Source organism: Ailuropoda melanoleuca, chromosome 9 (genome assembly GCF_002007445.2).
Source record: "Ailuropoda melanoleuca isolate Jingjing chromosome 9, ASM200744v2, whole genome shotgun sequence".
NCBI classification, from domain to species: domain Eukaryota; kingdom Metazoa; phylum Chordata; class Mammalia; order Carnivora; family Ursidae; genus Ailuropoda; species Ailuropoda melanoleuca.
Genome location: NC_048226.1, coordinates 38095558 through 38166244, shown reverse-complemented (window position 1 = coordinate 38166244; position 70687 = coordinate 38095558). Strand labels below are relative to the sequence as shown.

The 70687-nt window shown below is 42.1% G+C and overlaps 2 long non-coding RNA genes across 2 annotated transcripts; both read left to right on the top strand.

Annotated features, from left to right (window-relative positions):
* Nucleotides 1-19980: 19980 nt before the first annotated feature.
* LOC109491286 lies at nt 19981-30379 on the top strand. The gene is made up of 3 exons (XR_002144632.1): nt 19981-20120; nt 29419-29537; nt 30306-30379. It is a non-coding gene; the product is annotated as an uncharacterized LOC109491286 (long non-coding RNA).
* A 20946-nt stretch (nt 30380-51325) lies between these two features.
* On the top strand, nt 51326-53277 carry LOC109491285. The gene is made up of 2 exons (XR_002144631.1): nt 51326-51500; nt 53083-53277. It is a non-coding gene; the product is annotated as an uncharacterized LOC109491285 (long non-coding RNA).
* The last annotated feature ends 17410 nt before the right edge of the window (nt 53278-70687 follow it).

The following is a 70687-nucleotide window of genomic DNA, read 5'->3' as shown; positions in this document are numbered from 1 at the left end:
GTTATCTGCCTTTGTGTGTGCAGATGTGACTATTACGGTATTTTGTGAATAAGATGCCTCCTTTCATGACTCTACGAAACTGCAAATACGCATAGGTGTAAATGGAAATTTTATTAGTAATATATATTAAATGAGGTCCCAAGGAAAACAGGATTCCAGAACTGGCAGAAGTTTGCTCAGATGGATGAATAAAAAGAATATGCATTGAACTGGGGGATGTGGGGGGTTGTTTTGTGGAGGACTTGATCAGCCCTACATGGCAAGCTGATCTGAATGCTTAGACTGATGATGCCATATACTCAGTGAAAAGGCAGAAAATATTTACCACTCCCATAATGGGACTTTCTTTGGAGAGCAGGGCAAGTGCCCAAGCTGGTCCAGGATGACACGAGCAAGAAATAGACTAAAGGCTTTAGTTTTTATCGTGACTGGGGGAGGAGCCAAGGTGAGTGTTCCCATGGGCTGGAGTTTGCATGCTTTAACCTTCCCTCTGGTGCCAGAGGAAGGGGTGCCCAGGCTTTTTTATTGGCTTGACCAGATATGGGCAAAAGGGAGAGGGGGGAAGGGAGGTTGAAAGCTGTCAAAACATCAGACTTCATGGTAGAACATCAAAATGTTGTCAGACACTTTATCACATATGTTTTCATTTCTTTGGGGTAAATACTTAGGAATGGAAATGTTGGGTCATAAGGGTCCTATATCTAACCCCATAGAAAACTGCTAGTTTTCCAAAATCACTGCATCATTTTACAGTCCTGTAAGCCATACGTGAGAGATCTAATTGCTTTGCATCTTGTCCAAACTGACTGTTCCTAGTCTTTTTAACTGTAGCTATTCTAGTAGAAGTGAATGAGATTGTATCTCATTGTGATTTCTATTTTTACTTTCTGATGACTAGTAAAGTTAAGAATTTTCAAGGGCTTATTGGTCATTTTTAAACCTCTTTTGTGAAGTGTCTGTTTGAATCCTCTCACTCTTTAAAAACTGGATTCTTGGGGTGCCTGGGTGGCTCAGTAGGTTAAGTATCTGCCTTTGGCTCAGGTCATGATCCCGGGGTCCTGGATTGAGCCCCACATTGGACTCCCTGCTCAGTGGGGAGTCTGCTTCTCCCTCTCTCTCTTCTCTCTCCCCCGATCACGCTCCCTTTCTCACTCTCAATCTCTCTCTCAAAAAAATAAGAATCTTTAATAAAAAGATTAGAAATAAAAACTGAATTCTTATTATTAACGAGTTGTAAGAGTTCTTTATATATTCTGTGTCATATGCATTTCTTTCTTTCTTTATTTTTTTAAAGATTTTTTTAAGTAATCCCTGCACCCAACATGGGACTCGAACTTACAACCCCGAGATCAAGAGTCTCATGTTCTACTGACTGAGCCAGCCAGGTGCCCCTGTGTCATATATGTTTCTAATGGTTTCCTCCATCTGTAGATTGTTTTTAAAAAAATTTTTTTTACAATGTCCTTTAAAGAACAAAGGATTTTGGTTTTGATACAGCCCAATTCATCAATTTTTCCTGTAAGGTTGTGGTTTTTTTGCACAGTAAGAAAGATTTGCCCCAAGGTCTCAAATATTTTCTCCTATGTTTTCTTACGGATGTTTTATAACTTTAGGTTTTATATTTAAGTCTCTGATTCACTTTGAATTAGTTTTTTTTTTATGATGTGAGATAAAGTTGGTAAAGTTTGAAGTTCTTTCTTTTTAAAAATACAGATTATGCAGTTTTTCTAATGCCACTGGTTTAAAAAAGAAAACAATTCTTTTGCCATTTAATCACTTCAGCACTTTTGTCAACAACTAATTGACCATGTATATGTGAGTCTATTTCTGGTATGTTTATTCTATTCTAATAATGTATATGTCAGTCATTACATCAACACCATACTGTCTTGATTGATGCAGCTGGAAAGCAAGATTTGAAATCAGGGCCTAGACGTTCTCAAACTTTGTGCTTTTTAGACTCTGTTTAATTATTTTATCATTTACATTTCCACATACATTTTAAGTTCAGCTTGTCATATTCTACAAGAAATGCTGCTGTGGTGTGGTTAGAGTTGACGTTAAGCTGGTAGGTTGATTTGCTTATCATGTGCGTTGCCATAGTTCTTTTCATGTTTGTCGTGTCTTTTGTGCTTGGAGTTTGTTGAGTTTCTTGGATCTGTGGGTTTACAGTTTTCTTCAAATTTGGAAAAATTTTGGCTGTGTTTTCCTCCAGCATTTTTTTAGTCTTTCTCTTTCTCACGTCTCCTTCAGGAGTTCCAGTTGCAGGTATATTTGACTAATTGAAGTTATCCTACAGTAAGCTGATGCTCATTTTTATTTATTCTTTCTTCTCCTTTACTTTTATTTTGAAAAGAACTTGTGGGGCACTTGGGTGGCTCAGCGGGTTAAGCGTCTGCCTTCTGCTCAGGTCATGATCCCGAGTTCCCAGAATCGAATGCTGAGCAGGGAGTCTGACCCAGGGAGTCTGCCTCTTCCTCTCCCTCTGCCACTCTCACTGCTACTGCTCTCTCACTTGCTGTCTTTCTCTCTCTCTCTAATAAATAAATAATTTAGAAAGAAAAGAAAAGAACTTGCTATGTCTTCAAGCTCACTAACTCTTTCTTCCATAATATTTTATCTTCAATAAATCCCATCCAGTATATTTTTCATCCCAGACATTTTAGTTTTCATCTAGGAGTTCAATTTGAGTTTTTGCTGTATCTTTCACATCTTTTCTTAAGATATCAATATTTCCTCTAGTTTTTTGAACACATGGAATGCAGCTATGTCTACTGTTTTAGTGTCCTTGTTTACTATTTCTAACATTTGTGTCATTTCTGAGTCAGTTTTAATTAGTTAATTTTCTCATTATATGTTGTATTTTGTTTCTTCTCATGATCAAAAAATTTTGATCGGATGACAGACATTGTGAATTTTACCTTGTTAAGTATTAGATATTTTTGTATTCTTGCAGTTATTATCGAACTTCGTTTGGGGGTGTGATTAGATTCACAACTTGCAGGTCTTGCTTTTAAGCTTTGTTGGGTGGGACTAGAACTGTTTTTAATCCAAGGTTAATTTTCCCCTCTACTGATCCAAAACAGTCCTTAGTGCTCTGACAAATAACCTCCAAAATATTAGGTTTCCATTCTAGCTGTTGGAAATAAGCCCATTTCCAGATTTGACTTTGGTCTGTACACTTTTCCTTCTCTTCCCTTGGCATGACTCTTTCCCTGGGCTTTCCTCTCAGGTAGGCACTGACTTGTGCTCAGCTCAAGACTTGAAGGGCTCATATGCAGATCTCCAGAGCTTTCTTTTTATGTAGCTCTTGCTTCTTTGGTACTCTGCCTCACGAACCCTGGCTTCTTTGGCTTCAAAGACATCAAGTTCCTTCTCTTCAACTCAGGGAGACTTCTGAGCTCTGCTTGGACTCCTCCTCCTTGTGCTCCAGACACTTCCTCAAGACAGTGAGCTGGGCAACATAGTTCTCATCTCATTTGTTTCCCATCTCTCAAGGAGCACTGTTCTTTGCTGCCTGATGTTCCATGTCCTGAATGTTATTGTTTCATTTATTTTGTCTGGTATTTTAGTTGTTTTTGGTCAGAATGTATATTCAGTCTTTTGTCACTCCATCTTGACTGGAAGTGGAGAGACTTTTTAATGATGTATTCAAAGTTGATAAGGATGTAGTAAGACACATGTTCATGTAACGTGTGGGCTTATATGTTGTTACAATTTTATTAAAATGCAGTTTGGCAGGGCACCTGGGTGGCTCAGTCTGTTAAGTGTCTGCCTTCGGCTCAGGTCATGATCCCAGGGTCCTGGGATTGAGCCCCGTGTCAGGCTCCTTGCTCAGCAGAGAGCCTGCTTCTCCCTCTCCTCCCCTCTCATGCCCTCTCTCACTATGTCTGTCTCTCTCCCCCTCTCAAATAAATAAATGAAATCTTTTTAAAAATGCAGTTTGGCAACATATCTATATCAACATATTTTATGTTTTCAAATTCCACTTTACAGAATACGTTATAAGGAAATAATTCAAAATACTAGTAAAGATTTAGGCACAAATCCATACATTACAACATTTTCTATAGTAGCTAGAAACAAAATAATCTAAATATTTAAAAATAAGGTAATGCTTAAATAAACTATAATTTATCCATTGATGGTATATCATGGAGCCATTAAAAAAGAGCATTTGAGAAACATTTGAATCATAATTAGATTCTTAACATGTACTTGAGGTAAGAAAAGCAGATTGTGGAATTAGAAAACATAAGATCTTACTTATACAAAAGAGTTTGTAGAGAAGGATTAAAATGTCCCAAAATGTGAATAGTGTGTAACTGTAGATTGGTATTGTAGTCTCTTCAATTTCCTTCAACATCCAAGGTTCTGATTATGAGCATACATCATTTTTATGCTAAAATGTTCATATCAAGACTATGGTATTGAGACAAATTCTTTTTGTAACCTATTAGTATATTTTATTAATTTAAAACATTATTTTCAATTGGGATATAAATGACACATTAATTAGTTTCAGTGTACGACATAATGACTTAATATTTGTATATATTGTAAAACTATCACCACAATAAATTTAGTTAACATCCATCATCATACATAGTTATAAAAATTTTTTTCTTACGATGAGAACTTTTAAGATCTACTCTCTTAGCAACTTTCAAATACACAGCACGGTATTATTAACTATAGTCATCATGCAGTATATTACACCCCCAGGACTTATTTCATATCTATATATTTACATGTTAAATATATTTATATATTTTATATTTAATTTTAATTGCATAAGGATATGAAGTTTAAATTCTAAACTACTAGGGCAGCAACAGAAATTGCTCTAGAGATCATATGTGTAGCCATAATGTTGCTTATTTTATTTAATATTTTCTTTCAGATAGTTATGATTTTAGCAATAGTCTTAAAGTGTCTCTGAAAAAAAGGCCCAGTTATATGTAAACAGCATCCATGAAGCAAGATGTGGTAGGTCCTACAGCTTGTATCTCAGAATTGAACTTCTATTTCTAGGCTGCTCCGTAGAGACTTTGGAGAGAGATAGGATATGGAGCTTGGCAATTATGCTTGAGTGCTTCTGAAACTTGTCCTCCATAATTTTAACATATAAATGGGGACAGTAGAAGATTAAAAACAAAGTCAGCAATTTCAAACAAGAATTTTTTATTCTGTGTTGCAGGATGTGGGACTTAGGGCAATCTGTTCCTTTGTTTTGGGAAAGCCTTGTAAAGGGAACCATTTTTTTTTTTTTTAAGATTTTATTTATTTGACACAGAGAGAGAGAGAGACAGCACATAAGCAGGGAGAATGGCAGAGGGAAAGGAAGAAGCAGGGTCCCCACTGAGCAGGGAGCCCGATGAGGGACCCTGGGATCGAGACTCAAGCTGAAGGCGGACGCTTAACCGACTAAGCCACCCAGGCGCTGAAAGGGAATCATTTCTCTTCAACTGTAGAGCGGAACTGCCACCAGTAAAGCTGTGTGAGTTGGGGTTACAATAAATGACTAAACTGCTTCTATAGATAATCTAAGTATTTTCTTGTGTGGTAAGCAGAATTGTATTTCTTCTGTGTTTGAGTCCCGTGAGAGACATTGTTTTGTTTCTCCCTGAGAGATTCAGGGGGAATGTTTTTCTTTTCCCCTGGTGAGATTTCTGTTTTGTTGGAGGGGCTGCTGGGAGCCAAATGCTGGAGGAACTGACTTCTTGAGACACTTGGTGAGACAGTAGGTGTGGCAGCGTTCCTCAAGGACTCAAGGGTGATACTCTGAGGAGAGGTCAACACTTCAAACCAAGGCACGGGACCCTGGGAGAATCTGGGGCTTCTGGTAGCAAAAGCTGAGGAAACTAGGGAGAGAGCCCAAGTTAGGTGTGCATGGAGGAACTGTGTGCCTACAGAAAGTGCTTGCAGCAGCAGTGGACACAAATGAGCTTGAGACAACACACCTGGGTACCCTCAAAAGTAACCCAAGACCCCCAAAGGTGGTTAGGTGCCTGTCGGGAAAGGTAGAGCTCCAAGTCTTGATAATTTCTGTGCTAACATAATGGCAATCTTAATTGGATCCACAAGCTGGTGAAATCCACCCCATCCATGGTTCTCCATGGCATTGCCCTGTGTGAAGTTGGCAGGAAAAACACTGATCTGACCGTAAGTTCTAGAAAACAGGAAACAACAAGACACCAAAGATAATCAGAAAGCTTAATAAGTACGGCAGGAAAAGCATCTCATGGGATTGACCTATGCCATTTTGTCCCACATTATGCAGTGTGATGACCAAATGTATCTCTTCGTGAAGGTGTCACACGAGCACAGACTCATTGTCCTGATTTTGTGGGACTGACTTTCTTCAAAAGGAAAGCATTAAATGAGCTAGCTAGTCATCCATTACTTCATGGCAAGAACCGCATTTGGAAGCAGCAAGCCCTCCTGGAGTTAGCTGGGTTGAATTTTTGGCTTCTACAGTTTTTTCAAGGTCTATATTTTAAAATAAAAAGATTTGTTATCATGAAGTTTAGTACACACAGAGCAGTGTTGCATTAAGATTAGTCTCTGTACTTCTATTATCTAATTGGAAAGATGACAAGTGAAAGATAATGCAGTCTCTGTTATGGTGACAGTTATGCTTTCAATAGTTTATAGTTCTCGAAATGAAGGGTGAGTCAGATCAGTAAATTAAGTGTATGAAAATATAAAGCAATATGAATAAAACATTTTAGAAATGAAAAGCTTTTAAACTATTCTTCCCTCATTTTTATACATGCTGAATTTCCTTATTAATAAGAATTATGTTTTTACTAACAAAGGAACCAAAAAGCTATTATCCACCAGTAAACTATGTTATTACTGCAATGCATAAACTTTCAAGTGTATATACAAGAAGTTCCTCTGAATACAGGAAAACCAAAGCCAGGAATTGGATTTTTGTAGACGGTATTTCAATAGTAAGTTTAGGCAAACTGGGGAAGGGGCTTCTTGAGGTATGGCTGTGTTGATCCTTCATGGAAGGTCTGAGGTATGTGAGGGGAGTGAAAGGCCAGTGATGTCATGTGGTGATTACAACTCTATGGGATGGGATATGAAGACCCTGAGGAGGCACTGTATGTTCACTTGGTTTGTGGGCTGACCAAACTTTTTTTGGTCCCCCAAATCTTTGCATTAAATAGGTCATCATGTTACAGATGTGTTAGAGATGCTTAATTCCTATGGCAGAAATTTTTACTACAATTCTTAGTATTATGAGCAAGGTTTTGTTTGAAATTCTTGCATACTGGGAAAGATCTAGTAGCATCTGGGACATAGAAGTTAAGAAGCTTTTCTTAAAAACAACTGGAAGATAAATTCATGCTGTTATTTTCCACGTGTGTGTGTGAATTATTACTTTTTTCTTTTTTTAAAAGATTTTATTTGTTTATTTGACAGAGCACAAGCAGAGGGAGCAGCAGGCAGAGGGAGAGGGAGAAGCAGGTTTCCCGCTGAGCAAGGAGCCTGACGTGGGGCTCGCTCCCAGGACTGCAGGATCATGACCTGAGCCGAAGGCAGATGTTTAACAACTGAGCCACCCAGGCGTCCCGTTACTCTTTTTTCTCTAGTCACTTTCAGAGATCTTGGGAGTGAGAGAATCGAGAGAGTAGGGATCTTTCCGTTTGGAGTCCTGCCAAAAGCAGATCCTGAAATGAGTATCTGGCTACGTGGATCATTTGGGAGGAGTTCACAGGAAGTGCAAAGGGAAGGATGGGAAAAGTGACACGGGGAAAGGAGGAAAGAACTAATGTGTCAATGAGCAGGTTGTTGCTGGACAGCTGGGTCTAGCTGGGTCTCAAGAATCTCTGAAAAGCCATGAGGGAATCCTCCTCAGTTCTCCAGTGAAGGATGAGGAGACTGGATGTATATCCTCCTGTTTCCAGTCCTCTTGGATTGAGAGCTGCCCCCAGCACATCATTTCCTCTGCCTCTCTGGGTTGCCCAGAGGGAGACGCAGCAAGCACCCATGATACCAGAGAAAGCCCTCAGGCAGGGAACACTAGAGACGTGGCTTCTGAGGCTCCAAGCCACTCATGTGCTAGGAATTGTCTGAGGCAGGTCAACTCATGTGGACCAAGGGCCACTGACAGTAGAGGCCAGAAGGAGAGTTCGGATGCACCACTTTTGTATTTGGGATAAGGTTGTGGAATAATTTGTACCCTGGCATATTCCTACCCCTGGCATGTTGATCAATGCAAATGCAGTGGCATAGTGTTGGCCCTCTTGAGAAGAAGAGAGATGATGTCTTAAAATATGTTTGGCTTCTGTGAGAAAGGCTGAAAATAGGAGTAGCTTATAAAGAGAGATTTTTTCTCTCTTATAAAGAGAGTTTTTTCTTGACTCACGTATGTAATTTCGAGCTCAGAAGCTGAATCATCAGAGGTCCGAGTGCCTTCTAGCTTGTTCTGCTATCCCTAGGGGATTCTTCTTTTCAGGTAGACTAAGACGGCCTACACCACCTCCTCTATGTTCTGGCTGCCAGGAGGTGAGAAAGGGAGGTGGATGGCATGTGCTTTCCCTTCAAGGGCCCAGCTCCGAAACTGCACACAGAATTTTCCCTCTCAATTGGCCGAACTTAATCGGGCTTGGAACGGGCTTGGAAACATTGTCTTTATTGTAGACAGCCATTTGCCCAGCCAGTAATTATCTTACCAGGAAGAAGGGGAAACAGATACTGGAGGACATATAGCAAGTTCTGTCAGAGATCCCACCTTGATTACGGTGCCTCTTTCAGGCGAGATATGCCTGGATTTTCCTAGTTTCTAAACAGAATCTTTGAATTAAATACAATCATCATTTAAAATTCTTTAATGCCACTGTGAAAGTTTTAAAACACTGTGACTATGTGTGCTTTGATTGTGTTGGTTTTCATAAAGTACAGATCGTTTTTACCCCGTGAAGATATTTTATAGGTGTGGGAGTGATTGTATGTTCCTGTGGGAATGTATATCTGCGTATTTTATCTGCTAACTGCTTCTATCCTGTGGCTCCCGTCTCCCTCTCTCTCTCTCTGTCTTACACACACACTCTNGAATGTATATCTGCGTATTTTATCTGCTAACTGCTTCTATCCTGTGGCTCCCGTCTCCCTCTCTCTCTCTCCCGTCTCCCTCTCTCTCTCTCTGTCTTACACACACACTCTCTTAGATGCCTTCATGTTCATTGGTATTTGACTAATAATTAGCCAGCAGGATAATAAAATTAATCTTGATGGCACTTTGTTTCCTTTCTTAGAAGTGTTACGATCAGTCTTTCTCTTTTTAACTTTTTTCTTTCTCCTCAGTTGACACTTCATTGGCCAGATTTCTCTTTTGCCAGCTTTCCATTTCTCCTGCTTTGCCCATACTTCCAAAAAGGGAACATTCCCATCTTCATTCCTTAGGACTGGAATAATCTTCCATAATTGATTGAAAGGCTATGGATGCCTACTTCAAAAGCTGAAACAAATTTCCTCGTTTGTGAGTTAAAACTCCACACTCAGTGAAACGGGACATTAGGATGCTGCGATTGTTGAGAAGAGTACAGTGGAGTCAAGGACAAGAGCTGTGCGTCTCAGAGTGTGAAATGTATCTATGTCTGTATCTACATGTGCAAAACGTATCTATATCTGTATCTATGTCTGTATCTACCTCTGTGCCTGACACGTCTGGATGCTATGAATGGACTATAATCCTTGATATTGTGACGGTGAATTTCTCTGAAATTCTTTGTAGACCTGGAAAACTACTGGCTTTCAGTAAGTGGCAGAGCTGGGGTCTGAGTGCACGGCCCACCTTCCAAGCATATGCTGCTGGTGTTAGGTTGATGACCATCAAGGAAAACAGAGTGTGACTTAGGGTGGGTCACAGGCAAAGCTTCTGGGCCAGGCTTCTGGAGACCCTGGCTTAGGTTCCTACACTGGGAGTGTTTCAAGTCCATATAGAGCCTGTCATCACTCAGATTCCTGGAGCGCTGCCACACTTGATGGGGAATATCACCTTCCCTTTGGGGAGATAAAGCTCCTGGTTTTTGCATGGGAGCTGTTCACGCAATGCAATGCAGAGGGCCTGCAACACTAGAGCAGTTGCAAAAGCAAGGAACCCCCTTAAGATAGAGGGGAAGGCAGCAGCTCCTCCTCCCTCCTCTCTCCCCCCACGAGGGGGCTGGGAATGCTCTGGGCAGTGCAGAACTACAAATGTTCTAATGCATCTCAGCTGACCTTGGTGCAGTTGCAGGGTGAGCTTTCTGAGGATTATTTTTATTATAAGCTGGGAGATCTGACCTCATAATAACACTGTGTGGGTGCCAGAAAATGGCAATTTAAAAAAATGGCATTTCTATAGAGCGTCAAGCTGGCCAAGTACTACCTTCCCGTGTGAGTTGCTCTTTTGATCTTCCCTACATCTCATTTTCTTATTTTAATGATGACATTCCCATTTTATGGATGAGAAGCTGAGGTCTACAGAGTTCAAATGACTTATGGATCCCCAGCCAAAAGTTCTGAAACTTTTGGAAGAATTGGGCTCTTTTTTCCTGAGCACAGTCTATCTTGGGCTGTGCCCAAGTGTAGCACAGGTTATAACAAATAGGAAAATTAGAAGGACTCAATTGTCCTTTCCCAGGTCCTTTCATTTTCTCTCTGATTTATCTTCCTTATTCTTAATTGCAAAGCCTAATCCTGCCGCTCAACATCCTTTTCTTTTTTTTGAAGATTTTATTTATTTATTTGACAGAGAGAGAGAGAGAGAGCCAGTGAGAGAGGGAACACAAGCAGGGGAGAGGGAAGCAGGCTTCCCAGTGGAGCAGGGAGCCCGATGCGGGCACAATCCCAGGACTCTGGCATCGCACCCTGAGCCGTAGGCAGATGCTTAATGACTGAGCCACTCAGGCGCCCCTGCCACTCAACATTCTTGATACTGCAGACAAATAAACACTTTCCGTTGAGTTCAGAAAGCACCCCTCATTGACTCAGGCTCCCCTGCAATGCCTGGTATCCTTACTATCCCAGGGAATAGTTTTTCTGAGGACCTCTGACCTCCAGGGTCAGCTTCGTCCTCTGTCCTCTCAAGATGATGACAGCAGCCCGCATGAACCCACACAAAGCGCCAAGCTCCTGGTTAAGATTTTTCTATGTTGTATTGTGTTTAACCTCATATACACTTTAGGATATGGTGATATCATTGTTCCATTTCATAGCCGAGAGACTTGGAGCTTAGGATTCCAGCTCAGCTGCCCAAGGTCATGGGGTTGATGCAGCAGAGCCAGGGTGCAGACCCCGATCAGTCTGTCCCCAGAGCCCCACTCTTGGGCACCTGGACAGGTTCTGTCTCCCTCACTGAGGACCTTGGGTCGCTGCCTTCCACTCCAACTGTATGACTGACCTAAACTTTGTATAAGAGAATACCGTCAGTGTACCAAGCAGATGATACCCTCATTCCTTGTTTGCCACCTCTGCTGCCATCAGCCAAGAAGGGTGATTTCTCCTACTAGAACTGAGTCCTTTTTCTCAATCAACACTCTTTCCCTACATAGGCGTTTACACGATCATAATTTGCCTGCCTTTGCTCCACATGTTCCTAGTCATAATTCATTCTGTCCTTATATTTCTCCTTGCCTCTGCCACATGCCTACTTTTCCTCTGAAATTCACAAATGTCACCTCTCTCAGAGTGGAATTCCAAGCTGATCGCAGCTATTGTTGTATATTTCATGAATCAATCTTTATAATATCCTTACATTAATATAGGACCCTGTGGAACTAACACAAGTAATGCAACTGAAGGCAGAATTATTCCACAAACAATTAAATAATGTTTAGTGATTTTTAAGCTAGTCATTCATCAAAATTCCTGATCTCCATGACAAAATACATTTTTTCTTTTTTTAAAAAAGATTTTATTTATTTATTTGGCAGAGAGAGAGCACAAGCAGGGGGAGCAGCAGGCAGGTGGACAGCATTCCCACAGAGCAGGGAGCCTGACGTGGGGCTCGATCCCAGGACCCTGGGATCACAAAATACATTTTTGAGCTTTGTTCTCTATTCTGGCTACATGTCTGCATTTCTTTTTGTCTGCCACCTATCACATTTTATGTACTCAAAAATTGCTAAATGATGAAATCATAAATGGGTAGCTAGAATTTTTTATGAAAATATTTTCCCCATAAAAGCCAAACTTGTTGATTGACTGGTAGGACTAGTGTATGTATATATATGTATATATATATACACACACACACACATATATATATACACACACACACATATATACACATATATATGCATATATATGTACACACATATATATTACACATATTTATATATATGAGTTTACATATGAATGATATGAAATTATATAAAATGTATGAAATAAAATAAATGTTAACATATAAACATATACGTAAAAACCATATATATGAGATAAATGCATCCTATATAAAATAATATACATATAAAATATATGTATAAAATAATAAACATGACATGGATTTTATATGTGCATGATTATGTGTTTATCTCATGTATACGATTCTATATGTACATATGATTTTAACATTTTATTTTTTTAAGATTTTATTTATTTATTTGTCAGAAAGGCAAGCAGAGGGAGAAGCAGACTCCCCACTGAGCAAGGAGACCCATGCAGGTCTTGATCCCAGGACCCTAGGATCATGACCTGAGCCAAAGGCAGACAACCGACTGAGCCACCCAGGTGTCCCTGATTTTAACATTAACATTTAAACAAAGCCTAGGGTTCCCTTGTAGCCTGGAAGTGTCATCTCTGAAGGAACAATCAGAGTATTCTGCCATCTTCTCTCCTAACACTGCCTGTGAATTCTCCAGCTGCTAAGCCAAGAGTGAGACCAGGAGAGGTTCAGTGTGGATTCTGGGTGGTGAGGTCTGGGCACAGCCATGTACCTATTTAATGAGTGTTTAATGAGTCTTCCCATTGGCATGCCTCCAAGTCTAAGTGATTTGTGATAGTGCTTACTCCTTGAGGGCGGTGGTAGCGTTCCTCGTTTGAGTGTGGCCCTGAGCTGCAGTGTGCTCTCCCAGCCTGACCTCATTTGCTCCTTAAAGGGTCCTGCTCAGGCAACAGCAGAGGCATAATTGGCTTTAGTTTCAAGAAGGGGATACCAACGTCTCCTTATGTAAATTGTGAACTGACTTGTCACGATGTGGCTAATAAATGCCAGAAACAGGATTAGAGCTCAGTTGTTCTGTTTCTTGATTTATAGCTTCTCCTCCGACACCTTGCTCCATCTTGCTTCCCCTCCAGCTGTTAAATATGCCTCCTACCACTCCCCGGCAGGGTGGGCAAGCTTGCTGGCGCTGCGCTGTTTAGACAACGTGTGTGTTACGCTATTTTGAATAGTGTTTAACTATGGACCACAAATAAATTCTTTCTCCTTTAGATGTCATGGTTTAAAAGTCCTATCCTGGTTGGCAACCTGCTTTCAGCCTCATGTCATTTTACAGAGTTGACATATGAGCCCATTTTTCCTTCTTGTCCTCTCCCCCAACCCCTCCAGTAAATTGGGTTTATAATAGAAACACTAACTCAATGTTAACTAAAGTGATACTGTCAAGTGATATGATAAGACTGCTGGGTGATATTTTATGGTAATAGATTCTCTTTGGACTTCATTTCCAAGATCACGAGATGGTGCTTCATCCTTAAAGGGCAAATAGAAAGTGTGGAAGCCACTGCAGGAGGCAATCTACGGCAAGTTTGTCTCCATTGTGTTTTCATTCCCAGCTCAGTAAAACAACAGTAACAACCAAAAAACCAACAAACGAAAAACCTTGAACACAAAACTCATGTGTTGCAAAAACAAAACTCAGACTAGATTTTTCTAGAAAAAGAATGTCTGTGTAAAGAGATGAGGCCTATAAAATGAATCATCACGTTGTCCAGCTGTCCAGTCTTAACTTCCCATGAAGCTGGTTAGCATAGTTCATGTGGTCACATTCTTACGAACATCTTTATTTTAACTCCTTAGTGCTGGAAGTATTAATCTCTTCCTTGGTTTCTCTTACCTGGTTTAAGACAGACTTCTCAAAGGTGAAAGAAAGAAAGAAGGAAAGAAAGAAAGAAGGAAAGAAAGAAAGAAAGAAATGCACAAAGAATGTGAAGAAATGTGAAGAGTGTTAGAATAGTGAGCTTTGAAAAGATTTCTGTTCCTGTCTTAGTAACTTCTAGTGCCAGGACTGATAGAATTCTGTAGCTACCTGGCTAGGCTATGGTCTCTCTAAATCTGTCCCTTATGCCAGGCATCAACTTAAACCTTGGCCTTCACACTTATGATCTGTGTGATATGCTGCAAGTTATCAAACCTCAGGTATTTAGTTTGACTAGTGGGAAGAATAAGAGCATCTACTCCATTGGATTGTCAGGAAGATTGAATAGTTTTAAGTACTTAGCACAGACCTGGCATAGGATTAATGCTCATTAAATATTACCTATAATTATCATCATATATCTTGGTGGATAAAACCAGGTGCCTGAGAATTTAGTCATCTTCTGTGATAATGCCAAAAAAGAGGATTCCAGATTCTCAACCCCTCAAGACCAACCCATTTGGCTTTTGCTTCTGGTCAGGGGGATGTATTCTTTTCTTAGTATCCTAGTGATGCAATGAATGATTCCACCTGTTAGCCGAAGTCTCTCCCTTCTAGATACAGGGGCATGGAAGCTTGGCTTATACCCTGCATAGTTCCCTGTATAATGCCCTAAGAAGCCCAAGGCCACAGAAGCCATGCAGAAAAGAATTGCACAAATTCAACAAATCAGACTTGCTCAAGCCTCTACAAGCCAGCAGGGCTGGTTGTAAACACAAAAAGCAAACTTTATTTTTAAAACTATATATTTGTGTTATCATACATGGTATAGAGAAACATTTAAACTTTGGAGGAAGATTTTAAGAATCAGGTAGGAAGCGTCCTGGGTTATTAACTGATGAAGGATTTGGAGAAAGAAGATTGCTATCACCAGGTTCAGTCCTCAAGTTATATTATTACATTGTTGGACATTAGGTCAAACAGACTTGCTCATTCGTAGAGGCCCATATGTTGAAGTCCCAAGAGACCCTGGGAGAAAATAAAACCGAGTCTTCACAAACTTGTAGAATTTTAGAAAACCAGAAGTCGGTGTCCCACATCACTGCTAGATAGATACTCCAGCTATTGACTCACTGAGTGTGCTTTCCATGTGTACTTACCGCATGGGGGTTCTTGAGAATTATTTTTCTTGTGTGAGGATTTGGGGACACATACCATTTCTGGGCAAGAAGCAGAAAAAGATTTCAAATCCCTTTGTTTTTTTTTTGTTTTTGTGGTGAGCACAGATTAGAGGCAGCTGTAGGAGACAGCAGAGTGGCCTGAAAATTGTGTTTGGAGAGTGCAATAAGTAATAATGGTTATATATCCTTCTTGGGCCAAGAATCATTCTGTTTGCACATGTTAAGTCTGGGAAATAAGGGTCAATGGGTTGTGTTAGAAAGAGGGCAGATGGCTGGATTTTTCCCGGGGAGCAGATTGCTCGCCCTGCAAAGGCGTGCACCTGGTTGCCCTGCTGCGGGGCTGTCGGGAAGTCTCTCGGATGACTTGGTCACTCCCACTCCACAAAGATGGCGACGCATGTGTGCACTGTATCTGCGGTCTGGAAAAGAACGTGGATACTCTCAGCGGATTTGCATCTACTCTGCGGAGAAACCTGATTCTTAGAACAAAATGCTACCGAGCAGGTGTGTGTGCTTCTTTACACAATCCAAACGGCCAAGATTCTTCTCCAAATTTTCAAAAGAAAATGTGACTGCTAACCAGACCCACCTTTAAATTAATTGTATAGAGATCTGTTTCCTTCTTTTCTCTGCAGAGATTCCTTACAAAGTACAATACCCTAAAGGTACCGCCCGCCCAAGGCAATAGAAAACTCAATTTAGACAAAGCCACTGTGATCAAATTCACCTTCACAAACTGCTCTGGTTGCAACTATGTTACCAGGGCTTGAGCCTGGAACATTCTCTCTTTGCTCAGCTGCTCATGACAGCCTCTCAAAGGAGCAGGTAGTCCTACAAGAATTACTGAAGGGGAAAAGATGATGGATTTAAGAACCAAAATTGTGTAGCTTTGGTGTTTTCTGCCTTTCACAGAAGCAGAACAAGGAGGTGTAAGGATGGAGTCGCAAGTGTGAGGTCTGAGATAGAAAGACTTGCCCCAACATAAGATAAGACTGGGCATTGCTATGATCTGTCTGGGACAGCAGCTGAATTAGAATAGCACAGTGGGATGGCACCTGGGAAGTGCCAGGACGCAATTCTGAAGGAGCCACACTGATCCTTGATACCACGGTCCTGGAGAAGGGAGTTGGGAGTGAAGGTGGGCGGGGGCCAAGCACAGAGAGTCTCCTGTCTGTGCCTGCCTTGATGCCACAGACAAGAAATCTCGTTCTGGCTAAGGTTGCCTGGCAAGTAATTGCCAGGATGGAGTGCTAAGCAAGCAGCCGCAGTGTCAGAGAATCTGACCTTGGGAAGATAATGAGACAAGGAGAATTCAGAACAGATGAAAGCCAAGAGCACCTACTTTATCTACTGACAGCCAGAGAACACCTTCATGCTCAATCAGTTCCCGCTAATGAGACAAGATGGGGCAAGATGGTAAAACAGCAGTAACAGGCAAACTTTTTTTTTTCAGCTTAATGATCTATAACTTAGTTAGATAAAATTGTCTTTTAGGTCAGACAGCAACATAAGTCTGAGCACGAAAAATACAAAAGCAACACCTGACTCATTTGGGTTTTGTTTACTTTGTAAGGGGAGTGCTGAGGTTGCAGGCGATAATGAAATCCCTGTACACACTGACCATGCCATTTCCCCATCGACTCCACTGGAAGGACAGCGTTTTAATACGGTGTTGCCGAGGCCGGTGAATTCCTTAAATCATCCTCTTTTACAAATCCTGTCACTAGCTGTTTTAACGTTCAACAGGAATTTTAACATGCACCTGACACTTTTCATTAATCACTGCTTTCGTCTTCCTGGCAGGGCGGTAAGTTATTACATGCCTCCTGGAGGCGACAGTGCAACTCCCATAAAGATTTGAATACCAGCAGGGGAGTTTTGGAGACCTCCTGCTTTCGTTGCACTTGCAGAAATGGTGCCCAGGGCACTGGAGAAGGGACCGTGTGCGGGGTAACTTTCATTTGCTAGGTGCTATAGACATAGTATCATTTGACCTGCCCGCCAGCCCTGAATTCTTACTTAGCTTTGTTTATTGAAGAGCAGCTGAGAGCTCACAGAAGTTGTGAAATTTCTCCAGAACCTGGTGGTTAGTATGTTATCTTTTGTCTTCTTATTGCCAAAGTTCCTGTCCTTTTTATGGCATCTTCATGCTAAGAGGCAATTTTTCAAGATAGATGGATACGTGGGAAGGGATGAAAGGTATCACCCAGAAAAAGAGAATCAGTGTCTTCAGCACATGAGAAAAATGTTTCTGTTTCTGAACTGACTTTTTTGGAGAAATATACGTAGTGCCTTGGGCACCATGTTCAAGCCACTACTTATTTTTTCTCATTTGCTTACAAAATCTGCCCAAGCAGCCCATGCAGGGGTGGGGGAGATGGTGTATTTGACCATAATTCTAGTGATAATCATTATTACAGCTGTTAGAGTGTGTTGTATAGTCCTCTATTCCAATTTCTATTCACATATACTTTTCTCCACACATATATGTAAACAAAGTGAAACAGTCACACAAAATTCTTTTTGGTAAACTGTCTCACCACTTCATAGATGTGAACCTTTTCCATATCAAGAAATGCATTTCCACATAAAAAATTTCAAATGACATTCACAGTATGGAAATATCATACTCCATTTAATCAATTATTGAATTACCCAATTTATTGAAATTTGGGGCTGTTAGAAAGTTTCTGATCCTTTTCAATAAGGTAGAGTTTACATTTGGATATAGCTATCATTTACTACTTGTTCAATCGGTTCCTCAGAATAGATATCTTGAAATGGAATTTCTGGGCCAAAGGGTATGCACCTTAAAAAGCAATTTCCCTGTTTCTTTTTTTTTTTTTTTTTAAAGATTTTATTTTTATTTATTCGACAGAGAGAGAGACAGCCAGCGAGAGAGGGAACACAAGCAGGGGGAGTGGGAGAGGAAGAAGCAGGCTCACAGCAGAAGAGCCTGATGTGGGGCTCGATCCCATAACGCCGGGATCACGCCCTGAGCCGAAGGCAGAGGCTTAACCGCTGTGCCACCCAGGCGCCCCGCAATTTCCCTGTTTCTTGAAAAATTACAGAAAACTGGGTTTCCCGTTATTTTGCTTTGTAAATCCTGGGAAGTGTTACCACACGGGCATTTGGCTCTTGCAGTGGCAGGTGCCCACTTCTCTTCCTTTGAAGCAACAGCCTTGGTCCAAATCAATATTCTGCACACTAGAAATCCCACAGGGAGTTGTTCTCTGAAGGAGACAGGGGTCTTCACGACACACAGCCCCTGCAGATACAGACACACACACGTGGGGCAGGGAGGTGCAGGGACGGTACGGACGAGAAGTGCTAAATCCTATAAGGGGCCACACAAAACAAAATAAACGAATAAATAAAAACTTCAGTTACGGTCCAACTTCAAGCAATTTATATTCCAAGTAACCGAGAAAGCTTGAAAAGACAGTCATCAAAAAATTAATAACCTTACCATTCAAATGATTAAAAATTGCTAGGAAGTCGATGATGGGAAAATGATTTTTTCTTAATTTTAAAGAATTGTTCGTTTTCTGGTTGTTTTGTGATCCATTTTCCCCTGTTTCTTATCCTGCTGTCTTTTTTTGTGTTTTGGTGTCTTCTGGTATCAGTATGCTTGCATTTGCAGTATTGCGTTCTTTTGTGTCATGACTACAAGATTTCCCCTTGGGGTTACCGTTAGGTTTACATAAGTTATGTTAAACTGATAACACTCTATTTTAAACTGCTAACAATTTGACCTCAATAGAATTTACATATTTTGCACTTCTGCTGCTTCTCCCCCTCACATTTTAGATTGGTTAGGACTGCAGGCTTGGTTCCCTACCAAGCGAAGCTGAAGGACCGGCTCTGCAGTCAGACCCACTAGATGGTTGGGACTGGGTCCTGTATTCAGTAGTACATGGGGCCATGGATTGGCTTCCCTGCCCTAGCAGGGTCTGTACGGCCTGTTGTTTGGGGGCCCACATCAGGCCTGAGTTGCACCGAATTCCCTGATGAGGTGAGGCCACCAATTGGGCTCTAGAGATGGGTGAAGCCTTGGGCTGTGTTCCGGTGTCACTGCACAAGAGCCGTTGCCTGGGCTACCGAGGTTCCTGTGGGTGCTGGGCAGGTGCCTGGCTGGACAGGCTGAAGGCTGTATTCAGTGATGAGTGGGGCCCCAGAGTAGGTTCCCTGCCCCGGTGCAGGGGGAGAAGCAGCTCTCAACTTAGTCAAATCCCATGTTTGCTGCCTTACCTCAAGCTGACTCGCACCCCAAGTTCCCTGACTGAAGAGGGCCCCTGACTTTGCTCTGAAAACTGCTGGCTCTGTCTGCCCTTCTCTCGGTTCAAGCGCACGGTGTGTTTCCAGCAGCCCTTCTAGTCAGCTGGGGCCGCAAGACTCTCCGCACGGAGGGCGGGGCTATTCTTAGCCCCCTGGCCTGGGCCTGGGGGGAGGGGGCTCTCCAGCGGGGAGGGGCCAGGAGCTTCCCTCAGCCTGGGCTAGGAGTTCAGGTCCCTGCCTGTGCTTAGCATGGGAAGCTTCCGTGACGGATCCTCGCTTTGTTCGGGGGTGATCAGCTCTGCCTGCTCACCTCGTGGCTCGAGCTCTGCTGGGCTGCACGCTCCCAGGAGCTGTAAGCAGCCCCGCCGGCAGATGGCGCCAGGAGGCCCGCTCCACAGCGGGTGGGCTGTGACTCAGCACCTTACCCAGACACGGGCAAACCAGACTCTAGAGCTGGCAAAACTCCGTTTGAGCTTCTGAATCAGGCCCATCTGCACCCTGCCCAGTTCCCTGGTCAGAGTGCACCTCCAACCTCGCTCTGCAGATGAGCGAAGCTGCTGTTGGGATTACTGCCTGGATGCCGCAGGTATGAACTCTGCCAAGATCTCTGTGCCGATTTTCCAATTCCCTCTCCGCTTCTCCTTTACACATTCTCAGTGCCTGAGCGCCCCAGACTCCCATGCGGTCCGTGTGATGCAGCGTTACAGTAGGGTCTCCCGCAGCGTGACCCACGATGCTGGCGGGTGCTGGTTGTCCGTCCTGGGTTCTCTTTTCCGACGCGAGGACAACCAGAGGCCCAGGGAAGACCTTTCCACCGGGTGCTGTGCTGTCCTGGGGGAGGGGCGACGCGGTCAATGCTTGGGCGCTTCTCTTACACTCCTACCGAGGTCGGTCTTGACCTGAGGTGCGGGGGGTGCATTAGCCTCCCCCCATGTTCTAGGATTCTTCAATGGTGCTGTCTCGTTCTTGAGTAGTTTTTGTTCTTGTCTTGATGGAAGTGATGTCAGAAATGCCGTATGTCGCCGCATTTCCTCCTAAAGGCAATAACCCTTTAAACATCTGTAGCGTTCTGAAACTGGCATCCACTGACTATGGGGTAAGGAGTTAGTTGCCGTTCTGTTTATTGAAATTTTATTCTCCGAGAGATTATGGAGGATGTTTCTGCGTTTGGCGAGGGATTGTTATAGATTGCCACTAAAGTTCTGTCCAAATTAAGGTTCTGTGGCTCACTGGTGATGTTTTATGAATGCCATGTATCCATTTCTCTCCATCATAGAATGGATATGAAAGGGCTCTATGCTTATTTTTATTTCCTCAAATAAAAGTTTTACATTTTCTCCTTATATCTATATAAATGTTCTTTAGTGTCGATAAGATGCTGTCTTTCTGAGTCCTTTATCCATTTATTATAGTATTTTTTCCCCAAATTTTTAGAATATTTGCTGACAAAACAAAAACAGGAGCAAAATCCACATGAGTTGAACAAAGTTGAAGTCAGCAATGCATCGGATCAGCATCACCTGAAAGGAATGACCCATAATCAGTGAACTATGGGGCAGAGTTAAGACCAGAAGGAGGGCCAGCAAATTGTATTCAAGATTTTACAAAGTGGAATCAAAATCTTTCTGTGGAGTTTCCAAAACTCTGCTACAGAATGGAGACAAGTACAGGAATGAAGGACTACAACCAAATACCCGGTTAAGCAGCAGGGCAATGGAGAAAGGTTTAATTCTGTTGTACATCTTCCCAATGCCCTTAAGATATTGTTATTTATATTGTATTGTGTTGTATTGTATTATATTAAAAAGTATAGTGGGTTTTGTCCTGGTGGCAGTTGGACTGCTTCACTCAGTCTAATAATTTCATATTTCCACCATTTCCCTCTAAACACGTTATCTTATTATGTTTACCTGCCTTGAAGCATGCCTGCTCCTTATATAGGCACTTACTTAGCTGTGTGAGGCCTTTTGTAGTTGGGTTGAGGAAACTTAGATATTTTTACAATTGTAATGAAATCTGCTTCTTCCAGTTGTTCTTGCGAGGGTTATTTCTTGTAAACTCTAACCACTTACCTTTACTACTGCAGCATTCTCTCTGGCACCAAGGGGATCCAATTTTTATAATAGCTTTTGATGTGGTCCTTTGTCAATACTTTTCTAAGAGCCTTTGTTAATTACTCTGTTGGTCTTCTCCCTGCACGTATACTCATTTCTTCTCTGTCCTTTCCTCTCCTTAGAAAGATGATGCTTTCTGAACTAGTCTTCTTAAGAAACTACAATGGAAGGACTGATGGTCTTAGTGTCTGTCCTAGTTTCCTCTGGGATGTCGGAAATGGAAAAGCCTCTTGGAGTGTTTACTTCCTAGAACTCAGACTCTCAGCTTAGCTCCCCTTGGCCTTTACCATGGAGGAAATGTACAGAACAAGAGCTGAGTGGTAGAATATTCTTTGTGTGAGTCACACATGTGCATTCCCCTCCCCCACACCCCTGATCCTACCTGTCTAATGGTACCACCTTTACTTTCTATGCTTCCTCCCTTACTCCATCCCTCCAAAGTCTACAAGTCTCATAATCAGAATGTAGAGGGGAAAATGCTAAATGTGTTTCTTGCTTCAATTACTGAACAACATTTTTGCATTTGAAAAATGATATGTGGATAATCAATTCTTTCAATCATGAATGACATCAGTTTGAGATCACACATTTCCACATACCAGCCGTGCAATGTGTCTTAATTTTGCTCCCTGCCCTATTTGCAATTAGTGGTAAATTTGAAGGTGTCTCCGTCCAGGGTGGAGCACTGGTGAGGAATTGAGAGGATATGGGGGAGTCTAGGCTTTGTATAAACTAGGCCAAGTCCCTTTTCTTTTATGTCTTTTAAGAGACATTTCTCTTAGGGTGCCTGGGTAGCTCAGTCAGTTGAGTGTCTGTCTTCTGCCCAGGTCATGATCCTGGGGTCCTGGGATTGAGTCCTGCATCGGGCTCCCTGCTCAGTGGGGAATCTGCTTCTCCCTCTGCCTCTGCCTTTCTGTCTATCCCTGCCAAATAAATAAATAAATTTAAAAAAAAGAGATATTTCTCTTAATTTTTAAATAATTAGAAATAGACTATATCTCTTAAGTCAATCAAAAGCTGATTTTATACCCTCACTCTATTATCTATGGAAGCACTTTAAAGTTTATTATAGTTCTTAAGCAAATCATATATTGCTGTTGTTCCTTTAGACTATCGATGTTTTGAAGGTAAGGGCTGTGTTTTGCCAAACTCTTGGCATCATAGCCCCCCCCCTTTAAGATTTTGTTTATTTGAGAGAGAAAGAGAGAGTGGGGTAAGGGGCAGAGAGAGAGGGAGAAAGAGATCCCAAGCCGACTCCACGATGAGCATGGAGCCCAAAGTGGGGCTCAATCCCAGGACCCTGAGATCAGGACCTGAGCGGAAATCAAGACCCACTGAGCCACCCAGGTGCCCGGCATCACAGGCTCTTAATATGAGTTTATTAAACAAAGAAATGAATATTGTTAATCCAGATGTGCTCTGGATATGTGGCAGGATAGACCTGAGGCTGGGAGGCAGTGAATCTGTGCTATCGCTTGGACGCTGCCAGTAACTAGCTGTAGAGTCCTTACCTTTTCTCATCCGTTTCCTCACTGGTGTAATAAAGGAATTGGAGTAGCTATTCTCTTCCAGAGCTCTTCTATGGCCTATTTTTCTTAGTGACATTTAAAGTCATTCTCCATCACCTATGATAAATGACCCTTTAACAGAGAAAAAGGACAGGTAGGAGGAGGTAGGGCTGAGAAGTGGCTCCGATAAATCTGGGACAGTGGACTGTCCCCAAATCCTGTTCCTTGCTTTTATAATTCAGCAGATGACTTTGCCCCCCTCCCCAAGTTTTCCTTTCCTAATTGCTTATAAAAATGTTGAAAAGATAGTATTTTTCATTCTTTGAGTACCTGTCACTAATGTCAGGGGAAGGTGACTCAAGAGTCATGCTGGGTGGTCAGCAGAAAGAAGTGAGGTGAGGATTAAAATGTGGCCACTACTCAGACATTGATTTGTAAGCCTTTGTTTCAGTAAAGTGATTTTAGCCACCTGGATAAGAGCTATTTTTTAAAACCTCTCTTTGTAATTGCACCTTCTTAGAGGCGTGATGGATGGTCGGGGTGACAGGCAACATCTGCCCCTGACGGCATGTTATGTTGTCCTGCAGAGACGCAGTGTGGCCCAGTGGACCTCTCAGGGTGGGGGCGAGTCGGAGAGTACAAGTTCTAACCCCAGCTCTGTCCTTCAAACTTGTGGGATGACCATATGGAAGACACTTAACTCGTCTGTAGCTCTTTTTAATTATTTATTTATTTTATTTTATCATCCATAAACATGGAGGAAATAACAACTTTTCAGCCTTTAGTGGAGGACTGGCTAATAAATCATTAGAACGTGCTTGGCAATAAAATGCTGTGCTGAAAAGCAGAAGACTAACAGCATGCAAATGGAGTAGAAATGGCATTTGTCCGGGAAAAGTAAACTTTGCTCAAATCTGCATGAGGGGAAATGAACATATTCTCAGCAGAACACCTGTGAAATGATGAATCAAAGTTTTTCGTGATCTGCCCAGCTCCCTGGAGAGAATGGGCTGGCTGGGGGTGGGTTTTAGCATAGCTTGAGTTGAAGAATGTGGTCCCTTCTGTACTGTATGTGCTTGTTGGTGTTCTAATTCTGCTACAAAGAAGAGTCTAAACTCAGATGCCAGTTCTCAAAAAGTCAGTGTAGAGCCCCGGAGCAGATCGTCAGGGAAGGAGGAGGAGGCAGGAGGCCTTTGCAGGAGAGAACATACAGTTAAGTGGGTCTTTGTTCTTTTTTTTTTTCCTTTTAAAGGTTTCATTTATTTATTTGAGAGAGAGAGAGAGCATGAGCAGGGGGAAGGACAGAGGGAGAAGTAGACTCCCTTTTGAGCAGGGAGCCCCACATGGGGCTCGATCCCAGGACGCTGGGATCATGACCTGAGCCGAAGGCTGACACTTAACTGACTGAGCCACCCGGGCGCCCCTATATGGATCTTTTTTTATGTGTTCATCCTTGTGCTAGTATGTCTGTGTCTTGAAGGCTAAAGCCTAGACTTGCTACCTCAGTAATTTTTTTTAATCCAATTAATGTCCCTACCTCGAACTCTGATGCCTAAATTTCTTTCTGTCCCTGTATAAAATTGCTTCCTCTGCTGCCCACTTCTCCAACACGAATCCCACTCATCCTCAAATCCCCTTCCTTTAGTTGTTTCTCCCAACTATGCCAACTTTGTTCTTTATTTTGATGACTTTGGACCCCAAAAGGCTTCCGTATTTGGCCTCAGCTCATCTTGTTAGTCTTGACTGCCACTAGCTATGTAGTACCTTTGTGCAAATTACAGAAAGGCTCCCCACCCAGCAGATGAATAAACTACAAGACACTCCAGCCCCCTTTCTTCCCTGACCTCCCACTTCCTCTCCTTGTCTTTTTTGGTCGCCGCTTTCAGTGCACAAACTGCTAGGTGCTATGCGGGGCTCTGGGTGCATGATTCTTATCATCTCTGGTCCTGTCAATGTGTGGCTTTCTGGTGTTCTTGGGGAGCAGATGCCAAAGATCATTTCTCGGCAAGCCCAGCTTCCTGAGGTGTCCGGGCCAGCAAAGCTGGTGGGCTCGCTGAGGAGCTTATAGCTGCAGGGCTGATCTGGCAGTAAGCCCACGTTCTTGCCATCATCCCTGTCAGCCCATGTCTCAAATCCTCATTGGTCTTCTAGTCCTCGTGGTTAAAATATGGTCTTTTTATTCCGCCTAAACAGTTTTGCTCTTGTTATAGGAACAATGCATGCTCTTGCAGAAATAATTGAAAAATAAAGGGTACAGAAGAGAAGATACAGAATCCCAACTCCCAGACCATTTTATGTTACTTTCTAGACCTTTCAGTGTTGAACACATATGCGTGCGCAAGCACACACGCACACACACACATCAGAAATAAGATCATTTAAAATGTTTATTTTATATGCTAATGTGTTTCATTTAATATGATGTTTTCAGTTAAGATTGGATAGTTCCGTTCATGCTTATTATTAAATATGATTGGGAAAAAGTGGTTTTGAATAGGTACATGGTATTACTTTAAATAAATGTGTTCAAATTTATTGTCAAACCCCTGATGTTGGACATTGACATTGTTTCTAACTTTCTGCTCTGGTAGATAACTATAAACGTAAACGTGTCCCCGGTCTGTCAGCTCTGTCCATCTCCACTGCCACCCCCTCATCTAAGTGACCACTGTTCCTCGCGTGCATGACTTCGGTACAGCGTGGTGGTTTAGGGCGGGCTTCAGTCCGAATGCTTAAGAATGGATCCTGGATCTGCAGCTTAGAACTGTGGCCGTGGGAAAGTTATTTGGTCTCCCTTTGTCTCAGTTCCCTCATCTGTCCTATGAAATTATCACTGGTAATGTAGCTGCTTAAAGAGGTGTTAAGGAAACAATGAAATACTGTATCTGAAGCACTTGGAATAGTGAAATAGTGAAAATGTGAGAAATTTTCAGTGAATACTATTTCTTCAACAACTCACTCATCATTTGCCTGGATGTGCTCCCTTCTCCCCGTGGTAGCTAACATCGATCCATGCACTTACCCAATGAAACTTTACAAACATGTGTGTTTCAGAGAAACACAGAAGTTATGATTTGAAGCACTTTCTCGACGTTCGCTAGGCCTTAGAGTAAAGAAATAAGGTTTTGTTCTCTGCGTTTCCCAAACATTATGTCACATATCACCATAATTTGTCCCTCAATTCATCTCCGCCTCAGACAGAAGTTTCTCATGGAGGTCATTAGGAGTCGGTAGTGATTCATTGAGAACTTTGTGGGAGAAAGCAGCCCAGATTTTATTTGATAAATTCTTTGGAACATTAATTTAACATCTTGTTCTCTAAAATATGTTCTCTTTGGTGGTGATAATTATTGCAGATGTGAGCGAAGCCGACTTTGAATCATTTAAGACCTCAGCATTCACAAATAATGCCCAGTGGAGCTGATTTCTGAGATGGATATTTAGGCAGTAATTCAAATAATGAAGTCTTGTTGCGTTTTAAGAAAATCAGCAACCGACTAAACAGTTTGTACCGTGGAGATGATTAAGTATAGGGGCTCCGTAAAGACGACTTTCTCTCCTTCAGTTATGGAAACGTGGTGGGATTTAGAAAGTGTGTGATCTTTTGAAAAAACATTTGTTTGGTATTAGCAGGATCATGGGAGGAGCTTGAGTCAAATTATAAAATCTATCCGCAATGATAAGCCTGTGAAATTAGCCAAACAAAAGGGCGCCTGTAATTGACAATAAATACTGAGGGATGGCCCTGATTCATGCTTTTAACACAGCCTCTTCCACCAAGACTGATTTTTGTCTAACTTTTGGCAAAGTTTTTTTTCCCAACAACCTTAATCTCTTACAGGGTTATGGTATCCATTCTTTGGGGTTTGAAGAGTTGACGGTTTTCTGAAACCGAATCAAATGGTTAGAAAAATAGGGCAGTTATGAAGATTAAGCATAACGTATACTTTACTTTTTGTCAGGAGCCGTGGGTGTCTGTGTATGTGTGTGTGTGGTAGTGAGGCTGTCTTTCGGGTGGGCGTGGTGTGAACATGCTAGGCACTGTGGCCTGAGGCTGTTTTGGTGAAGTGCAGAGTAGGNTGCGGAGTAGATCCTTTTGAGCAGGAAGGGGTAAGTTTTAGATCAATGGAGTAAGTGCTTTCATTTTGCAAGTAGAACACCAGCGAGGAGGAATTTAAAGACTACTTCAGAGTCACACCACATTTGTGACTTAGGGTAAATGGAAAAACAGGATGGCTTACCCAATTTAGGAAGAGTCAGTAAGATCACAATTTCTGATTTTTTTTTTTGAAAAATTAAAAAAAGAAAAGGAACCATGGTAAAACTGTTTCTAGTATGAGCTGTTTAGACTAAATTTGGGCCCATCAAATTTCCTGTTCTCCGAGGCTGCAGTAGCCTCTGTTCAAACCACTAGGGCAGGGATCGTATCCCTGACTCGTCTTGGCGAGGAATAGGAATCATATTTCCAGAAAGAAAAATGGAAGGGAAGCCTATAAACATGTAGCCAGATACGGATGTTCAGACATATTTTCATACAAAAGTTTTTTCTCCTTTCTTTGCTTCATTAGAGGAAATTGAAGTATAAATCCACACCCCCCCCCCACCTTTGAGGAAAAAACGAGTTTCAGGCTGATTTGAGGTCTTTTTTTCTCTTTTTGAAATATTTTATTTATTTATTTGAAAGAGAGAGAGGACGCACAAGCGGGCGGGGGGGGTGAGGAAGGGCAGAGAGAGAGAGAAGCAGGGAGCTTGATGCGGGCTCCATGCGGGGCTCAGTGTGAGGGGGCGGGTCTTTGGGGCTCAGTGTGGGGGGGCAGGGCTCCATCCCAGGACTCTGGGATCATGACCTGAGCTGAAGGCAGAAGCTTAACCATCTGAGCCATGCAGGTGCCCCTGATTTGGGGCCTTTAGATTACAGGGCCATCAGAGCCTGCTGGGCAAGAATAAAGGAGTGGTGGGCTGAAGAGCAGGTGACTGAGAAGGAAGGGGAATTAAATGGCACAGACAGGATGTCTTAGGGAAGCAATGAGGAGAACAGGCTTTCCCCCCTCACCTTCTGGACTAAAGAGCTCCCCCCAGACCTGGGAGTAGGAAATGTTAGAGAGAAGCCTGTGAGTCTGTGGTCCTGGGAGCCCTGAGGCCCTGAGTCCCAGCAGCACACTTGCAGAGGCAAGGAGTTCTGACAGAGGAGAGTTGCAAGGTATAGCTGGGGTGATCAGGCCAGAGTGTTTGCAAAGATTCTTAGAGGCCTGAGTGATGAGAAGGTGCAGAGGCTTGCAGAGCTTTTCAGCGGAGTCCGACTGTCTGTGGCAAGGTCTTCACTAGTGCTCCCTTCTCTCAGGGGCCAACGAGGAGTTCAGCTCATCAACAGGGTTTAAGCGGGGAACTATATATGACTTGGGTGGACACCGGACACCGGGTGGAGTCAGGGTGGGCTCTGGAAGGTTCAGAAACCTTTCCCTTCGGCTTTGGAGAGCCTGAGCTGGACTAGCTCGGACCTCCTCAGCTGGAAGTGTGGTTAGTGACACCAGAAAGAGAGGACCCCCAACTCTGGGAGTATTTCAAAAAGCCTGAGATAGGTACTGACAGCTTCTGTAAGTCCCTTTGATATCTCTTACATTCACAGACTCTCAGGACCTGACAAAGGGGCGTTTCTTAAACAATGAATAAAGACGTAAATCTCACCATTGCCTATCAGTGAGGCAGGCTTTCTCCCAAATCTCCAGCTCAGACTCTTTGTGCAAACCTCTTTGGAGCTACTACACTAAAAAGGTAGAAGGAGGGAATGGAGACGCGGGCAGAAACAAAACAGACCCTGTGCTGACGCATAGCTGCATTTACTCTACACTTGCTCTTAGCCAAAAGGCCGAGAAGCAATAGCTCTACCTACTTCCGTTCTTTTTTTTTTTAAACATTTTATTTATTTATTCGACAGAGATAGAGACAGCCAGCGAGAGAGGGAACACGAGCCGGGGGAGTGGGAGAGGAAGAAGCAGGCTCCCAGCGGAGGAGCCTGATGCAGGGCTCGATCCCATAACGCCAGGATCACGCCCTGAGCCCAAGGCAGATGCTTAACCTCTGTGCCACCCAGGCGCCCCTACCTACTTCCATTCTTGACCTTCCTTTTACCCCTCATCTACTTGGGACTTGCCTAAGGCTTGCACCGTTGACAGCTTCTAATCTTGTGCGCTTTGTAGCAGCTGAACTTTGGTACGATCGTTTATTAGCTTTCTTGACATGATGTTTCTTTCACCTGCGGCAGGAGCAGGGAGGGTGAGATTATACAAACCCCTCCGAGAAACACCTGAGTGTCCTGTGGCTTTATCAGGGAACCAAAATGACAAGTGTACGTCGGTGGATGTCTCTGTGAATAATAACGAGGTAAAAATACATCGATACACTGTATTCAGAATTTGGGACATTCTGCACATTCTACAGGGAAACTGATCTGGTCCTCTTAATAAAGCAATGGCAGGGAAGGAGGGCAGTTATAAATTTAAAATGACTTAAAAACATAACAAACAGATGTGGCGTGGGGGGGTCTTTTTTTTCTGATATTGATTCAAGCAAACTGGCTGGAGAGAGAGTAGGACAATTGGAGGAGTTTGAATATGGATTAGTAGTAGGTGAGATTAAGGAATCGTTCGTTTTATTAGTTATAATAATGATATTGTGTTCATATGAGAAAATAACTCCTTAAGAGATGTTTATAGGAGTACTTATAGATAAAATGTCATGTTTAAGGATTTGCTTTAATCTACTTCAGCAGATAAAATGATGCAAAGGTGGAAAATGTTGATCATTGCTCGGTGTGGATCATCTGTTTATGGAGATGAACTCGACCATTCTCTCAATTATTACTTCTATTTTTAAATTTTCAAATTAAAAAGTTTAAAAAATGTGCAGACACTGATTTTCAATGCTTGTTAATGTGAAAACCCAGCGAGGCACTTGATTTCCTCAGTTGTTCCTGCACAATGAATTAGTTGTTAAATGAACGTTGTTTTGTCTGATGCACTTTAGTGCTATCAATATTTACTTCGCCCGACATTTAGTACCCATATTCATTGGTTCATTTATTTAGCCAACCCAAAAGACTTAATGCCGGCTACATGCATGAGCAGAATGCTCTTTCTTTTCCTCCTTCAGGTTCTGGAACTCAGAGAGTGATATTCTCCCCCCTGTGCTGCTATCAACCATTTCGTCTCCTAGCTTTGCTTCCGTTCAAATTAACCACAACATGGGATTTCTTCCTTCAGCATGTTGCTTTCGAGTGGGGAAGGAGTCATGGCAAAATAAAAAGACACTGAGCTTTAGAGGGAGATCTGAATTCAGTTTCTGGCTCTGCCACTTACTTGCTCTGTGACTCTTGGGTCCATGCCCTATCTTCTGAGACCCTCACCAGCAAAATAAAGGCAGTGCCTGCTTACTGCCTGGGGGTGCCGATGCTGCAGGCACCCCCTTCCCCCCGCCCTGGATCCCACTGGTGCTCATGTTTCCCATGCATGCCGACAGCTTCCCACTGCAGGTGTCTGTCTGTGACTCTGCCTGAAGGCTCCCTCTGGACACAAAGGCCTCTCTTGTGCTTTAGTTTCTCTTGTGTTCTCAGAATACGAAGTCAAATTTTATTAATTACTTGGGATCTGAATGCATGGTTAAGTGAAAAAGTGGGAAAAAGGGATTGGGAAAGAAAATGTAGCAATGGTCCAGAGCAAGGGGTGATAACTGACAACTAAGATTTGCAGATCCCAGTCCTTAGGAATTCGTATCTGGGGAAGGACTCTAAACTTTCTGCAGTTATATGAGAGAGGGCTATGGTTATTTTCCTTTGGGATAAGTGACTCTGCAATCCTGGAAAACTTGGGAACATAGGTCACATCAAGTTTCCAAAATGAACACATTTGTCATAATTCAGGTGATGTAGAAATTCTGAAACCTCTCCAGTGGACCAGTGAGGTTCAATGTTCTTCCTGTGTAAATTAATAGTTTAACTCATTCTTCCTTCATAAATTAATAAAAGAAAATCAGAGATAATAATAGTACTACCTCAAAATATTGTGCTGACAATTAAACGAATTAATATATGTGAAATACTTATAACAACGCGGGGCACATAGCATATGCAATATAAGCTTTGGGTAGTTACTGTATTATCAGACAGCCTGCTAGGAGAGGGGTGTGGGAAAAGCAGGAACAATTTCTCCAGGTCAGACTCTGGTCCCAGTGAGGGGACTGATGCATTTATCAGGGAACAGCAGTAGAAATCCAAGTGCCTGGGGCGCCTGGGTGGCACAGCGGTTCAGTGTCTGCCTTAGGCTCAGGGCGTGATCCCAGGTCCCTGGGATCGAGCCCCACATCAGGCTCCTCCGCTATGAGCCTGCTTCTTCCTCTCCCACTCCCCCTGCTTGTGTTCCTTCTCTCGCTGGCTGTCTCTCTCTCTGTCAAATAAATAAATAAAATCTTTAAAAAAAAAAAAGAAAAGAAAAGAAATCCAAGTGCCTAAACTAGGCAAATTGGCCAGGGTTGGGAGGAAAATCAGTAAGACTATGATTCCTAACCATGTGGCAAGTTTTGTCTTGAAGTTTTGTCTATGAAGACACTGTCTTCATAACTTTATTCTTAGCCCCTTATACAGTCTGGTACATAGTGAATACTCAGTACATGTTTGCTGCATGAATGAATGAAATGAAAGTGTAGGTGGAATGAATCTTATACAAACATAGCAAAAATGTTTCCAAATCTCATTCCTAGTGTATTTACTTCAATTTCGTAGAAGTGTTTGGAAGATGGCAGCTAAGTGTTACAGTTCAAGGCATCATGGCCTCCAGGTGACAGGACTTGTGGAAGGTGGGAAACAAAAGTTCTCTCCTTTCTGCCTTTCTTGCATGTCCCCACTCTCTAGGGTTCTGGAAATCTCTGTTATCTATCTTATTTTAGGAAAAAACGTTTTATTTCTCCTCTTTCAGGTCATCCAACTCAACGGTGTTTGGATTATGTGCCCCACTGAGCTGCCCAGAGTAGCCTTGGTTCGTTTGTTTGGGGTTTGGTAGTGCTTCTGGTATATCCAGAAAAATCTCTTTACATATATGGATATATCCTCTTGTCTTCCAAGTCACCTCTTTTAGTGAAGACGGGGCATTCATTTGGGCCCCCCGGATTTAGTGCTTTTGCACACACGCGTGCGCACACACACACATACACACACACACAGAAGTGTGTTCTGTCAGCATTCAGATTCTTGGTTCCATACTCTCCTTGAAATCATTCACGTGTTACCTTAAGCTAGTTAGAGGTTTTGGTTTTGGTTTTTGTTACTTGCAACCAAGTGAGATTTGACTGAGTTGCTCTCTGAAGCGTTATCACTGAAAACACGTTTCTTGCCCTTCTTGGTGAGATGCTGACTTCTCCCTGGGAAGCTTTCCTAATCCTTGTTTCTCCTGAAAATGGAAAGTACTCCATTTCCCATTATCACATCCTTCCCCCTGTCCTGCTTCTTTTAAGTCCTTTTGTCCTTCCTGATCTGGTGCATTTGATCTCTTATAGTGCATATTCAATGGTGTCGATTAACAACCTGGCCAACCTTACCTGAAGCTTTTGGCTTCACCTGTTATTATTATTTACCTATTACTGCACATTAGGGTCGCATGACACTGGTGGGAGTGGCTACCATCTGAGAAGCTTCCTACCAGCTGGAAATTGGTTTCTTCTCCCAGGAATTCCTGACAGACTTCCTTGTTTGTTTGTTTGTTTTAATGTGCCTCTGCTTCAAGCCATTTGCTTCCAGCCATAGCTAAGTGGCTATATTGGTCTAATCTTCCCACTGGAAACAATTATAAAAGCTAGAGAAGATAAATAAAGCACATATTTGAAGGTATTGGGGAGTCACCAGCACAGGACATGAGGCTATGATTTCTGAGAGAGGAAAGCAAGAGGAGTGTCGCATTCACACCACGGTTCCCCCCCCCCGCACCCCTCAAAGCATTTTCCAGTTTTAGCATAGAGGGATTCAGTCTCAGCAGAAACCAATGGGCTGAGCAACAAAAGTGTGAATTCAGAACTTCTGAAGCAGATAAGACTAGAAAAGCAAAATCTTCGAAGGGAGAAAACCATAGAGAATTGAGCTAAAAAAATCTGTTCACTATTTCCCCTTGAACTCTGTAGAGGGAGATTCCAAACAACCCAGCAGAAAACAGCACCTAAAAACCTGAAATGATGAGTAGATATTTCAAGAGCCACGGAGTGCTGGAGAGGCAGAGGTTGATGTCCAGTTTCTGCCCTGGTGGATCGGCTCTGGCAAACACATCGGACTTCCACTGGTGATCTTACAAGGGCCATGCCATAGGAATACGGGCAAAATTGAAATAGACTAGCTACTAACAAAGCCCCAAACAACCCTTGACAAGATCTAAGTGATCCGGTACTCCACATACCTGCCAAAGAAACTGTAACTCTCTCTTTGTAGGAAAAGGACATCATTTAGCACCACCATACTTTTTCATATGGGATGTGTGGCATTTATACAGAATTATTTGTCATGCTAATAAAACAACAGGACCAAGTGACCACGTGACTCCATATTAAAAGAAAAAGCGCAGAGTATAAATAATACCATGGATGATTCAGATGTTAGAATTATCATATAGGAACTTTAAAATTACTGATTAACGTGACCAAGAAAATAGAAAATAAAAAAAATTACAGAAGATACATGAAACCTATAAAAGTAAAATGGAAATTCTAGAATTAAAATGTACAGTAACTGAAATTAAGAATTAATAAATGAGTCGAATTAGAAAATTAGAGCAGAGCTGAGGATTAGAAACCTAGAAGTCAGGTCATTAGACAGAAAAGAGATGAAAAATACAGTACAGAGCAGAAAATACATATGGGATATTGTGAAAAGGTTACCATGCATGTAATTGGAATCCCATAAGCAAAGAGAGAGAATTGTCCAGGAGTAACAGTTAAAGAAATATAAAAACCAGGGGCGCCTGGGTGGCTTAGTCGTTAAGCGTCTGCCTTCAGCTCAGGGCATGATCCCGGCATTCCAGGATCGAGTCCCATATCAGGCTCCTCCGCTGGGAGCCTGCTTCTTCCTCTCCCACTCTGCCTGCTTGTGTTCCCTTCTCTCGCTGGCTGTCTCTGTGTCACATAAATAAATAAAATCTTTAAAAAAATATATATAAAAACCAGCCAACAAGCAAAAAGCAACAAAACAAAAAAAAAATGCACATCAGAGTCAAACTACTAAAAACCAAAGACAAAGACAGAACATCTTAAAATCAGACAGAGAATGGGAAAAAATATTATTTTCAAGGGGGCAACAATAAAATTCATAGCTAACTTTTCCATAGGCATGGTGGAAGCTAGAAGACAATGGAATATTTATATTAAGAGAAAATATCCTTAGTAAATATAAGCAAAATAGAGACATTTTCAGACAAATAAAAGCTGGGAATTAGTTGCCAGTAGACTCACACTAAAGGAAAGATTTATTTATTTATTTATTTTTTAAAGATTTTATTTATTTATTCGACAGAGAGAGAGAGAGACAGCCAGCGAGAGAGGGAACACAAGCAGGGGGAGTGGGAGAGGAAGAAGCAGGCTCATAGCAGAAGAGCCTGATGTGGGGCTCGATCCCATAACGCTGGGATCACGCCCTGAGCCGAAGGCAGACGCTTAACTGCTGTGCCACCCAGGTGCCCCTAAAGGAAAGATTTAAACAACTTTTTCAAGTGGAGGAATGTAATCCCATAGGGAAACAGGGGTGTGCAGGAAGGAATGAAGGACACTAGGACAGTAAATATGTAGATAAATAGAAATAAAGATTGACCATTTAAAACAATAGTGATATCTTGTGGGATTCGGATGGTTGGAGAGATATCAAAAATAATGCAAAAGGCAGAGGGGTGATAAGTAAAGATAAGCTGTGGTAGGTCCTTGTATGTTTTTTGGAGGGACTGGTAAATGTATTAATTGAAAGTAGACTGCACTAAATATTCATGTTGTAATCTCCAAGGTAATAATGAAAATGTTCAAATAGTAAGCCAAGAAAATTTGTTTTGGGGAGGATATCCAGTATACTGTGGGAACTTACTAAGGGTAGACCTCGGATCAATTCTCAGTGACCTCACTGGGTAAGAGACGGTACGCCACCCACATTGGCTTGAGGTTGTAGGAAGCACTGGACTCCCATAACTCCCCAAATAAGTCTTCTCTCATTCTGTCAGTGAATCTTGGCTTTTCCTAGCATGGTAGTGGGGGAGGGACAAAAGTTGCAAAACTGATTGACAAGCCCTGCACAGATGGCCTAGGACTTCTCTCTGGACCGAGGAGCAAGGGCACCCACTTGTCCGTCTTTTCAGCCTCACCGAGAAAGCTGGTGAAATCTCATGTCCTAGTCGGTTCCAGTGCGGTGCTCTTCCATGCTCTCTCATTCGGTTGTGTTTGAACGGCACGTCAGGAACACAGCCAAGTCCTGCTGGATTTTCCTGCTATGATCATCTACACTAAGGTCAATCAGTGAAAATGAAGAGGCCACATTATCATCTTCCGTTTGGTTAGTAATTTAAAGCTTATCATGCACTTTTCACATTTACTAGCTTATCTGAGCCTCATCATAGCCTGTGAGGTAGTCAGAGCTGTTATGATTGTTTCCTCTATTTCAGATTTGGTTAGCAAATTTCAGAATATCGAAGAAACTTGTCCCAGCTTGCACAGAAATAGGACTCCCCAGCCACTTGTTCAGAGTTTCAATAAAGACCAAATGGAAGAAGGAGCTTACGCAGTTGACCTGGTGGACACATAACACCCCACATATCCCCGTGACTCGTGTTTCCTCGCGGGTCCCCCACGTTCTAGATAAGTGGGAGTCAGCAGTATTTCTTCTTTCCACATTTGAACCCAGGACTCCTCTGAGTTTGTGGTTTCGTGTTTTAGTAACTGGGTTCTCCTGCCCATGGAATTGCCACTCTCTTTGATAGTGACTCTTTCTACTTTAAAGTTCCTCTGTTTTCACAAAATATCTTCTATTGGATATTTTTTCCTATTTACAAAAGAAGTCCTATTCATTATAGCAATTTTCAAATCTCACTCCCTAAAAATAACCGTTGTTAATATTTTGATTAATGTCAAAAATTTATATCAGACAAATGTCTTTTTTCTCTTTGTAGTACACTATATATTTTGTTACAAAATTTTGATCATAGTTTCTGTAACCACTTTTTTGTTAAAAATATGTGAGGGGCACCTGGGTGGCTCAGTCGGTTAAGCATCCAACTCTTGATCTCAGCTCAGGTCTTGATTTCAGGGTCATGAGTTCAAGTCCATGTTCAGCTCCATGCTGTGCATGGACACTACTTAAAAAAAAATATATAGATATATATATATATATATATATACACACACACATATATATGTATATGGATATTTTCTTAGTCATTAAGTATTCTCATGCAATATTATTTTAGTAATATTGATAAAGATAATTGCCTTATTTCTTATCTCTATTATTAGACGTATTTGTTTTTTTCTCAATTTTCGCTAATAGTGAAGTAATGAATGTCTTTATATACAAACCTTTAAAGCTTTAAATAGGTGTGTAATTACTTCATCGCGATAAATTCATACAAGTGGAATTTCCGAGTGAGCAATACTGTAGCACGGTCTGCTCTAACGCAGTACCACAGCCTGGGTGGCTTATAAACAGTAGACCTGTATCTCTCTTAGTTCTGGAAGCTAGAAGTCTGAGATCAGAGTTCTGCTGAGGACCCTCTTCCAGGCTGCAGACACCAGTGTCCCACTGTATCCTCATATGGCAGAATGTGAGTGACCTAGCTCTCCAGCCTCCTCTTACAAGGGCACTAATCCCATTCCTGAGGGCTTCTCCCTCTTGAACTAATCACCTCCCGGAGCCCTTCTCCCCCTTTAATACCATTGCGTTAGGGATTAGGATTCAGCATGTGAATTTGGGGCTGCAGGGGACAGGGTCGGGGGGAGTCACAATCATTCAGTCTATAACAAACAAGGAGACAATTCTTTAATTTTTTTTTTTTTTCTGGGCAGCAAAGCAAGGTTTATTGAGCAATAGCAAAGTGATAGTACAAAGCTCCCGTGGAGGGAGGGGACCTAGAGGGTTGCCCCCCCCTTTTTTAAAGAATTTATTTATTTATTTTTCAGAGAGGGAGAGCACAAGCAGGGGAGTGGCAGTCAGAGGAAGAAACAGGCTCCCCACTGAGCAAGGAGCCCGATGTGGGACTCGATCCCAGGACCCTGGGATCATGACCCCTGAGTCGAAGGCAGATGGTTAACTGACTGAGCCACCCAGTTGTCCCTAAAAAAATGTTTATACAGGCTGCCAGGCCTGCAGAAAGGTGGGACCAGTTTCCAGTCCCATCTAGTTTTTTGTGTGTGTGTCTGTTTTCAAGTTTTTCCCAATTTTTTTCTCATTGCAAAGCTCTACCTTGATTTTCATTGTTTTCTCTATAAAGTAATGAGATGAGAAAAGTAAAATGATATTGAAAAAGCAAATATGAAAACGTATTTTTCTACTGTTGGATGTCTCTGTGAAGTGTTGTAGAGGCTCAGACACGCTCCAGGCTCAGTCACCACAGTCTGCTTTTCAACTTCCTAGGGTCAGTTCTTAGCGATCTATTATAGTTCTTAAAAAAAAAAAACAAAACAAAAAACTGAGGGCTCCTGTGAATGCAGAGAACAGTAACTCCAGAGATGCATTTCCCCTTTTTGTGGTTTTCCCACGGATCTCGCGTAGGTCAAAAGCTGCAGTTCTCCCAACTTACCACTAAGTGTCAGGCAGGGAATAGTCAATCGCACATGTTCTGATGATTTTTTCCAGACTTGCAGCCTCTTTCACGTGGACACATTCCGTGAGAAAGCACGCTATATAAGCACACAGTGAACTTCCTCACCCACTCCTTTTTAGATCCTGGGAAGAAAATAATAATCTGGCGCTCTTCTTTCAAAATTAAAAAAAAAAAAGATCACCTTTCTATTCACAAAAATGTCATTCTTAAGCTTCTTTCTCCCTTGTTCAGTTGTTTGGTATTTTAAACATATTTCAGTGATAAATCTTCATTGTAGTGTTCCTATTTGCAAGAAACACATCACACAAGATTCCTGGCAGAATGCGAATCAGGTCCAAACACTCCAAATTAATAAACTTTCTAAAAATGAAATACTCAACTCCAGCGATAGATTTGAAAAGCTATGAAAGGACTACCATCCTCCCACATTACCTCTCAGGATTTTCCTATTAGATTATATCGAAAAGATAGTTTTGTCAGGTGGTCCATAAAAAGAGCCCTGATTCAAATAAAAAAAAAAAAACATATGGCTCAACACAGCATTGTAGTCAACAATTTCATAAATAATTTTTTCTGGGAGGTGTGAGAGCCCCAAAGTTTCTTTCCTGCTGCTTAGAAATATTTTTTACCCACATCAACTACTGATTCCAGACTGGAGACACTGACAAGTATTGTGGAAGAGTCATACTTTAAGAAACATCCAGAGAAATTTAAACGCTTGGATCAAATAGCTGAACAGCCTGTGGAGTTAAAGGCATTCTATTATTTTGAATGACTTTACCACATGTTGAGATCTCTTTCAAGATTTACTTTTGTTACGGGTTGAATTGCGTCCACCCAAAAAAGATCTCTTGAAGTTCTCATCCCCAGTACCTCAGAACGTGACATTATTTGGAAAGAGGGTCATTGCAGATGTAATTGTAATTTAAGATGAGGTCACACTGGAATAGGACGATCCCATATCCTGTGTGACTGGTGTCTTTATGACCATACGGGGGCGCCTCAGTGGCTCAATGTGTTAAGCCGCTCTTGATTTTGGCTCAGATCATATTCTCAGGGTCCTGGGATCCAGCCTTTTATCAGATTCCCTGCTTAACACTGAATCTGCTGGAGGATTTTCCTTCTCCCTCTCCCTGTCCCCCTTCCCCTCCCCCATTTGCACACAGGCATTCTCTCTCTCAAATAAAATAAATCTTAAAAAAAAAAAAGATGACCATATGAAGACACGTGCAGGGAGAATGAATGCCGCATGATGACGAAGGAAGTGATTGGAGTTGTGCAGTTGCAAGTTGCAGAATGCCAAAGATATCCTGCAAAGGATTCCCCCAAAGGGAGGATTCTGCTACAGGTTTCAGAAGGAGCATGAACCTGTCAGTACCTTGATTTAAGCCCCCAGAACTGTGATATAATACATTTCTGTTGTTTTAAGCTACCCATTTTGTGGTACTTTGTTAAGGCAGCCCTGGGAAACTAAGTAAACTGTCTTTTCATTAGAACTGCTTAACACTATACCCATTTATGGGTTGGGGAACTAGTTCAAGAATTTGCTAGAGTTAATGATTAACCACGTATAATGTACAAATAAATATATATCCAGCATTTCGCAAATAGTACTAACAGGCATTCTCTCAGTTTTAACGAATTTGTTTTGTAATGATGTAACTTTGCCCTCTGAGGGTAGTGGGAATCAATAACCTTAGAGCATGCCCTCAAGTGGTGGGACATCCATTTGGTGTCTCTTTAGGTTTGCTCGTCCACGTGCTAAGATGTCTCTGAAGATGATGGTCCTTCAGAAGGCCTTTCAAGGCCAATTTTAAAGACTGATGAGAAGAGCCCAGATCAAGTGTGCTGCTGGGATCATGCTGTTCCATACACAATGTCTCAGGTAGAGATTTCGACTTCCAGGATGGCCCAGAAATATCTGTCGAAATATCTGTCGCAATTTAAAAAGGAGCTAATTAGGAAAATACTTCACCGAGGTAAAACATGTTTATTAATTTATTCACTGTGTATGTATTGAGTACTATGACAAAGTGTTGAGCCAACCCCTCCCCCCCCCAAAAAAAACCCATGTTACTATTTTAGACCAACGACAACAAAAAGAAAGCAGGAGGGAATGTGGACCAGCCACACTTTGTAACTCATCCCCCTTGCCAGTAAAGGCCACATCCACTCAATAAATAATTGATGATTTGCTGCCTAAAATTAATTGGGAGGGGGGTTCCTGGGTGGTGCAGTTGGTTAAGTATCTGATTCTTGATTTCGGCTCAGGTCATGATCTCAAGGTCGTAAGATAGAGCCCCACGTCAGGCACCATGCTCAGCCCGCAGTTTGCTTGAGTTTCTCTCCCTCTCCCTCTGCCCCTCACCCTCTTTCTCTCTCTAAAATAAATAAATACATCTTTAAAAAAATAAAATGAAATAAAATTAATTGTGAGGTATAACTTAAGGATGAGTTAGCACCATTACTTTTGGTGAATAGAAATTACTGATGTTGCATCATTTCATAGTAGCATTGTTGCCTATGAGTTTTCAGAGTGTTGATGTTTAAGAAAAATTCATCAGACTTCATTTTCTGAACCCCAAATTGGCTATTTCTTAACCCCCCCCCAAAAAAGAGGATATCTTTAACTCTATGCTGTGAAAATGAAATAAAACTCGATTTTTCCCTTAGTAGGAAGATTATACATGTGAACGATAGGGAATTCTTTCAAACAAAAGACCCATACAAATCCAAATTATTACCCTAATCAGAAAAGCAAGTGTTTATTGAGGGCTCACACGTCCCAAGCACTGAAATGGATTACTGTTTCTTACCACAGCCCTGTGGGAAAGGTGCCGATATGAAAAGCCAAGTGTGGGAGTCAGTAATTCAACAGGGTCTGCCAGCTGGTCAATGGTGCAGTGGGGATCGGAGCAGGAATTCTGACTCGGAAGCCTCTGAGCACTTATGGTGCACCTACTGCGTGCTGAAAGTACCACAGTGAACAAGGCGGAGGACACACGGGGAGTTGGAGCTGACATTCTAGCTAGCTAACCACTGCAGTGTAGATTGTCATTTTCTTCTCCAGTGATTTTCTTCTTCCTCTCATTGAGTTAAGTTGTCGCGCGTTTCCGGCGTGCCATCAGCAATCCTATTGATGTGGGTGGCTTTGCTGTTAAGAGATCAGGTGCTCTGGGAGTGTAATTGTTTGTGGGTCCCTGCCTGCGAAGTTGAGGGCACCAAACCTTGGATGTAACTTGTTCAGACTACAACAGTTCATTCACAAAGCAAGAAGTACCATCTGACTAATGTTTTGCACATATCATTTCACTTCCAAATGTCAAGTACTATTTTTTTTTAAACTGTAAAGTAGTTAACAACACACTAAAAATCCTTCAAATGTGTTACAGTTGAGGTATTCCACATGCACATAAGTTGTGGCTGTGGCTTACTCACTTTTCACATGTTTGACAAACATGGTTTTACTACCAAGCTGCAACTCACTGAAACTGACCTTAATTTCTAAAGGCTCCCATGCCGGTTTTTAACAATGGGTCTTTGTCCGGTGTACACAAACTTATGTCATTGCTTTTTTTTTTTTTTTTCCCCAAAATTAGCAGGCAGGAATTTTGTTCTTGCTTAGGTCACTTTTAACCCTGAATTTCCCCTCACGTTTTCAGTTCCTGTATTTCTTTTGCATTATGAGTTCAAATTAAAGTGAGCAAGTTGACCTACTCTTAGGAAAACATTTCAAACCAAGCAACGTGCATTTTATTCATGGGAGCAGAATCATTCTCCAAACCCTAAAGAAGGTTTTTGCTTTAGCCAAGACATACCTATATTTTTGGAATACCAAAAATTTGATAGTTTTTTTTGTTTTCTAAGCTGACTTTAGTCCATGATTTGTCTGCCAGACACTTCTGGTGGCATTTGCCTTCTCTTCAGCCAGTCTCACGTCTTTCCCTATGTATGGTGTCTTTCTCCTTTCTAAGGTGTTGTTCTAGTCGGAGACGTCTGCATGGGTAATGGGATGGTCCTGTGTGGTCAGTAGGAAGAGACCCAGGTAATTACATGTGTGTCTGTAGAAGTGTGCCAGAAACCTGGATGAGTCTTCTGGGAAATCCAAATTGTGAATGATATCATCATCCCTTTCCCAAATATGTCCTGTTCCCATTAGCATCCCACCTGTACTTATTTACGTGTGTTTAGACATAGCAGCACCTGATTCTTGAAAATTTCCCCTAACTGACGGTGAAATTACAGAAAGGAGTCATTTTTTTTTCATTGAAGATCATAAAAAGGAGTAGGTTAATGAAATCATTTTGTTCTTAACATTACCAAATTTAGTACTAAGAACAGCCAATTTCCTAACAATTTAGCACATTTATTCTTCCAAGTCAAAGAGCACATCGGAACTGTCTTTAATGCAAAGTTCTTAATGTAGGGCCGAGCACACTCTGGCACTCGATAGCTATGACTGACTGACTGACCACCCTACAACTGTTTGTCTGAGGTTGCCAAGAAGGTTTGGCACACATGTCCTCAATTAACAGATTGGATAGTTGCTAATTATCTGGATGAAGGATTTGGCTCCCTGAGCTTGCCTTTTCCTGCAAACAGGAAGAAAGATTCCACCATAGTGTTCTGAATTATTGGAATTCTCCCCTGTGGCCTACAATGATGTCACACTGACATTTTTTCACAAGACATTTTTGAGGTGAATTTCAAGTTTAGAAAATTAGCCTGATGGATTAAATAAATGACTGAGTTTTGAGAGAACAATAACCTGAATGCTTTAACGACGATGAAGACTTGAGAAATGCAGGTTGGGGGAAAATGTTATTTTCAGGAAATTGAATTATTTCCATGGCTAACTACTGACAATCCCTTGGTAGACTGCCCACTAAATGGGTTGTCCATGACAAGTTGTTCATCTAAACTGGTTTCCTCTGCCATCCAGTGTACTTCTGATCCCAAATCAGAGCCCACCCTCATCAGCAATACGAACTCATTTGACATAAGCACAACGAAATTGTTCTGCGAAAGGGAAAGTTTTAGACAAAATACAGAATACGTTGCACACACATAAACATCTTATGAAAGTTAGTTAGAAATTCCTTTCGCTTTTAGTTATTACAGATTACATTTAAAAACATACAGAGTATAGTGAACATCTTTCTTTGGTGACCGAGAATCTTACTGAATCCTAGAGAGTTCAATTTCAACATCAATTTTCATCATAGACTACCACAACTGTGTTAGAAGACAAATTAGATCAAATGCACACTAATTTCTATCTTTGAAAGTTTTTTTCATGTCACAAAACATGCAAAAAGAAAATAAGACTAACGAGAAAAACAAAGCAACAACTACACCAATGAAACCTAGGTAGAATATTAATTCTTTTTTTTAAATTTTTTTTATTTTAATGTTTTTTCATTACCTTATGTTAGTCACCATACAGTATATCTCCAGTTTCCGATGTAAAGTTTGATGATTCATTAGTTGCGTATAACACCCAGTGCACCATGCAATACGTGCCCTCCTTACCACCCTATCACCAGTCTAATCCCATTCCCCCACCCCCCTCCCCTCTGAGGCCCTCAGTTTGCTTCTCAGAGTCCATAGTCTCTCATGCTTCATTCCCCCNTCTGATTACCCCCCCTTTCTTTATCCCTTTCTTCCCCTACCGATCTTCCTAGTTCTTATGTTCCATAGATGAGAGAAATCATATGATAATTGTCTTTCTCTGCTTGACTTATTTCACTTAGCATTATCTCCTCCAGTGCCGTCCATGTTAGAATATTAATTCTTAAGCCAGACTTCCCAGGATTGAAAATGGCTCTCCCACTTCCTAGCTTTGTGACCAAGAGCAATTACTTAAGCCTTCTGTGCATCGATATACTCATCTGTAAAATGGGGATGATAATAATTATACCTAATTCATAGGGCTGTTAAGAGGATTAAATGAGTCAATTAATATAAAGGACTTGGTGCAGTGCCAGATACATCATGTATGCTAACATTAATAAATGCTAGCTGTTATTAATTTTGAATTTTTTAGTTTTTTATTATTTTATTTGAAATAGCCAAGATCATGCTTTTTTATACATATTTTTAAAATCTTAATTCCACTGTATTTATTTATTTATTATTGTTATTTTTTAAAGATTTTATTTATTTATTCAACAGAGATAGAGACAGCCAGTGAGAGAGGGAACACAAGCAGGGGGAGTGGGAGAGGAAGAAGCAGGCTCCCAGTGGAGGAGCCTGATGCGGGGCTCGATCCCATAACGCCGGGATCATGCCCTGAGCCGAAGGCAGACGCTTAACCGCTGTGCCACCCAGGCGCCCCCACTGTATTTAATATATAGTGCCATATTAGTTTCAGGTGTACAATATAGTGATTCAACAGTTCCATACATTACTCAGTGCTCATCAATATTTATTTAAGTTTTGAGCATAATATGAATAGCAAGTTGCCCAACATCAAGTAACTTTAATTTAAAAAAATTTTCGAAAAGATACATGCACCCTATGTTTACTGCAGTATTATTTACAATAGCCAAGGTATGGAAGCAACCTACGTGTCCATCAATAGATGAATAGATAAGGAATATGTGATATTGCAATGTGTAATGTGTAATATGCATATGTGTAATACACACACACACACACACACACACACACGTACACGTAAAATATTACACAGCCATTAAAAAGGATGAGATCTTACCATTTGTGACAACATGGATGGACCTAGGGGAATTATGTTAAGTGAAATAAGTCGGACTGAGAAAGACAAATACCATATGATTTCACTTATATGTGGAGTCTAAAAAACAAAACGGGGGAATAAAGAAACAAACAAGAAGTGGAATCACACTTATAAATACAGAGAACGAACTGATGGTTGCCAGAGGGAAGAGGCATGGAGGGATCAATAAAATGGGAGAAGGGGAGTGGGAGGTACAGGCTTCCAGTGGAATGAAGAAGTCATGAGAGTAAAAGGCACAGAATAGGGAGTATAGTCGATGATATTGTGATAGTGTGGTGTGGTTATGGTGACGGATGGTAGCCACACTTGTGGTGTGGGTAGCAGGATATATAGAGAAGTCAGATTATTATGTTGTACACCTGAAACTAACGTAACATTGTGTGTCAACCATACTTAAATAATTTTTTTTTTTAAATTTAAAAGGTCTTTGGGCACCTGGGTGGCACAGGCGGTTGAGTATCTGACTCTTGATTTTGGCTCAGGTCACGATCTCAGGGTGGTGAAATGGACCCCACATTGGGCTCCATGCTGGGTGTGGAGTCTGCTTGAGATTCTCTCCCTTCCTGTCCCTCTGTCCCTCCCCTCCTTTGTGTGTGTACTCTTTCTCCTAAAAAAAAAAAAAAATTAAAAAGTCTTTTTAGAGAAACCACCTTTTAGAAAGTTGTTGGCAATTTCAGCTTCTAGAAATGAAACTATTATTAATTCATGCTGATAAACTCTCCAAGATAAATCAGCCTCTTAGTCAAACATTTGAGACTTTCTGGAATGCGCTGAGAAGCTGTGGCTTAGGTTAATGTTTGTTGTGCTTAGAGAGGTAAATGGTATGCATTGTTGCCTGTAGTTTTCAAGGCAGAAAAAAAATGTCCTGAAAAATTGAGGGTTTAAAGTTCTAGTGCCCCATGCAAGCTAAAAATCCTAGATCTGGAAAATGGGTTGGGACTATTATTGTTGCCTTCTATAGACTGTTCAAGCTGTCTTCAGCCAGTAGAAGAGGAGTGGTTCTGGGGAAAGGACAGTGTCAAGGCAGGGGGTAAACCAGGTGGGAGCGCTGGCGCTGACATAAATGCTAGTCTCTCTCGACTTGGTACCTGGGGAAATCAGTACAGGGGGAATGACTTTGAATAGACGTGGGCTCCAGATTTCCCTGAGTGTTCGGGTCCAAGGTAACAAGCTGCAGAGACAGCAGTGGAGAGTGAGCCCCTTTAGTAGACCAACCAGACCAACAGGTGATAGCGCAAGTCCAGAGAGGTTGAGTGGCCTGCTAAGTGTACCGGTACCCTGCGATAAAGGTAGAACCAAAGCCCTGGTTTCATAACATCTCATCAAATGCTCTTTCAGTTTCCTTCCATGTCCTTCTAGAAATTTAAATATTGGGTTAGAGCTATAACGATGCCTGTAACTGTTAGATGCTAATGTCATGAACCTTGTCACTGTGCTATGCCTTCTTCAAGGGGATGCGCATGTGTCTGGGTAGAAAATACCTGGTAGAGTGTAGCTTCAGACAAATCAAGAGCTGTGCTTGACAATGTGTGGAATATGAAATATGCTTTGGTCCACTCCTGCTCTCCAGTTATACCACTTCTATTTCTGTGTACTGACAAAACCAGGGGACACCAAAGGAAGCTTCCTACACATAATATACAGGAGGGGGTTTGGAGCCTGTCCCCCTAGAATTAGGGCAGGCAAAGGTGTTCTCAATGTTTCTTCCTGAGTTATGAAAATGAATATCTTGAGCTTTCCCCTCCAGCAAAGACTGTCTGTTAATACCCAAAGTACTTTCAGATTTATTGTGACAAGTGATACAGTACCATGTTCAAGGGAGAATTTTGGGATGCGTGCCTTGGAAACTTTTTTTTTTGTTGCCCATCTGTTTTGCTTGTCGCAATTCCTGTTTGTTTAAGATGTATGTGTGCCAGAAATGTGGAAAGAATGTGTGTAGCGACAAGTGCTATCGAGCCATTTTCACACTGGACTTATGGGAAGCATGTGCTGGCCATCTGTGAAGTTCTCATTTTATGCAAATTTAGAAAATATATTCTTATGTCATGTTGCCTTAATGCCCAGGGGTAAATTGGAACACACATAAGGAAGAGAGAGACCGGGAGGAAATAACCTCACGTCCAGTGACAGGGTGGCCTTGCTATGACTAAAGGAAAGTCTGAGATGCTTGTTATTTGTCAAAAAGTGGAAGGCTGAAGGGAAATTTTCTCCCCAAGAGTGTTGCATGCAGTCAAGCAGTGTGTCTTTAAGAAGATTGATTTTTAATCTGTGAATGAGATTAAAGGAGCCCCTATCTCAAGAAGCTTTGAATTGGAGAGAGAGAGAGTTCATGCTTATCTGTGGCTCTTTCCTATCTTTTGGAACATTCTGTGATTATGGCCCCAGATATACTCTGAGTTCTAAAGCAGAGTATTTTTAAGGAGGACATCAGTGTATTATCAGGTCACTAAATATTTCTGAGAGATTATTCTCTCTGGACCTTTAGGACTATGATTGGAGTTCTGTTTATTCCATGCACCAACCTGGTCAATAAGCATGTTAGAGTAAAGTCACGGTAAGTAAATGGGGAAAGAAACTGCTCTTAGAACAAAGCCCTATAGACTTACGTGGGTTAGAGAAGCTACCTGAAACCTTGACTGCTTGTGGGCTGTCCTGAGACAGGGCCGGATGAAGGGTCCCCTGGACTAAGAATACTTGCTTCATCAGTATCTCCACCTCAGGGTGTTGGGTGGAAGAAACTCTTCGTGTCTCACGTCAGCATGAATATAACTATTTAAAATTTATCAGAATCTATTCTCAGTCTTCAAAACAATAGGACAATAAAAAACTGAATATAAATGAATTTTTTATACAACTAAGACATTAAGGACTCTGAGAAACAGATGGTGGAGGGGTCTCGGAAAAGCAGCTAACGTGATGAGTGCAGTTAGTGGCATTCAGGCTGCACAGAGTGTGTTATCTTAACCCAGAGAAGGACTGAGCAGAAGACCAGGGCAGGCTTCAGGGGTACATGACCTGTGCAGTCCCACACGGTCCCGTCCTAGAAGGGTCCTGAACATGGTTTGATGTCCTGCTGTCACCATCTTGAAGCTATCAGTTATTTTTAAACAGGGTGCCCCTCATTTTCATTTTGTACTGGGCTTTGTGAATCATGGAGCTCGTCCTGCGGAAGACAGATGCCAGCAAATATTAGCAAACCCAAGCAGAGCTTGAGAAGGAAAGTTGAGACTGACAGGTCAAACCTGGTGAACGGGAGGGCCACGTGTAGCCAGGGGTCTGCTTTTCCCTCACTTGGTCCTCAGCATTTGGCAGCCCCGTATGCAGTGAGGACCTGGAGGTTGAGGCCATGTCCCTCTGGGTGGGCTTGTCGGTACTCATCCTCACAATCTTGAACTTGTTTTAGTTACTCCCAACTTGGCCTTGGATCAACAAAATATTTTGCTTTTGGTGACCGTCTGGAACTCCCCAACACAATGTTGCCTGGTAAATGTTGCCCCACTTACCTGGTGGTGGTGAGGAGGGTATAAAATGCAAGAATTCTGTTCAAGTTGTTAAGTTTGAGATGTCTGTTCATAAGCTAGCATAGGTTAGGGGTATAATGCAGGTGGTTAGATGTAAGTGTCCGGAATGCAGATAAGTTTCATAATTGAACTTCTTAGTATCCATTTCCTTTGGTACACAGTGACCCAAATACAGCTTAAAGATCACCCCTCCTAAGGACTCAATTAAATGCTTACCCAGGGTTTTGGGGGTTTCTTTCTTTCTTTTTTTTTTTAAACTTTTCTTGGGAGGGAGAAGGCCAAGGGTCACTTTAATCTTATACTTATACTTACTCTGTGTTTATAGAATGATAAATAGGTCACTAGGTGACAACAGTGAGTTGGGGATGGCATGGGATAGAAGTGAATATTACGGTGCACAGGAGCAGCTGGAGATAGCCACACTTGGCTGAGTATTTTTAATTGCCATGACCTGACTCTTTCACCAGCCCACTGAATTTGGCTTATGATGGACTTGCTGTTTGAGAGTGGGTCAACTAGCTCAGAGTCTGGCACATACCAGGAGCTCAGTAAACATCTGTTAAATCAATGGCATGCCCTTAAAAAAAAAAAATCTTTCTTTAAGTTGAATATAGGGTAAGTTATCTAGAGTCACCCAGACCCTAGAGAGACCTAGTTATATTCAGAGCTTCTGTCTCCGTAAGTGGAAATATGTTGCTATTATCGTTGATATTATCCATTATTGATTTACCTCAATTACTGTGCATGCTGAAGCCAGACACACACACACACACACACACACACACACTGAAAGAACACTAGTAAAGAAGAAGAAACACTTTTTTTCATTTTTTGTACTTCTCAGTAAGGCTTCACACTTAAAAATGCATCTGTAGTAAGTTTCAGGAGATTACCCACCACCTCCCCCACCAAGGAACTAGTTGGGTGTACCTCTGTTAAATACAAAACAGAAAACGGACAGAAAAGAACAGTACATTTTTTGTTCATGGCATAAATTGCACACGTTGATAAAACCAAATTCGGAATCTCTCCAGCACACAGTTTCTAAAGCCAAGCTCCTATTCTGTTCCACACAACAATTTATCACCTCAGGATGGCACTACGTTCTACCCGTTTAAGCCAATGCCATGGAAGTAACCCTTGATCCTCTCATTTTCTAAAATTTAGTTCATTAGCAGCAGGTCCTATTGGCTTTACTTCTCAAATATCTCAAATATGTTCACTGCTTTTTCTGTTCGTTTTCATATTCTTGGTCCAGGCTACCATCATCATCTCTTGCCTGCCGGGACTTTTGAAAAATCTTCCTAAGTGATCCCCCTGCATCCACTTTGCCCATCACCTAATCCATTTTCCTTACAATTGTCACAGTGATCATAATCGTCTATGCCTCAGTTTTCTCTTGTGTAAAATGGGAAGCCTGAGTACCTACCTTATAAGATTTTTGTAAGGATTCTGCAAGATCTGGTATAAGTAACACGTCCATCTGATCCCGTCATTTCAAAAGCTTTCCATTGCCATCAGGATAAACTCAAATTTCTTAGCCAGACATTATGGTACTTTGTGATCTGTTCCCTGCCCACTACCTCTCTTCCTTCACCATCTGTTACAGTTCCTTCTACTTGTCCCCTGTTCAGTGCACATGGACACCTGTGCCTCTCCCAACTCCAGCCCTACCAGACCTCAATGCCAGTTTCCAAAAAGTCAGGGTATACTCTCTCCATCTAGGTCTTTGCAAATGTTTTTTTCATCTGCCTGAAGTGTCTTCCTCCACTTTCGCTCCTTTCCCATCCCCCACCATACATCAGTATACGCATTCACTTGGATGACTCCTACTCAGAATTTAGAACGTCAATGAGATAGTAAATTTCAGGTCACATCAGTTTTCCCTGAGCGCAAGAGGGCTGAGTTTGGTTTGTCTCTTATGTATTCCCATAATAGCCTTTATATACATTTTTATGTCGATACATTCTATATACTTATATATAGAACTATAGTAGGAAGTTAAAGTGGAAGATGTGGCTGAGGCCAAAGAAAACAGCTCTGTATCCCACAGAAGATCTAGAAGATGAACAGAATGTACCAAGAGGAGGCTGAAAAATGCTTTCCTGACTTTTCAACCCCCTCATCTGTATTAAAGATCAAAGGAGTTAAGAATTAGAAGGTAGAGAAGGATCGGGGGAATATTCCTCTGTAGAGAGTGTTGTGCTATACATCCAACTTCCTCTGCATAAAGGAGGAGATGGGGAGGGTGGGAGGGAGAGTTGCCAACAAAAAAGCATGTAACAAAGAAGGCACTGCACAAGTTCTAGAAACCAGACTCCTTGGTCTCATCGCATTACTTGCTGTACAACTTTGAAAAATCACTAGGGTTTAAAAGGACAAAGTTATATTAGGTCATTTCCATGGGGCTTTCAAGCTCTAACATCCATAATCTATAGTTTAGGTGAGGAGAAATTCATATCAACAGGTGCCCTAAACCAGAGGATTAGATGAGACTGAATAACTTACTCATTTTTTTTCATGTTGGGAGAGAGAGAGCTTGAGTTTCCTAAAAGAAAGAGCTTTGAGAACTGACTCTCCAGTTCTGAATATGTGGTAGCCAGATACCACCCTGTCCCGTTTTTTTGCATGGCTTTTCTGTCATGAATGGCTGTCCTCAAACTGTATTTTATTGCCAGGAACCCCTTTGTAGTGAGCTGAGTGATGCCCCCCAAAGGATATGTCCATGTCCTAATCCCTAGAACTTGTACCTTATATGTGACCTTCTTTAGCAAGGGGGTCTTTTCAGATGCAATTCAGTTGAGGAACTCAAGGTGAGATCATCCTGGATTATTTGGGTGGGCCCTAAATCCAGTGACAAGCGTCCTGTCAGATACACTGGCAGAGGAGAAGGAGGCCCTGTGAAGACAGAGAAGAGGTTAGAGTTATGGGGCCTAAGCGCCTTTGGGGATGGAGTAAAGGGGCCTAAGTGCCTTTGGGGATAGCATGGCTCGGCTGTCACTTTGATTTTGGACTTCTGACCTTCAGATCTGTGAGAGAACACATTTCTGTTGCTTTCAGCCCCACCGGTTTGTGGTAATTTGTTACAGCAGTCTTCGGAGACTAAGACACCTCCCAGGATGTTCACCTGATCAGAGCTCGCATTCTAGAATCATTCTTCGTTGCACCTCACCAAAGCTCAACTCTGGTGCTGTGGTGATATTCCAGAAGGAGCCAGCTCGGTGACTGGCCATGCCATCAGGTAAACCAAGGTTTATCCACATGTCTTGATAATTGTGGATAGCAATTGCATTTCTCTAGAGAATTTTCTGCCTGAATTTTCTGAGTGAAAAATAATATATTATTTGTATAATACTTTGTATGTCAGAGTACTTTCAGGAACATTATCTTGTTTCTCCAACATGCCCCATTAGACAAATTAGAGGGGCACCTGGGTGGCACACCGGTAAAGCGTCTGCCTTTGGCTCAGGGCGTGATCCCAGCATTCTGGGATCGAGCCCCACATCAGGCTCCTCCGCTATGAGCCTGCTTCTTCCTCTCCCACTCCCCCTGCTTGTGTTCCCTCTCTAGCTGGCTGTCTCTATCTCTGTCAAAAAAATTAAAAAAAAAAAATAAATAAATAAATAAATAAAAATAAATAAAAAAAATAGACAAATTAGAGATATCATCATCCCCATTTTGCANCTTCCTCTCCCACTCCCCCTGCTTGTGTTCCCTCTCTAGCTGGCTGTCTCTATCTCTGTCAAAAAAATAAAATAAATAAATAAATAAATAAATAAATAAAAATAAATAAAAAAATAGACAAATTAGAGATATCATCATCCCCATTTTGCATGCGAGGAAACTGAGTAACAGTAAAACAGTAACAACAATAAGAGACTTACCCAAGGACACCCAGACAGTAATGCTTCGGGTAAGACTGGAACCCAAGTCTTTGGTTCAAAGGATACTAATCTTCTCATTGTCAAATGACCAATGGAGAGAGAATCCTGAAGACACTAACATATGAATGCTTCTCAAATCATAACGAGGAGGTAATGATCTATGCTGGTTACTTGCAGAGCTGCTAACTGCTAATCCTACGGAAGTAATTCCCGTCTCACTTAGAAAGTCAAATTCTTAACAGGAGTCTACAGGATCTGGCCCCACCTCTTAACCACAGCCTCTCCTCTCTCACCTCAACCCCTGCAACCCTCGTATTGCCCTGGGCTCCAACTCTCCCTCCCAAAGTGCTGCTGCCCCATGCTGGCCAGGCGGGGGCCTTTGCCTGCCCTCAACCTGAAATATCACCCTCCTGTTATCCTGATTGCCAGCTCCCTGGCTTCCGTATCATCTTTCCAGTGAGGTCCACCTCAACCCAATCTAACTAGAATTGAATCTTATCCCTCCTACCCCCACTACCCATTGTGTTTGGCGCTCCTGCTTTATTTTCCTCCATATCACCCTATATTCTACTGATCCCTGAAGGACGAGTGAGACTACAAAAGGTAACATTAAAAATAAGAAAGAAACGACAGTTTTATCCATGAAAACATGTGAACAAAGGAATGGGGGAATAAAAGTTGGGGCTTGTCCTGGAGTCAACATAAAAGGCCCACTGTGCACTTTCAAGTTTCTATGTCACAGGATGTGTGCTGCCCGTGGCCGGGGCTTTGCTTCCTGGCCTTAGAGAGCCAGTCAGGTGGAACGCTCTGGGCCCTGCTCTGGCTGCCCCCAAACCAGCCGATCAACGGTAGCCTGCGAATATCAAAACGGCATCCCTGAATGAGAGGTAAATAATCATTTGAGAAGTTTTCTCACTTTTTTCCTTTTTTTTTTACAAGGAAAAGATAAAATGTATCCGCAAGATCATCGCAGATTAACTGCAAGTTACTCTGATATGAACAGGAATTGGTCTCAGGGGCAACTGTCACACGTGCCTGTGGCAGCAGGGCCAACGTAGGAGCCAGCATCGCACCTCCTCCGCTCTGCAGGTCTCAGCTCGCTCCAAGAGAGGAAGGACGCGCAGTAGGGGTATGGTAAGACAAAATCAAGTCTTCGTCAAAGAGGGGGCTGTGCGTGTCTCAAATGTCTGCCAAGTTCAAAATGTTATTGTTAAGACTTTGACAGGGAAGTTTAAGACTGACAGTTAAAAACGAAAATAAATGAGTTTCTGCCATCTCTAATAAGGATTTGGAAAGAGACCATTAACTCTCCCTGACCATGTGGATTGGGGAATAATGAACTGAGTCCTTCCTTCTGCCCTTCTGTCCCTCCATTTTACCCTACAAAGGAGAATCTTATCATGGCGGAGAGAAAACACACTAGCGTTCAAAAGCAAACCACAGTCCTGAGGTGGGGTCGCTTGCCCCTAGGACAGCAAACGAAGTCTTCATTGCACTTGCAATCGCTGCAGGAGTGTCATTTTAAACCAATCCATGAGGAATTTTCTGCTTGGCACCAATGACGTCCTGTGTCACATGGGCTTCCTCCATTCTCCCCACCCCGCAGAGGAAGAGGCGATAATCCACCCGACAGGATCTCCCACTTTTCCAGCCCTAAGGGAAGGTGACCTTGCCTGTAGCAAGCCTATCTTTTCTTTTGCTAATAACTTCTTGCCCCACCCTTTTGCTGATAAAAACCTTCCATTTTTGTCCAACTCCTCAGACATCCCCTCTACTTGCTGGGTGGGACGCTGCCTGATCTCATGAGTTGCTTAATAAAGCCAATTAGATCTTCAGATTTACTCGATTGAATTTTGTTTTTTTAACACTAGACTGGAGTGCGACAAAGCAAAGGGGCTGGCTCACAGCCCTGCATTTTTACTTTCCAGGCAAGTGAAATAGTACAAACCCCGAGGCTCTCTTGGCCTATTTCCTCATCTCGAAATACCACTCATCTCACCTGCCTCAAAGACTTGTAGTAAGAATCCAGTTTTACCATAAATACTAAAAAGGGTCATCGTGGAGTAGGGAACATGTCAGACTACCTCAAGCTCAGCATACAAATTTTTTTTTTAAGATTTTATTTATTTGACAGAGATAGAGACAGCCAGTGAGAGAGGGAACACAAGCAGGGGGAGTGGAAGAGAAAGAAGCAGGCTCCTAGCAGAAGAGCCTGATGTGGGGCTCGATCCTATAACGTTGGGATCACGCCCTGAGCTGAAGGCAGCCGCTTAACCACTGTGCCACCCAGGTGCCCCCCAGCATACAAATTTCTGCAGGTTGTTTAAAATCCACAAAACCCCGTATTTCGAAACCCTCTGCAAAATGGGGATAATAATAGTACTCCCAGAGTTGTAAAGATTAGAAGGATCCATGAAGAGCTGCTTAGAACATGCTTAGATACAACTCAGTACATATTATAATCACTGTAACAATAGTTGTTCTAATTGTTGGCTAATTAAGTAATTGTTACAACTATTTCGCNTAGAACATGCTTAGATACAACTCAGTACATATTATAATCACTGTAACAATAGTTGTTCTAATTGTTGGCTTATAATTAAGTAATTGTTACAACTATTTCGTGTAGGGCTTGGCCTGCAGAGGGTGCCTAGGTGAGAAGAGTGGACAGGCTAAATTTTGCAACTAGTCACTTCTAGCAAAAAGTGCTTCTTTTCTCCCTGGAGTGTTCCAGCTAGAATGAAGTGCACTCACATCGAGGTTCAGTCTAGACAGTAAGGTGTCAGGCGCCAGGACAACCAGCAGCACTGTGCTGCTTCGGGATGGGTGTTGGAGAATCAATATGTGTATTTATGTTAGGGAGGCAGTGCATTGATGGAGACCAACAGGGCTATAAATGAAAGTCCCAGAGACCCACGTAAATTTCCTTAACATGGGGGATTTAAAAGTGCTAATCTAGGGGCAGTTAATTCTGTTTGATCCTTCCAGTAACTACAGATTGGCAATGTTACATATTTATATTTACGTAGGAGGAAACCATATCTTAGTGCACAAAGGCAAATCACTCTGGATTCAAATTCAGCCTTGTCTGATTCCAGAATCCATATAACTACCCACTTACCAGGATAAAGCCCTGAGCAAGACCAGGGTCCCTGCTTTTAAAAGCACTTAGGAGCGTAACTTTGGAAGTTAGGACAACTATGTAAATGGTGGAAGTGAAGACAAAAATATAAATGTTTCACGTAGGAGTCTGATTATAAATGGAGGACGTTCCTGCATTCAGAGGTTCAAAGGAGAGAGGTTTGAAGGAGAGAAGTCACATGGGGGTGCGGATCACGATAGGCTTTATTGTGAGCTGGTCCTAAAACAGATACTGAGTTTTTCTGGGCAGAGCTAAGGGCTGGCCGGAGATGGAGAGAGAGAGACAGATACTCAGGTAAACATAACGCCACGCCAGGAGGCAGAGAGACCTGTATTTTCCCCAAGCTGCCACTTGGTGGCTTTGTTACTAGCAAGTTACTGATCTCAGCCCTTCTGGCTCCCAGGGGTTATGAAAATTAGGGGCAAGCATGCCCAGTGCCTCAATGATGCTGTTACTATGATTTCTCCAGGTAGCTCAGGGTAGGAGGCACAAAGAAGAAAAATATGTGCCCTCGTTAAGGACATGCATAAAGATAGAAATAACGTAGGAAAAAATGAAGCAGTTAAACAAGAAAAAACTTGTCTCTACAAATACACACTTGTGAGTGTGTGAACATGAACCCAGACACGTAACAAAAACAGAGGACTATTTCATTGGTACCTCTGGAGTTGGCAGAGCTGGAGGCCATTTTTACTTTTAGGAATAAAAATGACGGTTACTTTGCTAACTGCCTTTTTTTCCTGTCTGGAGACCAGGAAAAACAAGTATCTTCCCAGTCTTCAAATTCTTTAGTCAGACACTCGCCAACTCCAATGAAACGTGGGGTCTAGTCAAGGGGGCTGATCCCAGAAACGTGGCATATTTCTCACGACCACAGGACTAAAAAAAAAAAAAAAAAAAGCACTCCAAAACAAGCAGCAACCCAAAAAAACAACATATTGCCATCCTGCAAAAAAATCCAAGTGTGCTGAAAAAACAACAACATATGGCTGGGCGGGGTGTGACCAAAAGGAATATAGTTATCACGTTTTGAACATTCCTTTTACAGACTTGAGTGAAAAGAAATTTTCTAGGACAGAACATGGAGTAGTCCCAATGCCTGTCTTTTTTTGAAAGCACAATTGGGGACAGTGAAAGCAAAGGAGGGTTGTTCCAGGTGACTTAGAGCTGACAGCCAGGAATGGAATCTCACCCCTGACCCAAGAATATGCTGAAAAGAACCAAAGCAGACAGAAGAGGAAGAGATAAGGCCGGCTGACTGCTTTGTAACCAGAGGGCTGTTGAGATTAAAACAGAAAGAGGAATGGAATGTACTTGAACACACTCATTATCAACACCAAAGCCACAATATACACTGGTAATAGCTCTGGGGGGCCATCATTATGTACCTGGAATCTGGGTTTCATTTGAACAAAACAGAATCAGCTTCAAGTGCAGTGCTCTGCTGGGGATTTCTATTATATAAGTGTTTCATAACTCAAGGTGAAGTCACACAGCAAGGCTAGAAGAATAGGGCGAAATGAGTTTTCAAACTTTGGGACTTTTGCTATTTATCTAAACCTGGCCTGTGGACCCACTAGTTATACAAACTGAGAGTAACCTACAACTGAGCCGCTCTCTGTAGATTGATACCCCAATGGGTCATTTGTTTGTTCATCAGAAAATTGTACAAGTACCTCCTTTGTGCCAGGCCTGGAGAGAGAAAGATACACAAGGAAAATTCCTGCCCACAGTGAGCTTGAAGTCTAGCAGAGAAAGAGTGTTATGAACAGATTATCACAATGTACTACTTGTAGGATGGTCACAGGTTTCCACTACGATTCCAATGTGCAAAAAAAAAAAAAAAAAGGGAATGCTTTCTATTTTTAAACTGACCTCCCCCAGTTCTTGCTTCTCCTCTTCTGTTCTACCCCAGTTCCTGCTTGGTGGTGGAAGAAAGAAATTGCATTTGTCCATTCAAGGTATCCCATTATCTTTTGGGATAAACGGTGTCTCTAGGATAAACTCAGTGTGTTCTAGATAAATATCAACTCAGGGAAGTTGTCCTAGTCCATTTGGGCTGCTATAACAAAATACCACGGACGGAGTAGTTTGTTAACAACAGAAATTTCTCACAGTTCTGGAGTCTGAGAAATCCAAGATCAAGGTAGCAGCGTGGTTGGCTTCTGGTGAAGCCTCTTATTGGTTCACTGTGTCCTCACGTGGGGCAAGGGGCTAGGGAGTTTCCCCACATTGCTTTTATAAGGACTCTAATCCCATTCATGAGGGTTCTCATGACCTAATCGCCCCCTCCCCCAAAGACCCTGCCTCCTAATACCATCACCTTGGCTGTTAGATTTCAACATACAACATTTGCGGGGGACACCAACATTCAGACCAGAGCAGAAGCGAAATACAGTGAGTTCGGGATCCCCTGCCCCACAGGCCCAGCCCTTCTGTCTTCCTCTACAGGAGAGTGAAAGTTTCAAAGTAGGGAGGGGGCAGGGGTTGTGACAGGCAGTATTCAAGTAATGTTTTATTCCATGAGAGGAGGAATACCTGATGCTTACTTGTGATGTCTCTACAAACAATGTCCTACTGGTCACTGGTCGCCCCTATGGAATGACAGATATGGCTGTGGCTGAAGACTAGGGTTCCTTGGTCTCCAAGTCTCATCAAGGGTCTTTTCCAGTTGCCAGGTCTCTTAGCATTTTAGCATTCTCCAGAGGGGTGCTAGAAGTACTGGTGCTACGAGGGTAAATGAGGTTGCGTCTGTGTCCAGGCCCTCTTGGGGAGACGCCTCCCATAGTCATTCTGAACGACCTCCTATGTGGCACCATCTTGCTCTGAACACAGGAATCTCCTAAGGGACTTGAGACTTTTCTAGGCTTCTGTAAGGAAAGAAAAAGCCTCTCTTCTGCGGATTTCCCCAAAACTCTCTGGTTATTTTTAAACACCACAGATTCAGCACCAAGGCTAGGGAAGGCTTATATCCACCAATCATTGTCTTTCTTTCCTCCATCTCACTGGAAGGGTTTTCAGTTGTAGGACAGGACCTCTGTTGCGTCCTGACTTAGTGCCATTTGTACTGTATTCCCATGAGGCAACATGTTGGGAGGGTTGCAAATCAAACAAACAAAATACCAAATTACTAAAGCAACAAAATACATTAGGAAGTTTTTAAAAAAATAAGGCCTCTACAATAGTGCAGTGCTAGGTCAGACTTTTTGAGGCAGATGCCCTGGCAATTCCAAGAACATACTTTTTCCATCCTTGATTTCTGACCCAAAGTGGCATTTGCAGATAGCTGGAGCTGAAACCATTTACTCTTAGTACATAACTTCTCCCCAAGATAATTAGAAAGCACACTATCATCTCCAGAAGCCCAATGTCAAGATTCTGAGAATTTGAATTTCACAACTTTTGGTATTATTAAAAAATTGCAACATTTGAGAAAGGAAATTTTATTCCAGTTATATTAAATTATAACTGTCACATCACAATTTCATCATGCATACTCTTCAATATGACCCTGTCTGTCCTCATCAAGCTGTGAGATCTGATTCTCCTGTTTTCAAGTCTGGGGAAGGCTGTGATTGCTTCAACCACTGGGGTGCAGTGCAAGGAATAGTATGTGACTTCTCAGACAAGGGCATAAGAGGCCATGCATCTTCTGCCATGCTATTTAGAAATCAAGATAACATGGAGATGCTGTGGTCTGCAGCCCTGGTCTGAGTCATCCCAGCCCAGGCACCAGACATATGAGTGAGCATGCCTTCATGTAATTCTAGCCCCCACCCATTAGGCCAACCTCGGCCTTTGGGTCTTTCCACCTGCTCCCCAAACTATCCTCACTGTTCCCTATCCTAACTCTTGACCCACAAAATCAGTGAGCATTAAAAAAAATGGTTGTTTTAGGCAACCAAATTTTGGACAATATGTTAGGTAGCTTTAGTAATTGGAACAATGACTTAAATGATATGTTTGCGTATTTGCATATTTTCAAAACTGTCTCAGTCGAGGACTGAAGAACCAGATTCTGTTTATTGAATCCAATATCCAAATGTGAGAATGAACCACTGAATTACGTTTCATCTATTGAAGAAGTCAGGAAACACCTTGCGTTTCTGTGAAGTGCATAAATCAGAGTTTGGTGTGGGAACATTATGTAGAATTTTGGACAATTTGGTTTTGGGATAACCCAAGTAAAATTTTCTACAATAACTAAAACTAGATGATACTTGGTGGGGGAAGGGAGACTATAAATAGCAATTTTTTTTTTTTGGTCTCAAAGATCTGCAGAAATTATTAGAAATAATTCCATATTATGAAGTTTATAATCGGGATTGCAACATTTACAGAACAAAGTTTCACTCCATTAATTTGGGCTAGAGAAGCCAGGGTAAACTGCGTGAGGCTTTGACTAATGTTTCAATTACACTGAGACACCATATATGTCTTCGGGGTAAAGGTAGGAGGAAAGACTTTATCGCAGCCTGGCTGGAGCTTGCCCTCTAACAAGAGAGTGGAAACTTTATATTCTGAAATCATTGATTCTAACGGAAGGGAGGGGGCTTCCTGAGTCGAGTAGCCTCTGCTCCTCCTTCCTTGCTGTGTTTCATGGGGCATTTCTATAGACATAAACTAATGAACTATGATAGACCAAAGATGTATGTAGTTGTGGGGTTAGGAAATACCACTCATTCTCTGATAGATATGAACCTTATAAGACTCCTGAGGAACCAGTTTTGATCCTAACAGAACTGTTCCAAGGATCCACCCCAATTCAATACTTAATCCCTGCTACGTGAGAGGCAATGGCCATGACACCTGAGAACTCAAAAATGAATAAGTGCCGTAGGTGGTATAAACAAATAATTACACTAGCAAGTGATTCCTGTGCATATCTTTATGATAACATTTATTACATTGTGTTGAAATTGTCTGCGTATGTGTCTGTCTCCTTAACTAGGGAAAACATTCCGTCTCACTCATCTTTCTATCCACAGCATCTAGCATAGATTTTGGCTCAGAGAAGGCACTCAATGAATACCCTATAAAAATAATTGAACCAGAAGTAAAATAATAGAAACAGAGGCATCTATATGGCGTAGAAATTCTGTAAGTTAGAAACCTGAGAGTTGCACTAGACTCCTCCTTCCTTTCTTCCAGATCCCACGTCCACCTGTCCACAAGGCTTTGATGTTTCTCCCTTCTAAATCTCTCTAGAATTTCTACTTTTCTGTTTTTCTCCACTGCTACTGGCTAAAGTAACATCCTGACCATCTTTTTCTCGAGCTGCTGTAATAATAGTCTCCTAACTCATCCCCCACTCTCTGTCTTGCCTACTCCAGTTCATTCACCGCATTGCCAAGTTGCTAAAAGGTGAATCTGCTTATGTTATTTCACTGCTTAAAAACCTTCAAGATCTTCCCCTTGGCTATAGGCTCCAGTCCAAAACACCTTGAATAACATGCAAGACCCTCCATGATCAGACCTAGAGCCACTTCTTTCAGGTTCATTTCTGCCCTCCACACACACATCCAAGTTCTTCTCTAAAGTTGGTCAGAATGATTGTTAGTCTCACTAGTGTTGTTGGAAATAACATGGTTTGCACACCCTGTTCTCCTGACTATGAATCCACTTCCATCCTCTTCCTCCCTAGCCCTGTCCTTTTTACATCTGGCAAAGTGCGACATATCCTTCAGGGCCCACTCCAGCAGAGCTGGTACCTTCTTTGTACTGTCATACTTTTACTCTATCACAGGGGAGAGCAGAGCTTCAAGAATAAATGGTGGCCTCTAGTCTGAGGCTGCCTGGGTTCGTAGTCTACCTTCAAGACTTACCAGCAGGGTGATCTTGGCCAAGTGCTTGACATCTTGGTGCCTTAGTTCCTTCATCTGAAAAATAAATCTTCTGGGTCTCTGAAGGCTGGCTTTCACGGGCAGCTCCAGTGGACTGTACTGCCTTCTGCTAGGATTTAGCCAATAATAATTATTATAATAATAATTATTACTGGAGCAAAAAGCATATTGGGCTCCTATACAAGCTTTGCTTGGTACAAATGATTCTGTTGCCGTTAAAATGTTTGAAATCACTGTCTTAGCCAAGCTCCTCACTTGATAGGGAAAATAATAGCTAGTAAAGGATAAATCTAGTAAAGGATAAAGGATAAATCTAGTAAAAGGATTGTCCAAATTCGCTGTTAGCCCCTTGGGGCAGTGTTCACTTTTGACAGGGAAGTTCAGGTCTCTCTACTCCATCTGTTACCTTGAGTATACTAAGCCCTGGAAAATCGAAGAATTTGAGCCCGGAGAGTGCAAGGAGGAACACTACAGACCTCGAGGCAAACACTTTAATGAGGCCAAGCTCGTTGCTTTGTTAGAGGCATTGCTTGCCAAATGGAGTTGGCTGTGTAGGGAATGCTCTGGGGCAGAGCCCAGGGGAGACTAAGGACAGTGCATTGCAACAAGCAGACACAATTAGGCCTGGATCCATTCTGCATGGTTTCCTTCACCGGAGAGCTGGCGTTGGAGACCAGATTTCCAGGGGTGGGTCAGATGGCAGGCATGTAAGAAGCAGTGGTGAGGTTCAGCCTTGTAGATCGACCTCTTTGCTGAGATAGACACACAAAAACTGAAGTCTGCTTTCCAAACGGCAGGAGAGAGCTCCCTGCAGGAAACCACACACGTACTCTTTCTACTTCCGTCTGTATGCTCACTAGTAGTAACTTGGAGAAAGAAAGCAGTAGGCTGGATGTCATTAGCAACGTGGTAGTAGTGACTATCTCTGCCTCCCTCAGCCTTTAGTAAGTGGTAGTGTAGGGGCTAGCAGGTGCTCAGCTGAAAGTATTAATGAATAAATGAAGGAAGGGAGGAGTGAATGAAAAAATACCATGTACCTTGTCTGAGCCATTTGGATAACTGGCTGTTAGGGACTGAATACTTGTGTCCTCCCTGAAGTCGTATGTTAAACCCCTAACCTCCAAGGTGATTGATGGTGTTTGAAGAGGGGGTATTTAGGAGATAATTAGGATTAGATGAGGTCATTCCGGTGAGACCCACATGATGGGATTAGTGTCCTTATAAAAAGGGACACCAAAGTGTCCCTTGGCTTGCTGTCTCTTATGACACACACACAAAGAAGAGGTCGTGTGAGCACACAGTGAGAGTTGGCTTTTCTGCAAGCCAGGAGGAGTCCCACCAGAACCTGCCCACGCTGGCACCCCAATCTTGGACTTGCAGCCTCCAGAACTGAGAAAATAAGCCACCCGGTCTATGGTATTTTGTTATGGCAGCTGGAACTGACTAATACACTGGCTGTGGGTGCATTGTTTTTGTTGCTGCTGTTAAAGAAATAAAATGACTTTCACTTGCCAAGAGAGAACAGAATTATTTTGAGACTGAGATGCAGTGAACAAGTTTGCTGTGCCAGTGATGTTCAAATATTGACTGTAACATTCGATACACATTACTATCTAAAGGGTTGGGTCGTAGATTAAACTTTCTAGTAGCAGTAAAACAAGCCCCTAATCCCTTATCCAAAACCCTAGACCAGGTCTGTTTCAGAATTTGGAATTTTTGAATTTTAGAAAGATGAGGTACATAAACCGTTTATTTTCTAGTACGCTTGGTGGGTTCTGAGCGGCACATCATAACCAATCATGCTATTGTTCCTACAGAAACAAGGCTCTACACATTCATACTAAGTGGAATAAATACTTGGATTGCATCAGCTCAATTCAGGACATGTTTTGACACTAAATGATTTTGCTAAAAACTTTTGAGCTTGAGAGCTTTTGGATTTAAATGAAGGGTAAGAGCTCGTGGACTTGTAGTACTAATAGCTATATTCAGTGCTTCCTATATGCTAGGTCTGTACGCAACACTTTACATGTATTTGCTCATTTAATCTTTAAAGAAGAAAGACAACTAGGAATAGATTCCGTCTATCTATGTTGAAAACTACCCTTAGGAAGCTTTATAGCATGCTTTCCACCACGTAGCTGGTCACCTTGTCGCTACCAGTCCCCAGTGCCTCCTGCTGTCTGAACAGAGAGGTAGAGAAGGTTGGTCTGCCATGAGGTAGAGAAGTTTGAAGAAGATCCAGACACAAGAGATAGAGAATAAGGATATTTTTTTATTTTAAATTTCTGGTTTTAGCCCTTCTTGAGGTTTTACTTCTTTCCTGGGTTGGAAGACATCCTTATTTTCTGAATAGACTCTAAATTTTTGCTTAATCTAGCCTAAGATGGTTTCTATTACTTGCACTTAAATAGTCCCACCTGGTACTCTGTGTGGCAGGTATTTCTTATGCAGTTTTGATAGGGAGACCACTGAATCTCATTGAACATTGAAAACTTAGGGGTCCTAACAGCAAAAATCAGCAAAATCGAACAAAGGCCCTCTACTGATTAGTAGTCAAGGTGGTTCTCACGCCGAGGTTGTCCACCTGAAGAGCCTTTTCTATTATGTGATGCTGCCTTTCCCTATAGAAGAACAGAAGTTTTCCAGATGAACAGCTGAATATTATGTTTGGTTAAAGGTTTCATGGTGCAGCATTATAAGCTTAGAAAGAAGGCTTTCGATGCAGAACCAGTACCCATGGAAGAGTGACAGGTAGGAATGCTGAAAAGTTTTATTATACATCGAACTAAAAAAAATTGACCAAGGTGAATGGGTTGTAATTCTTAGGGTCTGAATGTGTTGGACAGAGGAGGAGGGAGTGAAGAGAACAGCAAGAGCAGAGCTCTTTGTCAGGGTGAATGATACCCTCTGAGTTGGCCATTAGCTCAAGGCCATTTCCATAATGAATGGTGACAATATTGCCAATTGCTCCTGGGGTGACCGTTGATCTTCCGTGGATGCTGTAGGTCTTAGCTCCTCTTCGGCAGCATAGATATTCCTTTTATTTATCTGGGCTATCTTATACAATATACTACCTAATTCACTACTTGAGAGCATAACATTTAGCAGGCAAGCCCCAAAACACACATTTCATTGTAGCAGCTGTCCTACAGCCAGAAGACGTGAGCTGCAGTGCCAAATACAGCACTCTGACACAGGAGGGCTCCGGTCCTGTTTGTCTTCGAAAATGGCCGTGGGGTTTATGGCCATCCTTAGAATGGACATTTTAGCCAAACTGCATTCCTGTGTTCTACGGACAAAAGCTTTACTAAAGACTTTGCTTTAATTCTAGACATATTATCTTATTAGAAATCTGGTAAGGGAGTATACTTGCGGGCAACATGGTGTATGAAAAAGAAATACCTTTGTTAAAAGGACCCGTGGTCTGGGACTCAGGCGTGGGACTCAGGGTTCAGTCCTGACTTGGCTTGAGGAAGTTGCTTAAAATCTCTGGGACTCTGTTTCCTCACCTTGAGAATGGACAGATTAGATAGATGATTTTAAAGGTCCTTCTGATTTTTAAGCTTGAAAATTTTAGAGTCCTTGGAACTCTTTAAGTGTAAAGAATTAATTAAGGTTGGTAGAAAAGGCACAGAAAGGGGGCTAAATTAATGATTAAAATCTGGGCAGAGGCAAGTCAGTGAATTTCTCTGAGAATTAGTTTTCCCAAATAAAAACTCTTGGGATCATAATTTCAAGATCGTAGGACTATTGTGTGAAGCTAATTAGGAAACAAATGTTAAAGTGCTTAGCATTTTAGATTTTGCTATTGATGTATTTTTAAATAATGCCTAGCCCTTATGACTGCCATCTAGTGGACACAATAATAATTACACATGCACTTGTTCACTTGGGCTCCTGAAATCCCTCACAAATGGGATTCGAGGGTATGGTTTCAGTCAGTTCCCCCACCAGTAAAGGCCAATTCTAACTTAGATTATTTAATTTACAATTTTAAAGAGAAGTATCTCATTAGAGGCCTTAGAAGTATTTGTTGGCTTTTTAGGCAGTCAGCCTTCTTTAAGTAATAGCACAAGATTTCTTTGCTGGGGAATATTTTTCCCCACTGGGAATGTGATCCAAGCTAGAACGTGGATCTTGAAGAGAATGACCACGAGACTGAAGCGGTAAAGTGTCTGCACATGCCTGCCAAAATTGCTCCTGCTGCTTTGACCCACAGCCTTACCTGTTGCATTTCATTTGTCTCATTTGACCCCCTAATTTTCCCATTAAGTTTTTAAAGCCTCCATACTTTTTTTTTTAAGATTTTATTTATTTATGTGACAGAGACAGCCAGCGAAAGAGGGAACACAAGGATGAGGAGTGGGAGAGGAAGAAGCAGGCTCCTAGTGGAGGAGCCTGATGTGGGGCTCCATCCCAGAATGATGGGATCACGCCCTGAGCCGAAGACAGACGCTTAACGACGCCCCTAAAGCCTCCATACATTTTTTTTAAAGATTTTATTTTTATTTATTTGACAGAGATAGAGACAGCCAGTGAGAGAGGGAACACAAGCAGGGGGAGTGGGAGAGGAAGAAGCAGGCTCATAGCGGAGGAGCCTGATGTGGGGCTCGATCCCAGATCGCCGGGATCACGCCCTGAGCCGAAGGCAGACTCCTAACCGCTGTGCCACCCAGGTGCCCCTCTCCATACATTTTTAATTAAAGTCTCCATTGTATGTACGGGAGGCAGATTTTATTTTGTTCTTTGCAACTCAAGGGCCTTAACTTATATGTTAAGAGGCAGAGTCTACAAGGCAGCTATGGCAATATTTGCAGCAAAACAGTGGCCCTGAGAGCTGCCATTCATCACTCTTATTACTTATAGGCTGTGTGCCAGACCGAATTTTTGCCATGTACTCTTTATTTATTCATCAAAACCATCCTCTGAACTATTACCATAAAGCCCCATTTTAAAGGTAACACAAGTAAGGTGGAAAGAGATGAAGAAAGTTGCCCAAGCACATGAAGTTCATAAAAGGCAGAGCCTCGGTAAGTCCAGCCATTTCTGGTGACCCGCAGAAAGCACAGGGAGACTACTTTTTTCTGTCATCTGTAATGTGGACATTAGGTTTCTTTGGAGGCAGCCTGGCAATGTTAGTAGCCGCCCACGTTACATTGTGAGCTTAATTGAATTTGTTAGCTGAAGCCCTCCCTGATCTTTCATTTGAATAGCAGTCCACGACAGATCCGGCCCCCAGGGGTGACCAAAGCCAAATTTAAATGCTCAAATGGAGTACAGCCACACTCCCCTTTCTTTAGTTTTTCTTACTACATGTAAAACAGGGTGAAATTTTAAAGAAGAATTTAATTATCTACTGATAGCAAAACAAAACAAAGACAAGAAATCCCCAAGGGGCAATGTAAGAAGGCTGAGTCAGAAACCTTATAGAGTTACTTGGTCCTTCACTAACTCTATTAAAGCCCATCCTGTTCTGTTCTCCGTCCTGTCTGAGGGTCTGTGAAGAAAACGATACATTTAATTCTGAGGTTTTCCCCTCTTCTCATCCGAACAGAGATCGTGGCCATACAGATCTTTACGAGAAAATAATAAATGTATCCGCTTATCAAACACATATTGATTAAGCTATAATAAATGCCTGAATAAGTAAATGGAGACTTCAAGTCATTTTTAGAACCAGCCAATTTTTAGGGCATGTCCTGTACCTTCACAGAGACCCCTTTCCCTTCAGCTTCTCTGAGCAGCTCCCATGGCCAGGAAAGACGGACTGCATGCCGTCCCACAGGAAACGCTCTGCTTATGGGAGCTTAGAATCAGCAGCAGCAGCACAGACTCTTCTCTAAGTAAAGCCAATTGGTTTCTAAAGGAATTGAAATCTGATGCCATGCTCATTAGCACGGACCTGTGAATAACTGAGCCAACTGGGCCTTCCAACATTGGGGCTCCCCTGAGTGAAGAGGTTCTCTTGTGGCCTGAGAGGCCTGACCACGCATGCATGGGACCCTGATTACCTGCGGGGGAAGACCTGTAACGGCTGCCACCATCTTAGATCCAGGGCCATCCCAGGAGCAGCAAGGAATACTGTCACCATTCATTTAGGGGCAGCGAGGAGTGGATGACAAACCCAGAGGCCTGCTTCACATTGACAAGTCTCTACACCCTAAAACCTAAAATCGGCTTGACCTCCAAGCAGCAGCACTGGTGTGGCACGGGTGAATGTGGGGCCCAGGGAGTTTGCACCCCTCTTGGTTGTCTAACTTACCCCAGAGCCTCCTAAGAGGAGGCATGCGTTTCTCCTTCTAGTTATTAGAAAAATAACCACTGAAAATAAAAATGGCAGTGAAGACAAAAAATGCCTTTGCTTGTGACTTAACAAATGTTTCCTTTTCTCCCACCGCGTTGCACAGTTCAAACAATGTAATCCGCTCTTTTTGCGCACTTTCGATCTAGAATAGTCTAGTGGTTAAGAACCTAGCTTCAGTTAGATGGACTCTTCTAATTGCATGATGGTGAGCAAGTTAAGTTCTCTGAGGCCAGATTTCTCATCACGAAGTGGAAATACTAACAGCTCTACCTGTAAGGTGGTCGGGAATATTTAAATAAGATTATTTACATATGTGTGTGTGTGTATATATATGTGTGTGTGTATATATATATATATATAGTGCTTAGCACAAAGTCTAACCTAGTAAATGCTCAATAAATTTAAATATAACTATCACTAAATGAACTCATAAATACACATACGCCTAGTCTGGTTTAGGTGATTAACAAACGTCAGGAGAGTATTTGTAAGTTATGGAGCATTATGCAAATGTAAGATCTGAATATTGTTAGCACTTGTTTTAGTGATGAAGCATTCAGTTCAGTCATGGTCCAGTAAGAGATGAGTCAGAAGGAAAATTAGGGCACACAGCAGATGGCTTTCCCAAGCATATGACCGACTAGGTCTGGAAAATCAGCCTAAGCACTGGTCAACTAAAATCCTGGGGTATTTTTCATTTGAATTTCTATCACGTATTTTCCTCTCTTGTTATCCTTGCTGAAAGGCATGACCTTTCTTCTTTAAAACATGGAACATTCCAAGCGAAGTGTTAACAGGAAAGAGTTCAACTCAGGTCTTTGACCTTGCCCTCCTCTAGAGTCATTTTCATTCCTGCTGCCTGCATTTTAATCTGCTCCATTGAAATGGATTAGAACTCAAGTCTGGGTATGGCCAATGGCCCCTTTCTTTAGTTTCTCTTTGGACATCTAAAAGCAGCTAGGAGCTATTCAAGAAAAACTGGACTGCTAACTGATGATTCTGGAACCCATTGACATTGAAACTCTGTGTTTCAGAATGGCAGAAGAACTTCTTCTCTTTCCTGATTGTTTTCAGGTGTTGTTTTGGGTCTCTCTGGTTGGATATTATATATGTCAGGTAATGAGCAGAGCTCTGACAGGTCTGGGTACAGCAAAAGAGGCCAGGATTGATGAAGAGGCCCTGCTAGCTTGAGCTAAGTAATTAGGCGGCGTTAGCACATGCTTTTGATCCTGTTTAGATGTGTCTAATTTAATAAGCTCTTGAAATTCTTTTCAAGGTTGCAGATAATTTATGGCCTACTAGAACTTCGCTTCAGCTGTTCCCAAAGCATGGTTTGCGCATCTCTGGGGGTCCCTGAGATGCTGGAGTTCCCTGAGGCAAAAACAACTGTCATAATAATGCCAAGATATTATGGGACCTTTTTTATTGGGTTGGCATTTGCCCTAATTGTGCAAAAGCAACAGTGGGCAAAACTGTGTGAATGGAGGTAGTGGTGTCTAACCATTTTTTATTTGCCATTGCGTTCTTCAACACAATATACACAGAAAAAAAAAAGTTTCACTTAACAATGCCATTAAAGCAGCAGGAAAAAAGTATTAGTTTTATCAAATCTAGACTTTTGAATATACGAAACACTATTTTTACTTAAAAGAATGACTGACAAACTATGGCTGTTCAGACTTGGACATTTGGCAGATAATTTCTTAAAAAGCTGAAGAAAACAAATCTACCCCTTGAAGGAAAACAACTCGCAATATTTATTGCCAGTGGTAAAATTTGGATTTTTGAAAATTTGAATCTACCACCGTGGGTGTGAAAACTTTCTAATATTTCAAGATGTTTCTGATGAGATAGGTGGTGATCTCAACAAAGATGACTGTTCGATATTGTATAATAAAATCTGTGAACATTTGGAAAATTTGCCTGACTTCAGTGAAGCCATACTCTGTAAATGACCAAAGCATGATGTTAAAATGGTTTCTGATTCCACACTGTAGCTTTTCAATGAGTTCTGGTGCAGTTTCAAAGAGTATTTAAATTTATCTTAAAAAGGCTATTAAAATACATCTTCCTTTCCCAACTACACATCTGGGTGATGTATGCACATTTCTGACTCAGGGCCTTTTTTGATCCCTTAAGAATCTGTTTGGCCTGTTCTTAAATTAGCAGCCGTGGGGTCTAGGAGCAGGCGGGCTCCAGCATCCTGCCCCAGAGGTGGACAGCTCTGGGAGGCATTCTGTAGCTTCTCACAGATGTCGGTGGATGTACAGCCTCACCCTCTACAGTGGCAGCCTTAGTAGTGGCAGCCTTCTCTTGGCTTTTCCTCCTGGCTTGCCCCTTCCTCACTCTTGCTTCCTGGGATCACGTCCCAAATAAACTGCCTGCACCCAAGTCATAGTCCCAGGCTCCGAGACAACCTAAATCGATAGGCCTGCTAAGTTTAGGTACCGTGCAAGTAGCTGAGGATATAATGGAAGACAAAGCCGTGTTGTAACAAGCAAGTGAATCTCGACCGTGGTGGTGATGTGAAATTATTGAGAGATTTTGGGCAGGATAATAATACATGAGATTTCTTCATTTTGCAATGTATCATCCATTCCAATGAATGCATATAATCTTTATATGCAGAAAAATAACACTCATGTACCTTCTACCCACAGAAAGAAACAGAACATTTGGAGGACCTCAGAAGACCCCTGTGTGCCCCTCTCTAGCATGATCAGATTTTAATTTTTGGAAGAGCACCGTGGCGGCTGCATATCTAATGGCTGGGAGGAGGATTAGTGGAAAAATAAACACCCACTCGTATTTCAAGCCTTGGCCATGTCATCACTTTTCTATAAAGTCTTTCTTGATCTTCAGGTTGAATTCCCTCCTGCTAATCTTGGTGAACTCCAGAATTTTATATTTATTTATTTAAGATTTTATTTATTTATTCGACAGAGATAGAGACAGCCAGAGAGAGAGGGAACACAAGCAGGGGGAGTGGGAGAGGAAGAAGCAGGCTCCCAGCGGAGGAGCCTGATGTGGGGCTCGATCCCAGAACGCCGGGATCACACCCTGAGCCGAAGGCAGATCCTTAACGACTGAGCCACCCAGGCGCCCCAAACTCCAGAGTTTTATGATGGCAATTAAAATCCTTTGAAGCACTTACATGAAAAACAAAAACAAAACAGAACATTCTATGTGATTCACCCATTGAAAGAGCACAATTTCACTATCTTACGGTATATTCACAGAATTGTGCAACCA